At 45.9% G+C, this 62836-nt stretch overlaps 4 protein-coding genes across 4 annotated transcripts; 2 read left to right on the top strand and 2 right to left on the bottom strand.

The window, feature by feature from the left end:
* On the top strand, positions 2147 to 5270 carry LOC8056820 (protein indeterminate-domain 12). The gene is made up of 3 exons (XM_002453874.2): positions 2147 to 2299; positions 3546 to 3942; positions 4155 to 5270. Exons 1-3 carry the CDS (start codon positions 2161 to 2163, stop codon positions 5044 to 5046), a joined length of 1428 nt encoding a protein of 475 aa, XP_002453919.2. The 5' UTR covers positions 2147 to 2160; the 3' UTR covers positions 5047 to 5270.
* LOC8059614 (protein ROOT PRIMORDIUM DEFECTIVE 1) lies at positions 12091 to 16069 on the bottom strand. Its single transcript, XM_002452145.2, has 2 exons — positions 14639 to 16069; positions 12091 to 14521 (listed from the first exon to the last, which is right to left on the bottom strand). The coding sequence occupies exon 1, from the start codon at positions 15935 to 15937 to the stop codon at positions 14753 to 14755; it is 1185 nt and encodes a 394-aa protein (XP_002452190.1). The 5' UTR covers positions 15938 to 16069; the 3' UTR covers positions 12091 to 14521; positions 14639 to 14752.
* On the top strand, positions 16061 to 18726 carry LOC8056819. Its single transcript, XM_002453873.2, has 6 exons — positions 16061 to 16450; positions 16932 to 17047; positions 17346 to 17472; positions 18045 to 18193; positions 18285 to 18347; positions 18430 to 18726. The coding sequence occupies exons 1-6, from the start codon at positions 16121 to 16123 to the stop codon at positions 18455 to 18457; spliced, it is 813 nt and encodes a 270-aa protein (XP_002453918.1). The 5' UTR covers positions 16061 to 16120; the 3' UTR covers positions 18458 to 18726.
* On the bottom strand, positions 19433 to 24439 carry LOC8059613 (chaperone protein ClpD1, chloroplastic). The gene is made up of 12 exons (XM_002452144.2): positions 23558 to 24439; positions 22987 to 23156; positions 22656 to 22885; positions 22450 to 22558; positions 22233 to 22360; positions 22025 to 22126; positions 21662 to 21943; positions 21443 to 21567; positions 21067 to 21361; positions 20728 to 20961; positions 20127 to 20357; positions 19433 to 20006 (listed from the first exon to the last, which is right to left on the bottom strand). Exons 1-12 carry the CDS (start codon positions 24211 to 24213, stop codon positions 19695 to 19697), a joined length of 2874 nt encoding a protein of 957 aa, XP_002452189.1. The 5' UTR covers positions 24214 to 24439; the 3' UTR covers positions 19433 to 19694.

Below are 62836 nucleotides of genomic sequence, written 5' to 3'. Positions count from 1 at the left end.
TATGATCCTCTCATTTATATAGAGAGATGGTTTTATCCCAGTAATATATGGAATTGAATGAAATCCTTGGCTAGATCATCAACATTGATTTTCCATAATTATAATTAGACTTGATCAACACTCAAACAAGGATATCACGTACTTATACCTTGAATCCTTGATCTTTGTCTTCTTGTGCACGTTATATCATGTATATGGGCCTTGTTCAGTTGGTAAAATTTTTGGATTTTGGATACTGTAGCACTTTCATTTGTATTTGGTAATTATTGTTTAATCATAGACTAAGACTCAAAAGATTCGTCTCGCAAATTACATATAAACTGTATAATTAGTTTTTTTCGTCTATATTTAATACTTCATACATGTGTCGTAGGATTCGACGTGACAAAAAAATTTAAAATTTTTTTGAACTCCATGGTCAAATCACCGCCGGCCAAAAATAATTGTAAACGAACTCTGATCCAGCAGTTGTTCGGTCCAGTCCCTATTTTATTCCTACAAATAGAACACAACTACATAAAATGATCTACTAGCTCATCTCAGATGCAAATCCACTTTTAATATATCTCTATATACTGTATACACGGATACATAATTCTTTGTATCCTTTTGTGAAATAGAGGCTAAATCCCCTCCCCTCAACTCCATATCTAAATAAAAGTGGTAAGGTAAAAAGTTTTATAATAAAAAAAAGAATCAGTGAATTCATGATTAAACCCCTCCTACTTCTTGTATTTTTGATTAAGTGAATACGAGGACTTGATGTTGTTGTTTCTGTTATTTTCTTCCTGTAGCGCCTTTAAAGTCCGAAATAATTTTATTGCTTATCTTTTGTTGAATCTCAAACACAGTTGCACCTCAACATTGTCTTACTTTCCTATGTCCGAATTTAGGTGTCAGCAATATCACCAAACGTACAGCATATTGATCAAACAAAGGTCATGTCTAGGACTTGAAGGAAGGATGCTATTCACCGTGACATATGGCCACATTCCAAACCGGCGAACGGTCCATTTGACATACACTTCAGCCTCTTGTGGTAACACAGCTTGTGCATTGTAGAACGCTTCAAACCTCCATGAAACTCCAAATACTACAACAGCAAAAGGAAGATCTCACAGTTGCACCGAAGAGAGAAGAGGAGGTTGATCGTTGATGCCATTACCACGGGCCTACGTTTGTTTCTTCTCCCGGCCGGATCTCACCGTTTGCATGCGTTGCGTCCCCCTTATACCGACGAAACCGTCTCCTGCCTGCTCTTCACATTTTATTCCCCCCCGTCTGATTGCGACATCATGTCGAGAAAACAACGTTTACCACCCAGACGATCCGTCTTGACGCTAATAGGCTAGTTTAATCCCCAGGGTGAAACATGACATGCGTTACAGCTTCTCCTGTCGATGATTGCAAAGCGTACAGATTTCTACACTCCGTGAGAGCAACTTCAACAGTTTGACTAAAATTAGTAGCTAGATTCCATAGTTTAGCCATTTTATAAAATAGAAAACTCTTGAAAAAAAAAAGATGTTTGCAACAGCCTTGCTATTTCTCATCTTCAGATAGCTAGCTTTCGTGATTGACTTTATATGACCACCTAAAATTAAGAGATAGTTAGCTTCCTATTTTATAAAAATAGATAACATATATCTGTTGAACCTACTTTTAGCCTCCAAAACAAGAATAACCGAGATGTTGGAGTTGCTCTTAAAGATCGATCAGCAGCAGCAGAAAGTGTACCGTATGCAGTTCACAGTATCATAAATCTTGCTATCAAAATAGTAAGAGTGGCACACCAGGCAGGCAGGCATAACATAACAGTAACGGGAGTGCAACGAAATGAGTATACAGTAGCTCAATTCATTCAGACTAGTTCTCTTCTTTTCCCGTGGAGCTTTGCATAGCAAACGTCAGGTTGAGGATATTGACAAATCCTTTAGAAATAATAAATGGAATATTCGTGCTGATGAGGCAATCAGAGTCGCATTCCATGGGTTAAACAATATATGGCGCCAGCATCATTGCAGTCGTGATGCTGACTGAAAGTTCATCAACCATTTTCCTATTGTCTAGTTGCAGCCCCTTCGTTCCGTTGTGCATAAATCACCACCCCTCCTTCACCTTGCTGGCACCCTCTGCAACCAGTATCTGAACCTCCAAGTAATGTCACACACGTCGGAAGAAGAATCCCTCAACAATTTCCAGCAGCAGGCAAAGCTAGAAGCTTGCCCTGCTGGGCCAACCAAAGCTGATACAGCCATGCCTGTAGTGAAAAAGAGACGAGGCCATCCAGGAATTCTAGGTATGATGCTTCAACTTAATTTTCAACTAGCACACACTTGGTTTCCGTAAACAATAAGTCCATATGCCGGATTTTTTTCCCAATCAAGATGGCAGAACACGTGCAAGTGCAATCTAATTAACTCAATCAATGTTTAAAACAATCAATGGTCTTTGTTCTTAGTCACAAACTTGAAACTAAATAAAGAAAGATGAAGCGACGGTAATACAAATTTCTGAATCTCATTGGAGACTCTATATATTTACCTACCCTTCTGCGCATGAGAACCTCTTACAAGTGTTCTTGTGCAGTGTTGTTTTGGCTTTTTACCCAGGAGCTCATGATATCTTGTTTTACCTAATTATCTTATATTATAGTTTTCATCATGGCATTCTTTTTGTTTGACCATTAGTATCAGATATATGCCTACCTCCACAATGCATATTTTTACTTTGTTCATACTCATTTCCACCAAGATTTGAGATACATAGATGGAACTTAAAGATTCTAAATAGATAGATAAGCATTATAATAAATCAAGCGTTGCACTTTACAACACTAACCCATGGACATCCTGAGTAGCAAAGATAACCAGATTGTTCTAGATGACTAGGGATGAAAATGGACAGAAACGAGCGGAAAAACCCTATTCTCATTCTGTTTCTATATTTTGTCACTGGAAACGGGACCAGGGTTGGAATAGTCGGGAGCGTGTACGGAATCGGAATAGTATACAGTTATATGGAAACGAACAAATACAGACAGAACGCAACGGAAACAGAAGTAAATGGGACACTTAAACCGGAATCACGATTATTTATTGAGTATATCACATTCTATAATCAGCCTGCAGCAACACCCACGCAAATATAAAATCATCATTCTCATTCATCAATCGTGCTCTTGTGCAAGTGCAAGAGTGTGCTGTGTTCAAGTGCATGCACTGCTGCACTTAAGTGTGCGAGTATGAGTTGTTAACGCTAACAAGGAAGCAAAAGGCAAGTAGCACTTCAGGATTATGCCTCTACAGCTTGAACATAGCAACGGCAGGGTAGCCTTCAGACGTGGGCCTTCCAGTTATTGGGCTTTTGGGGGAGTTGTCGCTTGGGATCCATCCGTTTTCGACCTTACACAGGACATACATATGTATCAACAATTAAACATACGACCTGATTACAGATGGAGGTGTTAAAAAGATAACTAGAATGTGTGCACTTCACCATGCATGTGAAAACCTTAACATTGGTTCATGATATCCCTTGGGCAGATGCTGATGTGGAAGTAGTGGCTTTGTCACCCAAGACACTCCTGGCAACAAACAGATACATATGTGAGGTCTGTCACAAGGGCTTCCAGAGAGACCAGAACCTCCAGCTCCATAGGAGGGGCCATAACCTACCATGGAAGCTGAAGCAGAGAAGCAGCACTGAAGCTAAGAAGAAGGTGTATGTCTGCCCCGAGGTCACCTGCCCTCATCATGATGGAAGCCGAGCATTGGGCGACCTCACGGGCATAAAGAAGCACTACTCTAGGAAACATGGAGAGAAGAAGTGGAAATGTGACAGGTGTTCAAAGAAGTATGCTGTCCAGTCAGACTGGAAGGCGCACACAAAGATATGTGGCACAAAGGAGTATCGATGTGACTGTGGAACGATATTTTCAAGGTATGTCTGTTCATTGTTCAGACTAATCCAGTATGTTGGAACAAATAAGTTTACCAATTCTCGTAGACGTCAAACTGTATCAGCAACTGAAGCAATGCAATGTTGAATTCCTTGACATCCTTGAGCATTGTGGGAATATTATATAAGAGTATTTATATCTCCAACATCAACTTTGAAAATTTACCTTCAAATTTAATTGTATATATTTGCAGAAAGGACAGCTTCATCACACATCGAGCCTTCTGTGATGCACTTGCTGAAGACAACTCCAAGGTTAACCATAGCCTTGCAACAATGGTGGGAAATTTGCATGGACACCATCATGATATCTTTTCACATGGAGTACCTACCTTCCCCACTTCACCAACTGATGTGATGGCAAACTTGTCTAATACTCTGATTACAAGAAACACAACATTGTTCTCCAACCAGATGTCGCCCAAGGATTCAGGCTTTCCACTTGATGGAAGCGCGTCGAGTTACCCTTATATGTCCATGAATTCTCCATACATGTCTGCTACCGCACTGCTTCAGAAAGCTGCAGTGATAGGTGCGAAGACCAGCCAGGATCCTATATCACCATTGCTCCTAAAAAGTTTCCCAAGTAACGTGACAACTCCTAGTCCTAGAGATCACATGGACATATCTTCTGGAAGCCAGGGAGACTCCCTCGGGAATTCAGCAGCTAACAGTATTGGCATCAAGGCAGCTGAAGATGAGGGCTCTTACATGAGTGGTCGCGGTAACATTCTGATGAACACACCATGGGTGAATAGTTACAGGCCTACAACAGTGCCTTTAATTGGACTAATGAATCATCCATTTGGCATGAGAGCAGAAAAGGAGAGCTCTGGATTATTTTCTGGAAGCCAAACGCAACACAACAGGCAGGAAAATATTTCAGGGGTAGGAGATGTTGGACTAACCCAGGACTTTCTAGGACTAGGAGGCAGTGGGAATTTGGAAATGAGTTCTGAGACTTACAATGCAGATGTGACACAATTGAGCTATTCTGATGAGCAGCAAAAGTCGCATGAACATATGTACTCTTACCATCAGTCATCTCTTGACTCCATTGCACTGGAGAAACCCATTTGGGAATGATGATATAGACATTTTACTTACTCCCGTAGTTCAGCTTCAACTAAGCTATCCTTGGACTTGGAGCAACAGTAGTCATTAAACTGGTATTAACATGTGCCATACAGTAAAAAGCCTTGTGCTGTTAGGCTAAATGGGGTTTACAAGAGCATTTCTAGAGGGCAATTAGAAGGGGCAGCTCAGTATCTTGTTTGAGTCGGAGTGACCACAAGGACAGATTTAAGGAATTTCTGTAGTTTCATTCAAGTATATCAATAAATACTTTGCGTTCTGTTGGAAAAGGAAAGTAGTAGGACATATGGATGCTTATTTTACTTCTCATTTGATGTTTTTCGGTTGATAATGGAGTAACCCCGGCTCATAAAATGGATGCAGATTGTAGAACCATCCATTGGGGTGAACAATTTATTTTACTATATTTATAATAGAATAAGAAGAACCGCAGACCGCGGTGCTCTTGCATTTTCAAATAACAAGCGACAGATTTGTTGTACTCCTAATTTTATGCGGCTTTAGTTATATGAATGTGGTGTTTCCATTTTTTTCCCCACAACTAGTGCCCTAATTCGGTAGACATGCTCCAAATTATTTGGGCCATGAAGTAATTTGGCACCGTTGCTGCCTACTAATACTTTTGATGTCTCCCACATGACTCCATTTTTTGCAATTGTACCAGTAATAGCAATCTATAAATCTGTATATACCGAAAAGACTGCAAAAGATGTCAAATGTATTCCTAGAATTGAGAATATCCATACCGGATATACTGCAAAAGAGGCCGAGGCTCCCGGTGCACATGCGGCAGGGCAGATACTACTGCGACCATCTCCTTCTTCGTGCCATGTTTTACATTTTCCACTCCGAGCTCGTCTCCTAGGCCGCAGTTGCATCATATAGGTAATCAGATAAAAAAAACTATTTTAAAGAAAGCATTCATTGAGAGTATAATTTCTTTGCGCAATGTCTATATGACTTGACAAATATACTCAAAATTTCATAAAAAAACTTCAACAAAAACATTTTAGACCTCTTCTGACCGTTCTCTCTCTCTCTCTTTGCGATCACGCCAAGGCGTTTTTTTCGTTAAGCAGAAGAGACCGTTCTCTTCTTCACCCAAAAATTCATTTTTTTTGTTAAGATTCTCCATCACATCAAATCTTACGGCACATGCATGAAGCATTAAATATAGACGAAAACAAAAACTAATTACACAGTTTGCGAGCTCGTCCATTGAGGCAGGCGTTCCAAGCCTTTGTGCTTTGCTCGCTCCGCCTCCACTCACACTCCACAGGTGACAAGGACCGACCGAGATTGGATTAGGCTTGTCACGTAGCACTAGCAGCAGCAGCAGCACACAGCACGGCCGGAGCCACGGACCCCAGACTGGACGTGGACAACCCCGGAGCTCTGACTCACCAACAGTGCTGCATGTACCATACCATTATCATTCTCAGCTTTTCCGCCGGGAGGAGGATCAATCATTTGCCCGGCCTCCTCACACGTTCCGTTCTTTTGCCCTCGGCATCCGTTCCCATGCGCTTGTCCACGGCCACACGACGGTCGCGTGCACGCAGCATGTCTCGTCTCCTCGCTGCCGCGCGTGGGCGTGGGGACAGGGGGCGGCAAATGGTCGCGGAACCAACAATTGGCACGCCCACGTAGGTACCCCTGTCCTTGTCCACTTGCCCCCGCACGCACGGTACATATGATAGGGCCATGAAAATGAAATGAAATGAAACTGTGTGGTAGTACACCGAGCTTTGTCTCGTCTCGTTGGTGCTGAGAACGTACTACTAGAGGAACGTGCGATACGACAGAGATTAGGTACAAGGACAAAAGGACATTGTTGTTTCGTTTCATCCCATGCCCCCTCTCGAGACCTCGACCTTGCAGAGGTTCAACCCAAAAAGCAAAAAATTATCAAGATTTCCCGTCACATCGAATCTTACGGCACATGCATGAAGCATTAAAATAGACGAAAGCAAAAACTAATTACTCAGTTTAGCTGAAAAAATCGCGAGACAAATCTTTCGATCCTAGTTAGTCCATAATTGGACAAGGCCCGAAGCAGAAAACGGTAGATAGTAGTAGTACAGAGAAAAGAGAAGGCCGGGACAGTGTGCTGTACGTACGCATCTGGTTCCGTTCCGTTTGTCCTACATGCGACCATCACCCGACGTAGGAAGGAGTACGTCGACACCACACCACAGGCCGGAGCCACGTTACAATAGCAAACGCCCTCGAGTGGACCTAATTTTTACAATTTGACCCTTTTTTTGAATAAATTTCTCTTTTGGACCCCTAGAAAACTTAAACGCAGTTTTGGACCCAGAGGGTCGACGCCGTGAAGCAAGACGTCGAGGTAACACGTCTCGATGCCGTGTGCCACGGCGTCGAGCTTCCAGGCACATCTCCACGTCGTCATTGCGTGGCTGGTTACGTGGCAAAAAAAGCTTGACGCCATGGACCTTGGCGTCGAGCTCGGCGCCACAGATCATGGCGTCGACCCCTTGAATACTTACCAGCCCGCGGCTCGCGTTCCTCTCTGTTCGCGAGCCAGTCTGCCTCGCCGCCTCCGCGCTCCCCCTGCTCGCGGACGCCGCCTGCTCGCCGCGCTCCCCTTCCTTCCCCTGCTCGCCGCGTGCCCCGCCCCTCCCCGTACTCGGCGCGCGTGCCCCGGCCCGGCCCCTGGAGCTGCTCCCTACCTCGGGCCGCGCCGCGCAGGGCGCCCTCGGGTCTGCGGCTTCGCCTCGCCTCGGGACGCGCCGCGGTCGGTGGGCGGGCACGCGCTGCCGCGGTCGGTGGGCGGCCAGCCAGCCCACACCCGAGGCAGCGCCCTCCGACGAGCAGCACCTTCGATTTTAGGTAATTTTTAAAACTTTAGTTTGTAGTTGTCATTCTTTTTATAATTTAGGTTGTTTCTAAATTTATTTGTAGTTAGTTATTATTAAATAATACTTTAGTTAGTTATTAGTTTTATTAGTGTTATAGTTTAGTTTGGTAATTCATCTAGCAATTTTGTACTTAAGTATAGTTTTGGTGTTAATTTAGTTAATTTAGCTAGGTAGTATTTGTAATAAATGTAGTTACCAAACATAGCTATATAGTTCGGTAATATAGTTATATAGTTGGGTTGGTAGATTCTTATTAAATTACAGACTCATATACATAATAATTCGTATGTGTACTATAGTTCTAGTTGTATTAGTTATATGCCTAGTAACATGGTTGTTTTGTATATCAATTAGATGGACAATGTAGTAACTCCATATCATGGAGGAAGTGTGGAGGAAGATCAGTTTGGCAATGTTGGTTTTGTTGGAATGCAAAGGGTGCCTTTGATGTTTGATGAGCGGCCATTGTTTTCTGAATTGATGGGTAGTGCTCGTGATGAGCTTAAATTATGAAGATGAAATCTTAGTTGAGGGGGTACTTCACCATGGCCGGTCAGGGACAATTTTTAGGCGGTTGGTCCCAATTGTATCCGAGGTTCAATGGGACAAATATGTCAAAACTGTCATGAAGAGTGAGTTTCAATGTTTGGATTTGGTTGTGCGCAACTTGTCCAAGGAGCCAGCCCCTCTAGTGGATTCTCCTCTTAATTGCCAACCACCCCTTGGTGGGTTCTCGCCGGAACCGGACAATCCGGCACCCTCAGCTCCCCTAGTACCCAGTCACGAGGTGGGTGTGGAAGATGTGGTTGTTGTTCCTGATGCTCAATCCGGTCCCAATGAGGCTGGAACATTTGTCGGTGGTGTTGGTGTTGGATGCCTAGAGACCCCTATGACCCAGACAATTCAATGCAAGTGGCGTAGTTACATTATTCATTTTGTTAGCCATCCTTCGTTCGATTTAGTTGTCTCAATTGTATCCATATTTGTGGTTTTGTTGTAGGTGACAATCCAAGTAATGATTGTTGTCATCCTGTGCCTCCATCATTTAATGTTGACGCAGCTTTTATAGCATCTAATAGTTTGGATGTTAATATTGAGGATGATGAGGAGCCCTATGGCACAGCTAGAGCAGTTGATTTCGATGATGATCGCCTAGTTGCACCTTTAAGTGAACAAGAAATGGAGCTTATCAGACGTTTTTGTCCTGATCGTGATCCACTAGTTCACGAGTTTAGTGACCTCAGTCATTCTCAAAATGCTTATGCAGAGGGAAGAGATGACGAGCTGCTGGAGGCTCCTGAGGCTAGTGACAGTGTGCAAATTCAGAAGGGTATGATCTTTAATGACTTGCCCAGCTTAAGAAGGTGGTTACAACAATATTCTGTAATACGTAAATGACCCTTCAAGGTGGTGCACTCCTATGTTGAGCGCCGCTACACGGTTGTGTGTGAGATGTCAGATTGCAACTGGAGGGTCTGTGCTCGTAAACAGAAGGCCACCGGAAAGTTCAAGATCACAAAAATTGTAGGTCCACACACTTGTACCCAGACTGACCTTCAACAGAAGCATCGACAGTTGACCTCTACCCTTATTGCTAGTACGTTATGCACAACTTTAAAGGGTCAGCCCAACTTGAAGGTCAGAACAATTATGGACATGGCTCAGAAGATATTTAAGTATGATATAAAGTATGGTAAAGCATGGAGGGCAAAGCAAAGGGCCTGGAAGATGATATATGGGGACTGGGAGGAGGGGTACGAGCAGCTGCCAGCAATGTTCAATGCAATGAAAGCAGCAAATCCAGGCATGCATTACGAGTACATTCCGAAGCCTAATGAATGGAGGAATGGGAGGCAGATATTCTTTCGTGCATTCTGGTGAAAGTGTGTCCGGGCCTTTAGGCACTGCCGTCCAGTGTTATCAATTGATGGTACTTTTCTGCTTGGCAAGTACATGGGCACTCTTTTGGTAGCCATTTCCTGTGACGCAGACAACACATTGGTTCCTTTGGCTTTTGCTTTGGTGGAGAGAGAGAACAAAGACAGCTGGAGTTGGTTCATGCACCTTGTTCGGATACATGTCATTGGCCCACATAGGAAGGTTGGTGTCATATCTGATAGGCACCAGGGCATACTCAGTGTCGTACAGGAGCATATTCCTGGTTATGCACCTTTGCACCATCGTTGGTGTACTAGACACCTTGCAGAGAATTTACTTCGGAAGGATGGTACGAAGGACAACTTTCCTCTATTCGAGGAGGTTGCTCGAATGCTTGAGGTGCCGTTTTTTGAGGAGAAGTTGGAGCAGTTAAAAACCACAACAAATGCAGAAGGTAGGCAGTGGCTGCTAGGTTTGATGAGAGAACCTGAGAAATGGACAAGAGCCCATGATGATGGTGGATGGAGGTACGAGTTTCAGTCTAGCAACATGGCAGAGTCATTTAATAGTGTGCTCAAGGGTATACGTGCCATGCCAGTCAATGCCATTGTATCTTTTACCTTTTATAGGCTAGTGGCCTGGTTCAACGATAGACATGCTCAAGCATTGCAATTATAGAGTAATAATCTGAAATGGGCACCTAGACCTAAGAAGCACCTTGACAAGGCAAAGAAAAGGGCTAGGACACATGACATAGAGTGTTTTGACCATGCCACTGGCAAGTACCAGGTCACTGAAAGGGGTGGTACAACAGGTCACTGAAAGGGGTGGTACAACGTCAGATGTTGAGATCCGACCATCAAGGAGTTATATTGTTGTCCTTACTGATTTTTCATGTGGATGTGGGAGACCAAGACAGTACCACTCTCCTTGTTCTCACTATATTGCAGCAGCTAGGCATCGAATTTATCTAAGAACAAGTATTACGACCCTCATTTTTTATATATCTAACAATATTAATTTTAATCTTTGCATAATAGAGACTAGCACATAGGCTTAGGCGTGCTGCAGCTCGTTGCGGTACTAGTGCTGCGATGAATGTGCATGTGCCACAGGAACAACAATGCAACACACCTGTTGTGCATGGTACATCTTCTTTGGGAGATATAATTTCATTAAATTTGTTGTTTACTTGAACTGAGCAATTTTCATGGTATCATATAATGAATTATGTGCACACATCATTTGAACAATGTTGATAGGATCTGGAGGACAGAGCTCGTCCCGGCCAACCATGGACACTTTTCAAAGCGATGATGATGAGGACGAAGAGGGGGTGGCCGAGGAGCGTGACTATGACGAGCTTGGGTTATCTTAGCTTTCTGATGCTCCTTCTACTCAGCCTACGCAGGTTGCAAGAAGGCGACGTCGTCCGCCTTCTAGGTACACTCCAGGCACCGATGCTCTTGGCCACAAGGGTAAGGGTAAGACTAGGAGGCAGTGATGATGACTTCTGTGCTAACACCATGGTAGCAGCTTAGAATTGATGGCATAACTTTTGTTATTTTGCATGTATCGACACTGTGAACTTTGTGGACTATTTGTACTATATGAGACTGTATGGTCTTTGTGGACTATTTGAACTATCATTTCTGATGGCGTATGTGCTTGTGTTGTGATATTTGGATGAATCAATGTTTGTATTGTACTGTGATGACTATTTATAACTGTGGATGTACCTAAAACAGGGGAAACTCTTGCAAATTTTTTCCATGAATTATTCAATGTAGTGCACATATTCTGTGGTCCATTCCTATTGGTTGTCGCAGTGTAGGCTTTTCAGAAACAGTGAACCAATATGGGCTTTTCATTGAATCATCACATCCGAAACAGTGAACGAATCTAGCCTTTTCAGATGACAATCCAAATAGACTTTTCAGTTTTCAACTAGGCTTTTCAGTAATCGAATCTAGGCTTTTCAGATGACAATCCAAATAGACTTTTCAGTTTTCAACTAGGCTTTTCAGTATTCGAATCTAGGCTTTTCAGGTGCATTTATTTTATATTACAACGGCTACCAAGTATTGTAACCACTATAGTGTTCAATTAAACTTGATAATCAAAGACCCTGATTGATGCGCATGAATTAACTGTGTCCTCACTACTCAGATATGAACAATCTGTTTTCCATTCTTACCTGGTGGGTGTCACTTACAGAACTAAAGATTTACAATTTTATTCTATAGAATTGGAGTGCTGTTTTTTCCCTCGAACATGCAGAAGAACTTCGTACCATTGTATTAAAAAAGGGGGAACCTTACAAAACACCACACACACCCAAAAGAAAACTACAAATCACCTTTGCACCAAGAAAAGAAAAGGATACAACCACAACCTAAGAACACACACACTTCTGAGACAACTAGGTGAAAAGGTAAAAAAAATACCTTTAGCCCCAGCCAAACCCCACAACTGAATTTCCTCGCTAGCAAGAAATAAGGCTCTAGCCAAACAAGCGATACACCATCAAAAACACATCTATTGCAGTGGTTCCAGATGGTCCAACCCCCCAAGAACCACAAAGGAGTTGAGGCCTTTCTGCAGTTGTCCTCCAGCAGCAAGAATAATCTTCTCCCACCCCTGTTCTATAATATATATAAATATTAAAGACCAGAACATATTATATATACAAAGGAAGGGCAAAATAATCCTCAAAGCAAAAAAGGAAGGGTGAAAACTAAGAGTGAAAGCTGAGAGTCCGTCGACAATGATAGGGGAGCGAAACTAGACAAGCTAGCAAGAGGCCTTGCTTCTTATTTGATTCTGTGGAGCTGGATATAGAATGCGTCAGTGAAATCCTTTTTCCAAGCCTCAAATCTGATTTCTAGTTCTGGAAGAGGATACCATTTCTCTGCATCCAGATGCCAGGTTACCATTACGAAAACTTCCATAAACAAAGGTTGCCACAAAACTCCATGCCTAGTGAAACTTCTGTACAAGTTTTCAGTGCATAGACACTCAGCAAGTGCAAACAGTGAGGTCACTTATCAAAAGGAACCACTCAAGGGGAAAAAACTTATCCTTCAGAGATAGTTCATAGACATGGCACAGAGTCATTTACAGAACATCTTTGAGGAGATAGTGAGATTGGGAGTAGCCGATAAGAGGCACCTAGTAAATAGTGGTTCTAGCTACCAAAGCCTTATAGCTCTCAACTGGCTTTTGAAAGTGGCTGATTGATGATAATGCATTCGTGAGGATGGACCGAATAATACAACCATCAATCATTTCCAAACAGTCATTAACTGGTCTTTGAAAGTAATGATAAGAGATGATCATTGTGTAATAGCTGAGAATAGTAAAACCTCCTCGCTGCATGAGACTTTTACTAGGAATGCCACATGGCCCTGGGGTTGTTTTTTTAACTCTGCAGTCTGCAGGGAAGGAACACTTAATTAGGGTGAACTTGATGTCCCCATCTAATATCTGGGATATAACTATATAAGGTTTAATAGGTTCTTTCAGTTTAACAATAACTGTAGGTTTAAAGCGTTTTGGGCCAATTGCTACCATATCCCTATCTGAAGCATCTGACTGAAGGTCAGATTAGATCAATAGAAAGCTGAAAACATGCATATTTGCTGGAAGAATGCTCCAGCGGAGAATGTTCCTTTTTCCTTTTAATTGAAAAAAATGATAATTTCCTCATCTTTATGTTTCTAGAATCTCCATCATCAGTGATGAAACTACAGGCAATTAGGATTGCTCAGTTACTCGCAATCAATCCATAATCTCAAAGATGAATTCAACAGATGAATAGATGAGTGAGTTCATAGCAAATGGCAACTCTATCACACAAATAGTTTCAGAATTTGAGAAAAAAAGCAATGGGAGTCCATATACAGATAGCTTGAAACCCTAAAAATTTCAATATAACTCATGGGGTGAATTCATGGTGTTCCTAGAAAAAAAGCCTTTCCAAGATTAGTACACAAAAAAAAAGAAAAAAATTATTTGCAAATTCATAGTGTGATGATTGTTCTTGTCCTATCAAAGTTTGGCAGAACCATTTTATCACCCATAAAAAGGCTAGGATTTGACAGTCTTTCTAGTAGTCATTACCAAAATTTTGCAGGCAAAAGATTTGACAACAATCTGGTGGCCAAATGTTTTTTTCGTTACTAATTTTGGCCTGACTTTGGGCAAAACTAATTACTCAAATAGGAAAAAGGAACCCACTGGAGTAGCATTTCATATTAAAGCACTACCTCTAGCCATTATGCTGGCATTCAACTAAATTAGCCTTGACTACAGAGAATCATAAAATGAGTATAACCCCCCCTAAACAACAAAATGGGTATAACACAAGCCAAACAATTAGAAGCACAATGTGAGATAAGTCCTCTTAAGAATGAGCAATAAAATATTGAAAGGAAAATGAAGAAATTATCAAGGAAGTTCAGCTAGTTGAAATGTTGTTATTTAGGCACATTACTTATGCCTACATATAAGTTACAAAGTTAGACACGATAGATAACTCATAACACTGGAACAGGAAGAATAAAATGAGTAGTCTAACTTGTGGTGCGTGAAGAATAGATGCCATCAATTGAATGAGTTAATGCTAAATCCAATTAACTCCAGGTCTATTTTCTTGGTCCATAACAACATAGATTACAATTTTACAACATAAGCTCGGTCAAAAACTGCACAAGCCAGAAATGATAAATTTGTTAGCATTCTTAGGATAAACACTGCATAATGGTGGGCAATTGCAAACAGAATGATAATGTAAGTCCAGATGAAGCAATCACTGCATATACCTGCCGAATCATTCGAGAGCACCTGTTCGACGAGTTTTAGTGCTTGCCCTCTTGGATCCAACATCCATGATCTATCCTTTAGTGCACTCGAGATAGACATAAATTACAGTGCATTCACTTGGAGAGTTCGAATTCATCTCCTCCCACCTCACATCCCTCATCCTGCCTGCTGAAAGAACCATGTCTTGCTTTACCCCTCGTCCTTGGTGGCAATGCTGCCCTCAACAAGGTGGAGTACTCTTCTCTGATAGCAACAAGCGGATGTGCATGCTTCTCAAGCAGCTGGCTTCCACCGCCGTAAGCTTCCCGAAGAACAACCGTCTGAGTGCCACAAACCCTGGACAGGTAAAAAATGCCAGGGTGGCGTTCGAACACCTTGGTGAACTTCTGAGGCATGCCAAGCAGCTTCCTCATATTGCTCACATTCTGGCGCTCTGTTCTCTTCGCCACAGTGAGGTGCAGAAGCTCATGGAACACTCCCACATTCCGCTTCTCCGACACGTCTGTGCGGCGGTCGAGGCCTGAAGCATCGGCGTATGGGCTGGTGTATGGCAGCGCCTGCCACTCCCGCAGCCAGGTCATGCACTTGCTTCTCAGACCATAACCCCTAGTGAAGCTCACCGGGAAGGGGAGGCAGGTGGTATCGCCCCCGTCAGCGCTTTTCTCAAGCTCGGAGACGGCGAGAAGATCGTCCCAGGAGAGGAGGCGGAGCCAGACGCGCTCGTCGCCCTCGGGCTGCTCAAGCACGAAGTGGTCGGGGTACCGGGGGAGGATGGAGGCCCGGTAATCGCTGGGCAGGCCAAGGTCCCAGCGGAGGAGGTCGACGGTGTGGAGCGGGAGCGAGCGGGGGAGGGTGAGCATGAGGAGACGGCGGAGGCGGGCGACGAGGTCGTCCTCGGTGGCGAAGAGGCAATCTACCTCACGCTGCCGCAGGACGAACGCCACGTCCGTCAACGACACGCCGCCGCGGGACAACGCGAACATGGTATGGTATCTGCTGAGGAACTCGAGCAAAGAGTACGCTGACCCACACAGCCTTTGAGTGGACTTCTCGGCGAGGAGGTCCGACCGCGAGATGCGGTGGCCGGGCCGGGAGAACACGAGGTCGAGCAGGTGGTGGGCGGTGCGGAGGTGCCGCTCCCGCGACACCGCAGCGTCGAGGGCCCGGTCCTTGACCCACTTCAGCTTCACGTTCACCAGCGTGGCGCGCTGCTCCGCCGCAAACAACGGCGTCCCCGACGGCGCCGCGTCCCACCAGCCCCTCCTCGCCGTCGACGCGCGCAGCCATCGCCACGCCATGGGAAAACGCCGGCGAGACGCGCCGCCCAGGTGCTCGTCTAGTTGGGCCTAATGAAATGAAAATGTTGGGCCGGCCGTACGAGGAGGCCCGCAGGTGATTTGCTAGGGGGGTTAAGCGAAGATTGCAAGGGGATAACTGATAAGAAAGCGTGGCCGCCGAGAGAGAGTGAGAGCCGCGAGGAGATGGCGGACGGCAAGCGAGGGGAGGATTCGGCCGTGGCGTTGAAGACCTCGCCGTCGGTGCCGATGGCTCGGGGATTGCGCGGCGGTAGCAACCCTCTGGAGGAGTGGACCGGGCGCGTGAAGGCGATTGAGGCCGGGTTCCGCGCGTGGATGGCGAAGCAGCCCATCCAAATCGAGGCCGCGGTGGCCACGGCCGTGGGGGCGGTGCAGGGCGGGGCTCTGGGTGGGCTCATGGGCTCGCTCACACCCGACGGAGGGTCGCCGTTCCCCATGCCGCAGCCGCCGCCCAACGCCAACCCGGAGGCTATGGCGTCGTTCAAGCAGGCTCAGGTTGTCAATCAATCTTGTCTTGGGTGATTTATATGTAGAAGAAGAATTCGACCATTTACCCCGAAATTGCAATCGCGGATGTATTAATCTCATCCATATACAGTGTTTGTCCACGGAAGAAGCAATTTACCATTAGTTTCTCCTGCCTGTTCCACGGTTTGACGGTAATAGGAGCATGAATGTGATTATTCATTACAGTGGCTCGTATACGGTGAAGTCTGTCTTCAATTTACAATGCTTCAGATATTGGGTAGTGGGTAGCTGGTGTGAGTCTGGTACAACATTAGATGTAGTTGAACGTAGCAATATAGTTGAGAGAAAACCGACAATTGATTATGAATTGCATAGATGTATTGTACTGTATGAATCATCCATTGTGTTCAATAACTATTCCCAAATCAAATTTGAGGAAATGCTCACTTATAGTGATAATTTTTGTTGAATTATTTTGCATATTGAGGTTAATAGGGGTGATTTGTAGGCTTTAGCTGGTGGACCCTTGGTACAAGCCCGGAACTTTGCAGTCATGACCGGCGCAAACGCAGGCATATCTTGTGTCATGAGAAGGATACGAGGGCAAGAGGACATCCAGGGCAGGTGAGGGGGATTCATAATTTTATTTTATCTGTGTGTACATTTCAAGGAGTGTTTGCAGTTCACTAAAATACTCAATGTGTTTGATTTAATCTCACTAATGTTAAGATGTGCGCATCGTAACACCTGCATATATCCGAATCAAAGCTGATAATTCTTATATTTCTTTTGCCTATTAGGTGCAAAAACTGATACTTGATGCAATACATCAATCCTAGCTAATTCTTGGCTTAAAAATCTAAATCCTAGTTAATTAATTAGATAATGTTACTTTATGTTTGACAATGTCATGTTTGTATAGCATGGCAGCTGCTTTCGGTTCTGGTGCTCTTTTCTCCATAGTGAGCGGAGTGGGAACTCCTAATCCAGCGGTAAATGCAATTACAACTGGTGTTGCTTTTGCAGTATTTCAAGGTGGCTTTTTCATGGTAAGTACCTTGCTATCTTTGTCAATTAATGAAATATGGAGTCACTTTACTGTCATTGGGGGTACATCAGCCAATTCAAGTTTCCCCCTTGCTTTTAGTGCTTTATAGTTTGGCCTAGCAACATACCATGCTTGCATGAAATTGTGGAACCTAAGAACTTATCTGCACAAGGGGCTTGCACATTACTGTTTTTATTTTTTCTTTTACAAGCTACCTGTAGGCCTTCAGTTCGGAGAAAACAAATCGAAAAGGAGCTATTTTTGAAGAAACTGGTTGGATTCTTGATAGTGGTGGATGGAATTCGCGAAATAGATATAGGGATTGTTATTTGTAATATTATGATGAAGTAATTATGGTTTACTTGAATAAGTGCTCCTTTCTGCTGAGTTTTGTGTTCTTGCAGAAATATTTGAACAAGTTTCTAAAACCTAACATATATTTTGGTAGTTCTGTATTTTGATTTTAGTTGAAATCACTACCTGAATGATCTTATCACAAAGAACATTGGACTGTTTGCTAATCAGTATTGTTATGTGGTATACTAATTCTCCATTTGGATCTGCTGGATGTAGATTGGGCAGAAATTCTCAAAGCCATCAAGCGAAGATACATACTACTCTCGGACAAGAAGCATGCTGCACAAACTGGGTCTTGAAAAGTATGAAAAGAATTTCAAGAGGGGTCTCCTCAATGATCAAACATTACCACTCCTTACGGACAGGTAAACAATTCTTCTTCTTAGTCTTATAGACCGACAAGGATGAGAAACATTTGTTGGGTATATATTGATATTCTGTTTTCTGTTGCACTAGTGCTCTGAGAGATGTGAAGATCCCTCCTGGACCCCGACTTCTCATACTCGACCAAATTAAAAGGTTTGGGATCATTGCACTAGCCTTTCATGTTTCCATCTCTTAGTTTTCCTTGACCTGATCTCGTTATGTTTGGATTTGTTAGGGACCCTGAGCTGGTTGGAGGAAAGTGAAGTCACAATTGTCAACAACTGGTTTTTCTGAGTTGCGTAGGGTTTGAAAGCGATGCCATCTCTATTTTCTTAATAAGCTTTCTAGGCAAGTAAGCAAGAATTTAGCTGTGTTGTAGTTAATTGTTTTTGGCCGATCAGTTTTTGCACCAATCCTATTAAATTTTGAACAACATGTATTTATACGCATCTTATTCAAATTTAAACTGGCATTCTGTACATTATGCAAATCTGTGGAAAACAAGGTCCTCCATGTGCATCGCGTCGGTTAATTTGGTGTGGTCGCTGTCGTGTATATTTGTGTGAAGCAGCGAGGAAATAAATATTGCTTTCTACTAGATAATTTGGGACGGAGGGAGTAGAGGTTAACAGGTTCCGACGAGGCAATTGGATGAGCTGGAGACTTTACGTTAGTGCTCTGGAGTCCATGCCTAAAGCATCTGCGAATCAGCCATGGCCCATGGGGGTCTGCTAGCACCGACTGGAGATGGGGCTAGAACCGGTTACCGGTGGTGTGGTGTGGCCGGTGGTTCTGAAGAGGAGGCGGAGGCCTGGGTTAGGTTAAGATGAAGCAGCAATGCAGGTTGATTGAACTTCTGAGATTCATGTACTGCAGAGTAGTGAGATCTGGCAGACTGCCACACAAATGATGCTAGTTTGTTAGCCGAGAAAGCTTTTAAATAGTTCAGGGCTCTAAATGGTAGAGCCACGACAGTTCGGAGAAGGAATTACCGAGCAATTTTCTCTTTGCTCAAATGGAAATTTGGCGTGGAACGACCACCTGAATATTCAAAATTTACGGAAATTTGGCGAGGAACTACCACCCGAATATTCAAAATTTACTCGGCAAAACTTACAGCTAGGAGAGGAAGCAACCGACTGGAGTAGACGGTATTAGAATGATATACATATAGTCAGTTGAATGGTAACAGAACAATAGTCATGAACTGTACCTTCTGGCAAGCGGAGGCATAGACGGTATAAGAATGATACATGTGGCCAATTGAATCGGAAACAATTCAACAAATATACATACAGTTGGATGAAAATTTCAAACAACGTCAATAACTGACCAGATTCCCCTATCTGGACCATCTGGTTGATATATGTACAAGATGGAATACTACTCTATATATCTATGTATGAAAGAATTAATAATCACGATGCTTGAAAGAATAAAAGATTAGATCCCTAGTCTACTACACTGGAAGTACAACTTCAGAAAGTCCGGCACAGAACTTCAGAACGTCCGTGTTGGGTCAGAGACCTGGACGATCTGTCGGTCCAGATGGTTCATGCATGGCTTCCCCTCTGCATCAATGTCCATCAGTATCGTGTCACCAGGCTTGAACTCGCCAAAAAGAATAGCTTCACTAATGACATCCTCGATAATGTGGGCAACAGCTCTCCTCAGAGGCCGAGCACCATAGCTCTTGTCGTAGCCTTCTTGGCAAATCAGGTGCTTCATTGCCTCAGACACCTCCAAACCTATCCCAAGGGCCAAAAGTCGGCCCTTGACTTCCTTTAGGATGATATCAAGAATGGCCAGCATCTGCAAATATGATGAGGCTATTACCATTAGCATCTCATATGCTCTGAGGTTAGCACAATAGTTTTATGACTCAGAACTTCATACAGTCATAAGTGGCTAATACCATGGAAAGAAACAAACCTGAGTCTTCTCCAGAGGACGGAACACAACCATCTCGTCAATCCTATTGAGCAACTCTGGACGGAAAAATGCCTTGAGCTCTTCCATTACTAAGGATTTCATTGCAAAATACGAGCTTGACTCGGTATCTTCCTTCAAGAAACCTATGCTCTGTCGTCCCTTTGAAATTGTTGTCGAACCAACATTCGAAGTCATGACAATCAACGTATTTTTGAAGGAAACCTTACGGCCCTGCAGTCCACACAAAGTCCCATTGTAAATAAAACATGTTCAGAACTTAAAAGGGATCAGAAACTACCTATGTTACATCCTAAAACTATGCAAGATTACATGGAGAGGCTAGGACTATTTAAGTTTCTAAAGATATATAGTATAGAGTGGCATAATGATTTATAAATTGCAATGCTATTTAATATGAACAATCATGTGTTGAATGACACTTCAAATAGCCTGTATATTAAATAAATTGTAATGAAAATAATGAATTCTAACTGTTTATTATAAGTTCCAGGGATAGCATTTGTCTCTTATGGTTCATTAACTCCACTATCCACCGTTTAAAATCTATTGTTGCATGTAACAGGATTCACTGATCCATTACCTGTGAGTCTGTCAAATGTCCATCCTCAAAGATTTGGAGAAGGATGTTGAAAATATCAGGGTGAGCTTTCTCTATCTCATCCATCAATACCACGGTAAATGGTTTTCTCCTGACTGCTTCTGTCAAAGTACCAGTTTCACCATACCCAATGTACCCTGGAGGAGAACCTATGAGCTTGCTCACAGTGTGCCTCTCCATATACTCGCTCATGTCTAACCTAAGCATAGCAGATTCCTATTTTGAAAACAAAAGCAAACATCTTATCAGGCTATATTCCATTTAATCAATCATAAGCATTGTGCGAATAATAACACAATGGTCAGAATATGATTGGCTTACCGATCCAAAATAACTAGCTGCTAGAGCTTTGGTGAGCTCTGTTTTACCAACTCCTGTTGGACCACAGAAAAGCAGCGTGGCAATAGGTCTGTCAGGGTCATTAAGGCCAACACGTGATCTCTTCACTGCACGAGATATGGCCACAACAGCATCATCTTGACCAATGACACGTTTTCTGAGCTCGTCGTCTAGTCCTACTAGAAGTTTTTTATCGTCGGCAGTCAACTGCTGCACTGGTATTCCAGACCATAATGAGGCAACTCTTGCAATTTCCTCTGTCCCAACTACAATTGGTCTGCATTCAAAATGCTCTTTGGTGAGAAGATATGTAGGGCATGAGATTATCTTGTACGACATGTTGACAGATAAAACTTACTCATCAGCTGAGAGTGAGGAACCAGATGTTGACTCGATATTGTCTCGACTTGGTGCTTCAACGGTAGCGCTACCACTTTCTTGAGCATTCTCATTTGGAGAATATTTTGCCTTGTTAGATAACACCTGAGCAATCAAAGACGATAATATTAGATATTTTTTTCTCACTAGATGGACCAAAAAGATAAAATCATATAAGCAGTGCATAATTTTTCATTACCACTTCATGCATGGCCTGAGCAGCTCTTATCTCTTGCCAGTACTCATCTGGTGATTTCAAGAGAATTGAAGACTGCCCTTCCTTCTTCTTATTAAATGATTCCATCCGAGCCCTACTTCCAGCCTCATCAATCAGATCAATAGCCTTATCAGGAAGTTGTCTGTCAGGAATGTATCTTGCTGACAAATAAACTGCTGCATTGATGGCTTCCAATGTGAATTTGCATTTATGGTAAGTTTCATATTTCTCACGAAGACCCAGTAATATCTTCACAGCATCTTCCTGCAGTAAGTTTCAAAAATGGTTAAGAGAAAAATTTACATGTTAAACTACCCCACTTTCATAAGAAGACAACCACAGTACCTGACTAGGCTCATCTACTAATACTGGCTGGAAGCGGCGGGCCAAAGCCTTATCCTTCTCAAAATGCATCCGGTGTTCATCTAGAGTTGTAGCCGCAATGCACTAAAAATGCAAACAAATATTGTCCATAAGATAGGAAATATGATAAGGTATGATTTTCTATACACAGAACGAGTGCACTAAGCAAGAAATCAGATGAATCTAATACCTGCAGTTCACCTCTAGCAAGTGCGGGCTTCAGCAAGTTGCCAATGTCAAGACCAGAACCCTTACCCTTTCCAACAGTTCCAGATCCAATAAGATTGTGAACCTCATCGATAAAAAGAATAACATCGCCTGCATAAAGTTCTTATGATTTTTAATATTCATGACCACGTGCAGAAGCTCCGTATCTGGTAATATTTCAGAATGCACTACTGACTGACCTGCTTCCCGGACTTCACGGATTATATTAGTGACCCTAGACTCCAGTTCACCCCTCTCCTTTGCACCAGCAATAAGTAGACCAACGTCCAGTGACAATATACGCTTTGCCTGCAAATAATGTAAATATGAATACCGCTTATCTGAAAGCTGACCAAAATGCATAACTTTAGATCCATCGTCCCTGGCAAGTCAAGCTGAAGCATACCACAAGGTAAATGGGGACATCTCCATTTGCAATTCGAAGAGCCAGCCCCTCAGCAATTGCAGTTTTGCCAACACCCGCCTCACCCAGAAGAATAGGGTTGTTCTTCGTCCGTCGGCATATTATCTGAACTACTCTTTCAATCTCGTCTTCACGGCCAATAATAGGATCAATGAAACCTCCACTAGCTTGTGTGGTCAAATCCAAACAAAATTGATCCAGTGCACCCTTATCTGAAAAAAAGATACATAATGCAAGTGTCCATTGAGGTTTCACTTGTCCTATAGTAGAACAAACATGAGTGTAAGCTTTGACTGAACTTCAAGCTCCTGACCTTTCTTTTTAGTCAAGGAGTGGGAGAAGGCAGATCTTCCGGCTCCAGCAGGGGCTTTCTTTGGGACTTTGAAAGACGACGGTTCGGCAGGTTCTCTGCCATCTTTCGCAAGCTCCGCTTGGAGACGGTCGACCGCAACTGATGCTAGGTGACTGGGATCCGCTCCCAAACTACAACAATCGACAATATGCATCAATGAGACCCAAACAACAAAAGGATGAGAAGATAACTAGTATCATTTTTCGTTTCGATGAACCTATCGATCACGGTACTGCAATGAATTGCTTTTTGAAAGAAAAAAAAAAACTCTAGCTAGCATTGAACACGTGTAGTGAGAAATTAGACAAGGACCACCACAATGGGTAATGGCAATATCGTATTTGTACAACTAGATGCCAAACTTCCTTTGTGCTATAATTAGACTCAGACAGACATTGGTCTAAGCATATAACCATACTAGTATATTTACTATAGGCGGTGGTAATGTGAATCATCAACAAGTCAATGTCATCGATTGCAAATGATCTGGAATCAGTTGTATAATTAATGGAAACCAAACAACAGAACCTACCTCCTTAGGAGGTTGTTGGTGGTTGGATCGTCGAGGGTGAAGAGCGCGATGGCGAGGTGCTCAGGCGAGATGAAGCTGGCGCCCATGTTCTTGGACAGCACGACGGCGACATCGAAGACCTGCTTGGCGGTGGCGGAGAAGGGCACGTCCGTGTCGAGCCCCCCCGATCCGGGCCTGGACGACGGCGCGGCCGTCGAGTCGGCGTCGTCCCTGGCGGCAGCGATGCCGCGGCACTCCTCCCTTGCGCGCTCGATGTTGATCCCGGACGAGAGGAACCCGCCCGAGGAGCGGTCCTCGGCGACGAGGCCGAGGAAGAGGTGGCGCGGCGCCACGGCGGGCTCCCCGAGCCCCCGGGCCTCCCGCTGCGACAGCACCACCGCCTTGACGGCCCGCTCCGTGAACCGCTCGAACACCGCCCTGACGACTCCTCCTCCCCTGCGGCGCCGCGGGGCCGGCCTGGCCCTGGCCCTGGCTGCCGGGCGCGGGAGCGGGAGCGGGAGCGGGAGCGGGAGCTGGTGCGCCAGCACCATCGCCCTCCCGAACCCCGCCGCCGCGCCCCACCGACCCGCCGGCGCCGCCAGCATCCGCGCGGCGCCGCCGTGGCCCACGGTGAGGACGGACGACGACGAGGAGGTCGAGCAGCAGCACACCTCCATCGCTACCGGCCGCGCCAACAACAACAACAACAATAAAAAAAAAACTGTCCTAGGAACGAATCAAATGCTTTATGCTTTGCTTAGAAGAAAGCGGTTAATCACGCTGGCTACGCTACGCGTCGAGCAAGCGAGCGACCACGTGAGCTATCTAGTCTAGTTGGAGTGCTTGGAGGGGAGGGGAGGGGAGGCGTGGCGTGGCGTGTCGAGCGGATGAGTAGGCGAGGAGCGGGGGAGGGCGGTATAAAAATACCGCGCGAAGCAGGCGGGGAGGACGGAAGGGGAAGGAAGCACGCAAGGAAGGAGGAACACGAGTCCGGAATGGCAGTTGCAGTTGGGCAAGTGCGCGCGCGCGCGTGCGTGGGGGCGGCGAAACGATAGGGATCGGTGGTGGTTTTGGACGGTTCATGCCCCGCCCGGGCCTCGGGTCGGGGTCGGTCCCCCCGTTTCGACCGCGCGCCGGCCGAGCCGGGCCCGGGGGGTAGTCTCCGGTGTCCGCTCCGCTCAGCACGCCACCCGCTCACCCACCCCGCCGGCCCCGCGGTCAACCCGGCCGAGGCGTGGCGGTCCGTCCGACTGCGATCGCCGGGGGCCGCGCGGTCGGGGGTGACTTGGCTACTGTTTCGGCCGTTTCTGGGCCTTTTTGGGTGCCGTGGCCCGAAGGTCAGCTGCGTCGTTGGGGCTAGCCGGTGCATGGTGCAGCGTACCGAGCCGGCGTGAGACTCTTCACGTACGTCGGCACATGTGTCATCCTCCTGTGCCACAGCGACGTGGCCGGCTGCCCGGCTCGACCCCATGCTGCTCACACTCGCCGAGTTGCACAGACCGGAAGCTTCTGCCTTTTTTATTTGTGAGATGAGGAAAGAAGCTTCTGCTTTTCCGATACACTAGTACACGTCTAGTGTCTACACGTGTGTGAAACACAGCCTCGCCCCTCGGTACCGCCACGAGGATTGACCGTGCTGTGCAAAACGGACGGAAGGAACCACCGCGCCGTAACAGCGAGAGGGGCGGGCGGGGGTAGGTACGTGTCGTGCGTGCCGAAACGAGCACCGTCTCCCGTTGGGACTCGTGAGCAGCCTGTTGTTAAACCATGCATCCTGCGTGGTGCCTACACAAGTCACAGCAATCACCTCACTTCTTGCTGTTCACTACATCCGTGTCCAGATTCCAGAACACCACGATCGTCCCCATTCCTTGCAGGACAGCAACGATTGCGGTGCAGATCAAAACAAGGCTGCGACGACGTACGGGTGGTCGACGGGTACGTGCTGTGCTCTTACTCTCATCTGAACCACAAATAAGGCCACACACAACAAGTGACGAATTGCTACTGCATCTTCTAGCTCCCTGTAGTTTCGGGCTGCCCCTTTTTACCGAAAGGGAGAGACTTTCAGCGACGAACCAGCCAAGGTGTACAAGTAAACGAGCACCAGCTGTGTGTACACCAAAACCGTAGAAGCGTCCACGTGTGTGCCTTCCGTGAACGGGGCTCAGGGTCAGGGCGCTTTCAGGCTCACGGAAGCATGTACGAAATCTGATCCGTACTTGGCCCACACGCACGTGAAAGTGCAGTAATAAATAACTACGAGTATTAACAACTAAACACTACCTCCTCATGATCAAATCGTCCAATATAATGATTAGAGAACGACTTCACTGCCGAGCAGGGGTAACTATCGGCACGCATGCTTATTTATGCTCACTGATACTCCGAGACTGGTGAGGTTAATTAAGGCGATGCACTCAAAAAACTCAAAAGTTTACAAGATTTCCTATCACATCGAATCTTACGGCACATGTATGAAGCATTAAATATAGATGAAAAAAATAACTTATTACACAATATATCTGTAAATCACGAGACGGATTTTTTAAACCTACTTACTCCATAATTAAACAATATTTGTCACAGAAACAAATATGCTATAGTACCAAAATCTAAATACTTTTTGGATGTAAACAAAGCCTAATTAGTTTCGCGGGACAGTCGACTTGATCGTCGACCGGATGGCGACGGCAGGCGCATTTGCACACGGAACGCAACACCAGGCATGCAGCACTTGCGTGCGGAGGACGGCGAAAGAGAAGGGAAGCCTTTCCCTACACGACTTGATGGATGCTTTGCGCTCACACCGCCAGGAGCACAGTTTCCCGCTTTTCCTGGCGGATGACAATGCATTCGCTCTAGTTCCGTTTCCAGTCTTCAGTTCATTGCTTGCTTCCTACTCGCGCCATGTAACACTCTGGTGTTAAGCGAACTAAAATATGACATGTCATCATGAGCATTGCATAATAGGTTGTTAAGTAAACCTTGATGCATTAACTTAAAATAAGTTTAAAATTTGGATGAATGTGTTTAGGAAGTAAAGTGTGTTTATTTTATGTATGGATGTTTGTTTTGGAGTTTAAAAACCTTGGGTGAAAGTTTTTCCGAAAGGCTTAGGGGGGAAACCCTAGTTTTCAAAACCCTAGATTTGTCCCCTTTTGTGTAAATCAAAAACCAAGCAAAATTTGAGGTTGAGTTCAAAAGAAAAGTTGTAGATCTTGTCAAGATGTACAACTTTGGTGTTTTGAGTTTTTGAAGTTTCAGTACAAAATTCAAAGTAATTTTGAAAATACAGATTTCCAGAAATTGTCCCCTTTTCCAATTTGAATCCCCAATTCAAAATCTATTTGGAATCTTGAAAAGTGGCCAACATAAAAGTTGTAGATCTCAAAAAGTTAAACAACTTTCATGTTGGAAGTTTTTCAAGTTGTTATGCAAAATCAAAAGTAATTTTAGAAATTCTGTTTTGCCCCAATTCAAAAATTTGGAATTAAGCTTGAATTTCAAACTGTTTGGCCAATTTAGCTATTTTCCACTCAGAATTAGCTCTGGCCACCAAAAGATGTTTTGTAGTTCACAAAATTTTGCACAACTCTTATTTTGGTATATTTTCATCTTCTATTCAAAATCTCAGAGTAATTTTAAGTTTTCTGAAAGGGTATTTTGGGGAAAAGGGGGATAAGCTCGGCCCCTGTTCATGGCGGTGTGCCGCCGAGCGTCGATCGGCGTTTGCCGACTCGTGAACCGCCGTTTCACCCTGTCATAGCGCGTGTCAGCGTCCGTGGCAAAGTGGAGCAGCTGCTGGCGAAGTGGAACGCGACGTGCCCTTCTCTCCTGTGAGCACCGACCTCTTTTTCGCCACGGGAGCATCGACGGGCAGCGGCTCGTCCAACTCCAAATTCGCCTCGATCGTTCCCTTCCCAATCCACCCGAGCACTCCCCGAGTTTCGCCAAGTCCTTAGCCATCGATTGCGCCCCTGAGCGCAAGCTCTACCCTTCCACAACTTCGCACCGAGCCGTTTTCCTCTCCAACTCCGGCCGGAGCTCCGCCGCGAGTGCCTCACCGTGGGCAGCATCAACCCGAGCTTCTCCGACGCTACTTCTTGTTCCTTTGGGATCGCGGTGAGCCACTGATGCTCTTGCGCTGCTCCATTCGCACTCTACTCAAGCGTGGTGGCCGGCATTGGCTCGGCCGGGGTGGACGTCCGCCGTGTCCATGGCCGTGGCAGCTAGGGTAGGGGAGAGCGGGTGTAAAGGAGGTCTACGGGTGCGCAAGGATCTGGGGAAGCTAGCGCGCCTCGCTGCGGAAGCCGGGAGCTCACCGGTGTTGCGGTGGATGTCGCCGGAGCGGTGGCAGGAGCTTGAAGGCGAAGCTGACAGCGGGGGCCCGCTGTCAGCGACGCCTGAGTGGAGGGGGTTGGCGCGCGCAGTGCCCACTTGGGCCGAGCGGGAGCAGGCCGGTCAGCAGGCCGAGTTCCCGGGCCGCTCGTGACACAGTGGCATTTTCTTTTTCTTTTTCTGCAGTTTTTGAATTATGTTTGAATTTATGTATTAAATCATGTGCTAATCCAAAAATTATGAGAATTTTTGTATGGCTTCCTTAAAATGAGTAGAACACATGAAAAATATTTGGTTATATTTTCTGGTAGTTTGCATGTGTGTAAAAATTGCCTCTGTTTAATAATAAATAAATCTTCCATGATTTTTAATCAATTATGGGTATATCCAAAAATCATGAAATTTAATATGTGATTTTGTGTAACTGTTATTTAGCTTCATGATTAATTCCAGCTCTGTTTGATCAAGTATGCTCTGTTTCTTGATAAAGCTATTTAAAATGCTTATAAAAGAAATAGAAATAATTAATCCCTTTAGGATTTGGGTGATATTTTGGATTGTTTGACAACCATGGTTACTTAGCATGATATGCTCCCTGGTTATGGTTTATTTTCATATAAATAATCTTTATGGTATGATAGATTCACAATTATTGCTTAATAAAAATAATAAAGTTTGTTTAGTAGTGATTTATGCTTTGATAGCTAGCTTTGTTTGTTTCTTTACCATGAAGGTAATTTGTACTTGAGATAGTCATGCTTATGGTTGTCATCCAAGAACATGTAACCTGTCTTTATCATGCAATAAGTATATCATAATCATGCATATGCACTTTTACGTATAGAATACGCTCCGGAAGAATCTGATCCTCAGTGGGTTTCTTCCGAGTTTGTGGATCCTTCGGGTGTTGTTGAATTGCCGAACGTCTCCTCCGACCAAGGCAAGCCCCGGACATTGAACCCTATCCTTGTATTTTCATAAAGTTATTTATATCACTTGAGTTAATATGATGCATTAGGTGAATAGGAGTTGAGTGAATCCTATTTGCTGCATTATCTACCTTGATGATTTCCATATTAACCTTGGTATCTGCTTTATGAAAATGCTTAGTATGCTTAGCCCTGCTTATTAGATAAGTTTTCAAATGAGAACGTTTGAAGGGTCGTTGTGGAATACTTTTATGGTTAATAAAGTTTAAACTTGAGACCGGTCGGTGGACTTGCTTTAAGAATGGAGTCTTAAAGTAGTGTCTCCAACTGTGTCGATTAAGGACCGTTCCGTTGTTGGCCTGTTGTGATTGAGACCTTTGAGTACAGCCCACATGCGCTGGTAAGCCTTACCTATAGCTATTCCGATACTTGAGAACGGCTAACCGCGTACTGGGAGTGGAAAGATGGCGAGAGTAACGTGTACCCACCTTACGGATCTGAGATGACCGGGAAACATCTAGATTGGCTGTAGGATGGTGGTGTACTGTACTCTCGGGTGACGCTGGACCCGTTCTTGTATGGGAGGATCTATAGAAAAGGTTGACATATGCAAGATTAAGTTCTACATATGTCGTGTGGTACTGAATCCCCAGCTGGGTTTAATCGATTCGAATCGCCGTGTTTCCTCGGATATGGAGCCTCAATCCTCACCCCCTCATCGTAGTAATAAGTGAATCTTTGGTATAAGAAAAAGGTGTTTTGCTTATGAAAGTTGGATAATGATCTTGGCTAGCTATAAGTGATAATCTTAAGTTAAAACTTGAAAGTAAGCTTTACTCTTAGTAAGCTTTTATGCAAAAGAAATACTTGATCTTGATAAAGCTTTACCTTGAATCCCTATAGCCTGCATACCTGAGTCTTCATCTCTTTTATAGTCGGTTAAGTCTTGTGGAGTACTTTTGTACTCAGGGTTTCTTAACCCATGTTGCAGGTGAGTCTGTTGATAATCCTTTTGATGGTCATGGTTATTTTACCCTTGTGGAGGAGAGTGATGATGATGAACCTGATGTGTGACCTTGGGCAAGTAAAAACTTGTTGTGTGATCTATGGTTTATGTAATATAAAGTTCCGAAGCTTTTATGTATCAAATACTTATGGTTTGTAAACTATGAACTTAAGTTTCGATCTATGTTATGTAACCTTTCCGCTTTTACTCTGATTTTTTCTTACCTATGAAATGTTCTAATACTGTGATACTTGATGAGGGAATTCCTGAAAAGATTGTTACGTGGATAATTCGGGTTTCCCGAGGACACCCGACAGTCTTCTTGAGTCATTTGGAACTCGTGCACGTCGATCAGAAGTCTTTGGGACAATGATGTGTGCATGTGGGCCACTTAATTCAGGAGGTTCTGCCACAGCTGGTATCAGAGCAGGTTTCCCTTAGAAAGTATAGCAGTATTCGATTTTAAAAACTTCAAAAGCTTTTGAGTCAAACCAAATTTCAAATTAGTTTGAGTCCAAATTGCTTCTAAGCTTGTCTTATGCTTCTAACTTGTCTCAATTCATTCTGTAGACTTATCCTTCTATCCAAATGGATATGTTCTTAGTATAATTATGGTAATATTTATATATAAGGAACAATGCTTATGATATTATAATATTGCCCTAATTATGAAAAGAAAGTTTATGCACTTTTATGTTAAGTGACTAATTTAAAGCTAATTAATTGTTTGATCTATGCTTTGTTCGTAAGTACGTTTCATGCATCATTATTGATAACATGTAATTAACTTTCCTCCTTAGAGTTGTTAATAATTAGAGGTAATATGTCCATCTAATTGTAAAACTCTATTCTTTAACCTTGGAACATATATAGTTCTAATATTCAAAATAAAAATATTTTGGCAGATGGCACGTACCCGCCTAACCGCTCGCAAGTCCACCGGAGGTCGTGTCCCCAGGCACCAGTTGGCATCAAGGGATCCGCCACCATCCGACAACAGCGACAGCAGCACTGACAACTCCAGCGACGGAAACGGGAGTGACACCAGCGGAGGTCCTCCTTCGCCAAGGACCTACAGGCTTATGAAGAATGATCTGCGCCTGATGCTCACTGACAACATCAACATGGAAGTTCAGCTGTACCATATGGCGGGATATGTGGTCAATCTTGAGGCCTATACCAACATCCTCCATGAGGAAGTGCACCAGCTGCAGGATGCTCTCAACCCACCCGAGGCTCCTGAAGCAGCAGAGGAAGGACCAGTTGTCATCCAAGTGGATAGTGATACTTCTGAGGATGAAGCAGAGGAGCCAGGAACTCCCACTCCAGATGAGGGTGTTACCACCAGTGAGTCGGATATGGATGACGACTAGGTGTTGAGTAGGCACGAAGCATGACCTAGTGTACTCTTCTGACTTTGTAACTTAGTTAGTCAGAAAACCTCTAGTATGGGAAGTTGTGTAAGATAGTGGTTTCAAGTAGTCCTGCCCAGGAGCGGACTTGTATGATAAATAAGATGAACGTGTTTGTGTTATGTAAGTCATGATGTATGATGGTTAAGTAAGCATGTTAATTAAAGTGTGATGTGTTTTTAAACAGATGTCTGCTAACAACCTTGGAGCTAGTTCTTCCCAGGGTGGGGATGATTTTCCTAATGCACCACCCGTTCCACCCTCTTTGGCTGATGCAATTGCAGCATTGGTCAATGCAACAACTCTGTTAGCACAAAACCAGAATGTTGGTCAGCGTGGCCGTGGTCGCCATAACCGAGAAGAAACCACATATGTTGACTTCACAGACACTCGTCCCCCAGTTTTCACAAAAGCTGATGAACCTCTTGAAGCTGAGGATTGGCTTCGCACTATGGAGCAAAAGTTCAGTCTCATCAACTGTACTGAAACCCAGAAGCCAGCTTTCGCCGCTCAGCAGCTGAGAGGAGCAGCAGGAGTTTGGTGGGAAAACTTACTGGCTGTTCAACCAGCCCGCCACCGAATCACTTGGGGAGAATTCAAGGAAGCCTTCAGGGCTCATTACATTCCCAAGGGAGTTATGAAAATGAAGCTCGAAGAGTTCTTAGCTCTCCGTCAGGGGGATGACTCAGTTATACAGTATATTGGAAAGTTTAATCATCTGTCCCAATATGCAATTGAGCAAGTCAACACTGATGAAAAGAAGAAGGATTGTTTTATGAGAGGCTTGAATACAAAGCTTCAACTGATGATGGCATCATGTGGCAATATATCTTATCATGAGGCAGTGAACATTGCTATCTCCAGTGAAGAAAAGAACCGCAAACATAAGGAGGCTAAGAAGAAGAAGGGGTTTGTCTCAGGGTCTGGATCATCTGGCGGCAACAAGAAGCGTCAGAGGCTTGTATATCATCCAGCTCAACAGTTCCGACCATCTTATCGTCCTCCTTATCAGCCACCTCAGCAGCAGAATATGCAGAGGAATTTTGCAAGGCCGCCAATGCCATTCAATGTTCAACGTCAGCCAAATGTTCCTGCCATTCGTCCGCCAATGCCACAAGCTGCAAACAACCCTTGTTACAATTGTGGGAAGAGTGGACATTTTTCTCGTGAATGTCCATATCCAAGGCAAAATGTTCCAAATGTCAATGCACCAAGGCCAGTTGGAAATCAGCAAGCAAATCAGAACAAAGGTCATGCCCAGAATCAGCAGAAGGGTAAGGGTACTCAGAAAACAGGAAGGGTTTTCCATACTCAAGTTGAAGCTATACCTGAGGGAGAGCCAGTGATGCTTGGTATGTTCCCTGTTGCCCAACAACCAGCACTTACACTTTTTGATTCCGGTGCATCACATACTTTCATGAATAGAACATTTGCGGAAAAGTATAATATACCTATTGGTGCAACCAAAGATGAGTTCTTTATACAGTCACCTGGGGGTCGACTTTGCACTAAGGAAATGGTACATCAGGTACCAATAGACTTGGGTGGATATATATTTCCAACATCCATGATAGTGTTAAAAGATCCGAGTATAGATGTGATCTTGGGTATGAACTGGATGAGTCAGAGAGGTGCAGTTATAGACACCTTAAATAGAACCATCAAGGTCAACTTACCTAATAGCAAGTCTCAACTTCTTATCCATCTTCCTACCCTTAAGAGAGCAGTTGAACAAGTGTGTGCTATCTCTGTTAAGGAAATCAAGGATATTCCAGTGGTCTGTGAGTTTTCTGATGTGTTTCCAGAAGATTTACCTGGTCTGCCACCTGATCGTGATGTGGAGTTTGAAATAGAACTCAAGCCAGGGACAGCACCAATATCTAGAAGAGCTTATAGAATGCCACCAAAAGAATTAGCAGAATTAAAAACTCAGTTGCAAGAATTGATGGATAAAGGTTTCATTCGACCTAGTTCATCACCATGGGGTTGTCCGGCAATCTTTGTGAAGAAAAAGGATAATACCTTGAGGCTATGTGTGGACTATCGTCCTTTGAATGAAGTAACAATCAAGAATAAGTATCCTTTGCCCCGTATTGATCTTCTCTTTGATCAACTAACTGGTGCTAAGGTATTTTCAAAAATAGACTTGAGATCTGGGTATCATCAAATTAAGATCAAGCCAAAAGATGTTCCGAAAACAGCATTCACTACCCGATATGGTCTGTATGAATATCTGGTCATGTCTTTTGGTCTGACAAATGCCCCAGCACATTTTATGTATTTGATGAATTCAGTGTTCATGCCAGAGTTAGATAAGTTCGTGGTGGTATTCATTGATGACATTCTCATCTATTCTAAAACTAAAGAAGAGCATGAAGAGCATCTCAGAATAGTGTTAACTCGCCTGAGAGAACATCAGTTATATGCTAAGTTTAGCAAATGTGAATTTTGGATAGATGAAGTTCAATTTTTGGGTCATGTCCTGTCAGCTGAAGGTGTTGCAGTAGATCCAAGCAAAGTTCAGGAAGTTCTTGACTGGAAGTCACCAACTTCAGTACATCAAGTTCGGAGTTTCTTAGGATTAGCGGGGTATTATCGCAGGTTTATCCCTGACTTCTCCAAGATCTCTAAACCAATGACAACACTGCTGAAGAATGATACCAAGTTTGTGTGGTCATCCGAGTGTGAAGAAGCTTTTCGGACATTAAAAAAATTATTGACCACTGCACCAGTGTTAGCTCAACCTGATATTGAAAAATCTTTTGATGTGTTTTGTGATGCTTCAGGCAAAGGCATTGGGTGTGTACTAATGCAAGAAGGCAGAGTCATTGCATATGCTTCACGACAACTTAAGCGTCATGAAGAGCATTATCCAACCCATGATCTAGAGTTGGCAGCTGTAGTCCATGCTCTGAAGATTTGGCGACACTATCTGTTGGGCAATACTTGTCACATATATACTGATCATAAGAGTTTGAAATACATCTTTACTCAGTCAGAGTTGAACATGCGCCAGAGAAGATGGTTAGAACTGATAAAAGATTATGATGTTGAGGTACATTATCACCCAGGCAAAGCCAATGTGGTGGCAGATGCACTCAGTCGAAAGAGTCATTGCAATTGTCTGGAAGTCAAGCCTATAGACCTTACCTTATGTTATGAATTTGAAAAGTTAGGTCTTGAGATGATTCCGCAAGGGAGTTTGACAAATATGACAGTTCAGTCATCCATCAAAGATCAGATTATTACAACCCAACAAGAAAATAAGGGTATAATCTTTTTGAAAAGAAAGGTTCAGTCTGAACCAAATTCTAAGTTCAGAATAGATGAAACTGGAGTGATTTGGTTCAAGGATCGTTTAGTAGTTCCAAAGGTCCCTGAACTCAGAAAACAAATTCTTGATGAAGCTCATGCAACAAAACTTTCAATCCATCCAGGTAGTAATAAAATGTATCATGATCTAAAACAAAGATTCTGGTGGACTAAGATGAAGCTTGAAATTGCTAGTTATGTGGCTAGATGTGATACTTGTCAAAAAGTGAAAGCAATTCATCTTAGGTCTGCGGGAGAATTGCAACCATTGCCAATTCCATCTTGGAAGTGGGATGACATTAGTATGGACTTCATAGTGGGTCTACCCAGAACAATGAAAGGGTTTGATTCCATATGGGTTATTGTTGATCGTCTGACAAAATCAGCTCATTTCATTCCTGTAAGAAAGAAGTATCGAGCTTCCATCTATGCTAAGATATACTTTAACAGAATTGTAAGTTTACATGGTATTCCAAAGACTATCGTATCTGATAGAGGGACACAGTTTGTAAATGCTTTCTGGAAGCACTTACATAAGTCCTTGGGTACTAAACTTTTGCATAGTACAGCTTATCATCCACAGACTGGAGGTCAGACTGAAAGAGTCAATCAGATCTTAGAAGATATGCTAAGATCTTGTGTGCTCAGTTATTCAGAGAAATGGGATGAATGTTTGCCTTTAGCAGAATTCTCTTACAATAATAGTTATCAAGAAAGCATTAAGATGGCACCATTCGAAGCTCTATATGGCAGAAGGTGCAGGACACCTTTGAATTGGTCAGAACCTGGAGAACATAGTTTCTTCGGGGTTGACTTGGTCAAAGAAGCCGAAGAGAAAGTCAGGCTCATTCGAGATAACATGAAGGTAGCACAGTCCAGACAAAAGAATTATGCCGATAAGAGACGTCAATCTCTTAGCTTTGAGGTTGGTGATTATGTATACCTCAAAGTGTCACCTATGAAAGGAGTCACTCGTTTTGGAGTAAAAGGAAAATTGGCACCTCGATATATAGGTCCATATCAAATCCTTGAAAGATGTGGAAAGGTGGCATATCGTCTAGATTTACCACCACAGTTGTTATCAGTACACAATGTGTTCCATGTCTCTCAGTTGAAGAAATGTCTTCGAGTACCTGATCATATCATTCCTGTTGAAGGAATTGAGTTAAAGCCTGATCTGACATATTCAGAGTATCCTATCAAGATTCTGGATCAAAAAGATCGAGTCACTCGTAGAAGAACTATCAAATTTTACAAGGTGCAATGGAATCAACATACCGAAGATGAAGCCACGTGGGAATCCGAAGAGTTTCTCTTAGAACGTTTTCCTGAGTTCTTTTCTTCTGTCTTATCCTTGTAATCTATAGTATAATGATCTACCCCTGTTTTTGTAAAGGTTGGTTTTGGAAGTGCTTGACAAACTTCCTTTTCCATTAGTTAGACTTTAAGGTAAATCTCGGGACGAGATTTCTTTAAGGGGGAAAGAGCTGTAACACTCTGGTGTTAAGCGAACTAAAATATGACATGTCATCATGAGCATTGCATAATAGGTTGTTAAGTAAACCTTGATGCATTAACTTAAAATAAGTTTAAAATTTGGATGAATGTGTTTAGGAAGTAAAGTGTGTTTATTTTATGTATGGATGTTTGTTTTGGAGTTTAAAAACCTTGGGTGAAAGTTTTTCCGAAAGGCTTAGGGGCGAAACCCTAGTTTTCAAAACCCTAGATTTGTCCCCTTTTGTGTAAATCAAAAACCAAGCAAAATTTGAGGTTGAGTTCAAAAGAAAAGTTGTAGATCTTGTCAAGATGTACAACTTTGGTGTTTTGAGTTTTTGAAGTTTCAGTACAAAATTCAAAGTAATTTTGAAAATACAGATTTCCAGAAATTGTCCCCTTTTCCAATTTGAATCCCCAATTCAAAATCTATTTGGAATCTTGAAAAGTGGCCAACATAAAAGTTGTAGATCTCAAAAAGTTAAACAACTTTCATGTTGGAAGTTTTTCAAGTTGTTATGCAAAATCAAAAGTAATTTTAGAAATTCTGTTTTGCCCCAATTCAAAAATTTGGAATTAAGCTTGAATTTCAAACTGTTTGGCCAATTTAGCTATTTTCCACTCAGAATTAGCTCTGGCCACCAAAAGATGTTTTGTAGTTCACAAAATTTTGCACAACTCTTATTTTGGTATATTTTCATCTTCTATTCAAAATCTCAGAGTAATTTTAAGTTTTCTGAAAGGGTATTTTGGGGAAAAGGGGGATAAGCTCGGCCCCTGTTCATGGCGGTGTGCCGCCGAGCGTCGATCGGCGTTTGCCGACTCGTGAACCGCCGTTTCACCCTGTCATAGCGCGTGTCAGCGTCCGTGGCAAAGTGGAGCAGCTGCTGGCGAAGTGGAACGCGACGTGCCCTTCTCTCCTGTGAGCACCGACCTCTTTTTCGCCACGGGAGCATCGACGGGCAGCGGCTCGTCCAACTCCAAATTCGCCTCGATCGTTCCCTTCCCAATCCACCCGAGCACTCCCCGAGTTTCGCCAAGTCCTTAGCCATCGATTGCGCCCCTGAGCGCAAGCTCTACCCTTCCACAACTTCGCACCGAGCCGTTTTCCTCTCCAACTCCGGCCGGAGCTCCGCCGCGAGTGCCTCACCGTGGGCAGCATCAACCCGAGCTTCTCCGACGCTACTTCTTGTTCCTTTGGGATCGCGGTGAGCCACTGATGCTCTTGCGCTGCTCCATTCGCACTCTACTCAAGCGTGGTGGCCGGCATTGGCTCGGCCGGGGTGGACGTCCGCCGTGTCCATGGCCGTGGCAGCTAGGGTAGGGGAGAGCGGGTGTAAAGGAGGTCTACGGGTGCGCAAGGATCTGGGGAAGCTAGCGCGCCTCGCTGCGGAAGCCGGGAGCTCACCGGTGTTGCGGTGGATGTCGCCGGAGCGGTGGCAGGAGCTTGAAGGCGAAGCTGACAGCGGGGGCCCGCTGTCAGCGACGCCTGAGTGGAGGGGGTTGGCGCGCGCAGTGCCCACTTGGGCCGAGCGGGAGCAGGCCGGTCAGCAGGCCGAGTTCCCGGGCCGCTCGTGACACAGTGGCATTTTCTTTTTCTTTTTCTGCAGTTTTTGAATTATGTTTGAATTTATGTATTAAATCATGTGCTAATCCAAAAATTATGAGAATTTTTGTATGGCTTCCTTAAAATGAGTAGAACACATGAAAAATATTTGGTTATATTTTCTGGTAGTTTGCATGTGTGTAAAAATTGCCTCTGTTTAATAATAAATAAATCTTCCATGATTTTTAATCAATTATGGGTATATCCAAAAATCATGAAATTTAATATGTGATTTTGTGTAACTGTTATTTAGCTTCATGATTAATTCCAGCTCTGTTTGATCAAGTATGCTCTGTTTCTTGATAAAGCTATTTAAAATGCTTATAAAAGAAATAGAAATAATTAATCCCTTTAGGATTTGGGTGATATTTTGGATTGTTTGACAACCATGGTTACTTAGCATGATATGCTCCCTGGTTATGGTTTATTTTCATATAAATAATCTTTATGGTATGATAGATTCACAATTATTGCTTAATAAAAATAATAAAGTTTGTTTAGTAGTGATTTATGCTTTGATAGCTAGCTTTGTTTGTTTCTTTACCATGAAGGTAATTTGTACTTGAGATAGTCATGCTTATGGTTGTCATCCAAGAACATGTAACCTGTCTTTATCATGCAATAAGTATATCATAATCATGCATATGCACTTTTACGTATAGAATACGCTCCGGAAGAATCTGATCCTCAGTGGGTTTCTTCCGAGTTTGTGGATCCTTCGGGTGTTGTTGAATTGCCGAACGTCTCCTCCGACCAAGGCAAGCCCCGGACATTGAACCCTATCCTTGTATTTTCATAAAGTTATTTATATCACTTGAGTTAATATGATGCATTAGGTGAATAGGAGTTGAGTGAATCCTATTTGCTGCATTATCTACCTTGATGATTTCCATATTAACCTTGGTATCTGCTTTATGAAAATGCTTAGTATGCTTAGCCCTGCTTATTAGATAAGTTTTCAAATGAGAACGTTTGAAGGGTCGTTGTGGAATACTTTTATGGTTAATAAAGTTTAAACTTGAGACCGGTCGGTGGACTTGCTTTAAGAATGGAGTCTTAAAGTAGTGTCTCCAACTGTGTCGATTAAGGACCGTTCCGTTGTTGGCCTGTTGTGATTGAGACCTTTGAGTACAGCCCACATGCGCTGGTAAGCCTTACCTATAGCTATTCCGATACTTGAGAACGGCTAACCGCGTACTGGGAGTGGAAAGATGGCGAGAGTAACGTGTACCCACCTTACGGATCTGAGATGACCGGGAAACATCTAGATTGGCTGTAGGATGGTGGTGTACTGTACTCTCGGGTGACGCTGGACCCGTTCTTGTATGGGAGGATCTATAGAAAAGGTTGACATATGCAAGATTAAGTTCTACATATGTCGTGTGGTACTGAATCCCCAGCTGGGTTTAATCGATTCGAATCGCCGTGTTTCCTCGGATATGGAGCCTCAATCCTCACCCCCTCATCGTAGTAATAAGTGAATCTTTGGTATAAGAAAAAGGTGTTTTGCTTATGAAAGTTGGATAATGATCTTGGCTAGCTATAAGTGATAATCTTAAGTTAAAACTTGAAAGTAAGCTTTACTCTTAGTAAGCTTTTATGCAAAAGAAATACTTGATCTTGATAAAGCTTTACCTTGAATCCCTATAGCCTGCATACCTGAGTCTTCATCTCTTTTATAGTCGGTTAAGTCTTGTGGAGTACTTTTGTACTCAGGGTTTCTTAACCCATGTTGCAGGTGAGTCTGTTGATAATCCTTTTGATGGTCATGGTTATTTTACCCTTGTGGAGGAGAGTGATGATGATGAACCTGATGTGTGACCTTGGGCAAGTAAAAACTTATTGTGTGATCTATGGTTTATGTAATATAAAGTTCCGAAGCTTTTATGTATCAAATACTTATGGTTTGTAAACTATGAACTTAAGTTTCGATCTATGTTATGTAACCTTTCCGCTTTTACTCTGATTTTTTCTTACCTATGAAATGTTCTAATACTGTGATACTTGATGAGGGAATTCCTGAAAAGATTGTTACGTGGATAATTCGGGTTTCCCGAGGACACCCGACAGTCTTCTTGAGTCATTTGGAACTCGTGCACGTCGATCAGAAGTCTTTGGGACAATGATGTGTGCATGTGGGCCACTTAATTCAGGAGGTTCTGCCACACGCCATTGACTATACTTTTTCTTCGAGATATTTTTAGTAAAGGGTCTGGCAATTTTTCTGATACTCCTCGAACACTCAAGGCGGTAGCAAAACCAGGATTCAGATACAGAGAGACCAACTCAGCTAGTGTCGACAAAAATTATACGATACTACTGTTTATAGCTTAAAAAGTTATCACTTTTGATGCTAACTTACAAATTATAATAAATCATCTTTATTCTCTTCGTCTTAGAAAGATGCTAAATAACTAAACTAAAGATAAAAGGAAAAAGAATATTATTACTAGATCAGTGGTTCACATCATATTTATTTTATTTAAACACTTAGGCCTTGTTTAGTTTCGAAAATTTTTTGGATTTCAGTACTGTAGTATTTTTATTTTTTTAACAAATATTATCTAATTATGGACTAACTAGGTTTAAAAGATTCATCTCGTGATCTACAGACAAACTGTGCAATTAGTTTTTGTTTTTATCTATATTTAATATACCATGCATGTGCCGCAAAATTCGATGTGATACGTAATCTTGAAAAGTTTTTGGTTTTTGGGGTGAACTAAACAAGGCCTTCGGCCGGTTTTTGGGGTGTTCTTTAGTTCACCCCTTCTTTAGTTAACCCCAAAAACCAAAAACTTTTCAAGATTTACCATCACATCAAATCTTACAGCACATGCATGGAGCATTAAATATAGATGAAAACAAAAACTAATTGCATAGTTTGCTTGTAAATCGCGAGACAAATCTTTTAAGCCTAGTTACTCTATAATTGGACAATGTTTGTCAAATAAAAACGAAACTGCTACAGTGTCAAAATTTTAAAAAAAATTGGATCTAAACAACGCATTAGGTTCCTTTTGAAACGGATTGAAAAAAAATACAGAAATAGAAAACACAAGAATATGATAGGGACGTATATGCAAAACAAAGGAATGAAAAAACATAGAAATTTGTTGGAAGTAGTGTTTTGGATGTGTGTAAGAAAAACGTAGGAAACAAATGTGTGTAAATCCATATGGGAGGTACCAGCTTCTTTAAGGCCTTGTTTAGCCCTTGTTTAGTTGGCAAAAATTTTAGATTTTAGGTACTGTAGCACTTTCGTTTGTTTGTGGCAAATATTGTCTAATCATAGACTAATTAGGGTCAAAAGATTCATCTCGCGATTTACAGGCAAACTATGTAATTAGTTTTTTCGTCTAAATTTAATACTCCATGCGTGTGCCGCAAGATTCGATGTGACGGAGAATCTTGAATTTGTTTTGGAAAACGACATTATAGCACTTTTATTTTTATTTGACATACATTGTCCAATCATGAAATTAACTCTTAAAAGATTCGCCTTGCGATTTATAGGCAAACAGTGTAATTAGTTTTTATTTTTATCTATATTTAATGCTCCATGCATGTGCCGCAAGATTCGATGTGACGGAGAATCTTGAAAAGTTTTTGGTTTTTGGGGTAAACTAAGAGCATCCCCAACCGTTTTGCAAATAGCCTTTGCATTTATGTATTTGTAAAAAAGTCTTAAAAACACTTATCCAACGGTTTGGCATTTGGACTTTGCAATTTTGTTAACTTGGCAAAAAGAGGAGAATGATTGGCATATATGCCAAGCCTGTTCATACTTGGCATTGGAAAACTGGCGCGAAGTCCGCGCGTGGCTACGGGTTGAGGTCGCGCAAGTTTGGCGACATCTCGCCGCCAGACTTTCCTGCGAACTGCTCATCGGTCTTCCATCAACGCCAGGTACTCCATCGATGCCCTCCCAATTGTTTGTGTTTTTGCCTATCGGTCTTCCATCAACGCTAGGTATTCCATCGATGCCCTTCGGATTGTTTTTACCAGCAAAGACCCCAGCCGCCAAACTCCGAGCTGCTATGCACAAACGCCGCGACCTCAGCGCCTCGGCGGAAATAAATTTGCCGCAAACATTCACCCGACACGCGGGGAGGAGAAAAGCTCGGCAAAAAAATTATGTGGATCCATAATTTTCTTTTTTGCCAAGTGATTAAGGCCAAACCATTAGAGATTGTTTTTTTTCACCTTTGCTATATTTTTTAGACTTGGCAAACTCCCTCATTTGCCAAACCAATTATGCAAAACGGTTAGGGACTGTAAACAAGGCCTAATTACCGTGGTAAGCTCCTTAGGGACCCAAAAACGAAAAGCTTTTCAAGATTCCCCCTCACATCGAATCTTTCGGCACATGCATGAAACATTAAATATAGATAAAAATAAAAACTAATTGCACAATTTACCTGTAATCGCGAGATGAATCTTTTTAAGCCTAGTTACTCCATGATTGGACAATGTTTGTCAAATAAAAACGAGAGTGCTACAATGTCAAAATTCAAAAAAAATTGGATCTAAACAAGGCCTTAATTACATGTGGGCTAGTGCAGTCTCTATTTGATGCACAGAGCTAACTTCCACCAAGTTCCACACTCATCTACCTAGCACCCCCATGCTGCTCTGGTAAAAAGTAAAAAAAAGGGTCAATCCATCCGCATGCACAACCCGACGCCGCGCTAGGCTTCCGCCGCCACCGCTCTATCCCTCTTGCCTCCCTCTGTCTCCGTCGTCCTCTCCACTTCTTCGTTGCACCGCACTCGCCTCTTCTATAGTTGCCTCTCACACTACCTTTGATGATTAGTCTTTTCTTTACTATCTACCATCCTTTTATTTTTTAGTTGTTCACTGGAGCAATCGGAAGTTATTAAAACCCACTCGATTCTGGGAGCACCAAAGCATTTGGGGATTCGTGGCTCATCCCTGTGTTGACCACTAGCGTTGTTCATTTTTTAGAAAAAACCCTCGTACTTTCCAGAAACTAACCCGCAATCCAGCCAGTGTCCACATTTGGAAATATTCTACATAGCCCCTCGATGTTCATTTTCCAGACAGCCCCCTCCACCTAGCACGAAGCCCCGAACCCCAGCCCCGTCTGCTCCTCATTCAATCATTCTCCTCTCCTTTCTCTCTCTTCTCCCCCGCCGTTTGAGCTCGACGGACTCCCCACGTCAACATGTGCACGAATTCGACCATATGGCTCGTAATCCGGTGAAGTGAGCTCCTCCGCCTCCAGTTCTGTTGTTGTAGTAGCTTCGATTGTGCCCCTACACCCTGATCTATGAAGTGAGGAGTGTGGTGCGGCAGAGCCAGAGCCCTCGATGGCTCCACCTTGTGCCATGGGCTGGGACAAAGTCCAGCACATGAAGACCAGCGCTTTGTTGCTCCCACCGGATCTGCGAGCTCCTTGGCCATCATGTGGGAGCGTTCCTGCTTCCACCAGATCAGCGAGCTCTCCATCATATGTGAGTGTACCCCGTCAAGCGCCACTAGATCTAGAAGAAGGGAGATAAGGCACCTGTCAGAGAACCTACCGCACGATTGTGGCACACTGGCCACAGCTCGCCCACAGCCACATGCGTGCGCAGGGAGCATGGCGGGTGCAGGGTCGAATCTGGCTATTCGTGCTTCTTCCTCCGGCTCCAATGCACCTACCTCATCTAAGGCACATGTGAAGCCAGTAGGTCTATTTAGCTACGCACCGCATCCTTCCCAGTGAGTTCTGGACGCCCTCTGCTCCAATCGCCTATTCATCTACATACGTGTGTCGGCGACCTGCTTATTTGCTGAGCACAAGAGGTTCAATATAACACCTAGAAGCAGCAAGTAGCCAACTATGCAAGTGTTTATGTGTAGGATCTCTGGACGTACAGGAAGTGGCCTAGAGGGGGGTGAATAGGCCTGTTCAAACTTTTTCAGCAGAGTTTATCAGTCACACAGGCAAGGGCGGCAGTGAGGCCCTCCCAGGGCGGCACTGCCGGCCTCAACAGAAAAACAGACAGAAGCTTAACTGAATTGATTCAAACTTTACCCAGGGAAATTTAGATCGACTAAATTTCCAAGCTTCCTGCAAGATATTAGAGCACAAGTATGTAGCTAGAATGTGCTGGAGCCTCCCCACCAAGTAGATCGGCCTCAAATCCTAACACAAACTCATACACAAGTGAAAGCACACAAGACACACGATTTTTACCGTGGTTCAGCTGTTGCCACAACAAGGCTTGGCCTACTCCACGTTGTTGAGGCGCCCACACTAGGACCGGCTTAGCCACACAGGCTTACCTTCTCCTCGTTCTCAAAGCAAGGATTTTACCCCTTGCAAAGAGTGAAGAATGTATTAGCTGCAAGGGTAACCTTACAAACCTTCCCTTGGCTGCCACACACGTTGGCAAGCTCTAGGGCGACGCCTAGCCGGCTAGGAGCAAGCTCCAAGAGTAACAAACTCAAGGCTGCCGGCCAAACGTGAACCAAAAGCTCTTTTTGACGGTGGGAATCAATGGATCTGCTCTCCAATCGAAGTTTGTTGCCTTTTCCCTCAAGTTTTGATGGTTGGAATCAAGGATTGGCTTGGGGGGCTTGAGGAGCAACAATGGAGGGAGAGAGAGATGAGCTCTGGTCAGTTTTCAACGGTTGGGAGCGAGGAAGACGAGGAAGTTACCGTTTGAGACGGTCTGAATGGGTATTTATACCCAGCTCTCCAACTGTCACAGGGTAGGGCGGCAGTGCCGCCCTCGCCTGAACCAGCCTGAAAACACAAAAGTGTACAGAGAAAGATATGCTGGCTAGGCTTGGGTCTGAGGATGTTGAGAAGCTTTTGAGCTTTTGGTTCACAATTTGATCAACAAACTTAGAGTCTCTCTTTATAGTACGGCTTTTCCTATACTCAAATTCAAACCAAAAATGAATTAAACCTCCTTTGGAGCTAGGAAAACCATCCTTTAGAATTGGGGGAACCTCCATGGTATTCAACAACCTCTTTGCTATATTCCCTGCTTGTCATCTCAGCAAATCTCATTAGTTCCCTAATTCGGTGGTCATCAACACCAAAACCCACAATAGGCTTGATTGCACTTACAATCTCCCCCTTTTTGGTGATTGATGACAACCAAATTAGAGCTTACAAAAGATAATAATCATAACTGAGATTTAAATTGTCATGGGCATAGGAGCTCCCCCTAAATATATGATTGAAGTTTTGAATACTCAAACTTGACATGAAATTCAAGCTTCATACATTTAGCAAGTGATGGAGGACCTCCCCCTATGTCCATGACCTCTGTGGGGTGCAACAAACTGTGTCACAAGATAACTGTGTATACATATGACAGTTTATACAAGCAGGACAGCATGCTGCTGTAGTGAAGGGCCTCACTGCCGCCCTGGTAGGGCGGCACTGCCGCCCTTGCTACACCAGCAAGCTGACAGAAATTTCAAAAAGCATTACACCACACAAACAGGTTAACCAACAGAATTTAAACTAATAATTAAGTCTGACAAGCAGTTCACAGGTACATGTTCACATCCGAAGCAAATAGAGACAAATAAGTAGCAATAATACAACTTAAAAATAGTTCTTGAAGAAGCACTCATGCTCACAAACTAACAACTAACACTCTCAACGGATCTGAACATGAAGATCTGCAGCTGCAGTAACGAAGTCCAGTCGAAAAGAATTGACCCCTCTAATTTCTCTAATTTTCGCCCCCTTTGGCATCAAGTACCAAAAAGAGAAAAGAAGAGAGAAAGAAGAGAGAACAACTCAGTCATCATCGTCACTGGAAACCACGGCACGACCAGCCCTATGAGTAGTAGCTGTGAAGCGAGAGGCACGCGTGGAACGTCGAGGAGCAGCCGCTGAAGTGCTAGCCCGCCGCTGTCTAGTCTCATCCCTGACCTGTCGATAGACACTGCCTAGTGTCTCCTGAAGATCTGGATCATCATCATATCCCTGGTGCACATCATAGCTGCCATGTTCTTCATCAGACTCTGTGTCAGATAGGTGAGGAAGGTCTGGAAACTGAGGAGGTGGAGCCACGGGTGGAAGAGGAGGTAGACCCTGAACCTCTTTAGCTGCATTTATTGCATGCCTGCTCTCCATCATGTCATCGTACTGATTTTGTGCCATGTAAGAACAGGTGCCAAAGATAGCCTTCACCCATTCTGCCAACTTCTGAAAGCGCTTCTTCTTCCTTCCCTCTCTCCTCTGTGGCACACTGTGGCCTCCCTCACTATGGTATGAGCTCTCTACTGCAGGAGGTGGGGCTGTTTTACCACCTTTAGTTTTCTTGATGTTATACATAGTGTGGCTACAATCCTTAGGATATCTGACTCCAGTCACTCTCTCAATCATAAACATCAGATAAGGAGCATAAGGAAGTGACCTCCTCCCATCATCCATAGCATATGCCAGCTCTACCCATATGAACCTTGGGATATTAAATTTATCCCCTTCTAGAAATCTGGACAGCACATTAGTAATATGACCATTTAGATCAGTGGCATTGTCTTTTGGGTTGAGTGTCATTTTGATAAGGTTGTTCATCACATAATAGAAACTCTTCAACCCAGTCCTCCTATTGTTCACTTGGGTTGGATCCTCCCACATAAAACTCACCTCATGTGGCTCAAACCTTCTCTCATTGTGAATTCGAGAGTAGGCTCTATGGTCATTTCCAAAACCCAATATCCTGCAGAAAGTGATGAAATCAATCCTATAATGTGTGCCATCTGTCATCCAATGCACTTCATCATTATCTCTGTTCTAGAAGTAGGTAGCATGAAACTGGGCAAGTATCTCTCTATTCCAGTCATATTTAAAGGACATGAGAGTGGACAGCTCAAACTTATCACATACTTTAATTGCAGCATCAAAATCAGGCTCCTCTTTTGCTTACATAGCATCAAAATCAATGAAATGCATCTCACAAACCTTACCCCTTCTAGCTGGTAGAATAGCAGTGGCATAGAAATTTGAATGAAAAACATTCCAGAAACGATAATCAACACCACTTATCTTGCTGTGAGCATAGGGATCCATCTCTCTAGCTTCCTCCACAGCTTTCCAGCTTGCTGCATAATTGACTAAGGGATGATCCACTATGTCATTTGGTGCCTTGAGTTCAAACTCATCAGTGCTGTCCCTCATGTAGCTGTCATCAAACTCTACAATGTGCAGGGGAGTGCTAGGACAATATCTTGGAGAGATGGTGAAACCAGCCTGCTGCAACATTTCTTCCTGCTGAATATACTGCTGCCTTGCTGCTCTATCATCTCCAAAGAAAACTCCAGAGCTGCTGCCTCTCCCCCTGCCTCTGCGAACTTGTTGCTTGGTAGATATTTTCCTCTTTCCTCGGTCCATCTATGCCAAAATTGAGCCAAATCAGAAACTGTACATCTGGCATGTAGTAGAGCATATGGAGAGTCAATTGATCAAGTGAGATGTGTAGAATATGGACTGTGGGAACTCCCCTAACCAAACTAGTCAGGTGAGGGCGGCACTGCCGCCCTATAGAGTTTCTGCAGTCCCTACTCCACACTTCATCACTTATTCAACTTATACACATGTGCACCACTGTCCATCATACAATCTCTAAGACAGTTCATAAGCAGACTAAGTCTAGATGAGCATGAGCTTAAAGAGGATAAACAAAAAAACTAGGATAGATTTAATCTATGAACTTTAATCGATTCACCTTCCCTTCAACGCATTGAAACTGTAGAAAAGCAGTTGCCAAGGCCGGCACTGCCGACCTTAAGCTCCGGCACTGCCGGAGGACATCTTTCAATATGTCGAGAGAAACCAAATCCATTTAAATCCATCCACTAAACCTCTTCCTAATTCATCATCCATCCCCTAGAAACTAAAACTTTTGCCCAAAATGTAGACATTGCATAGATCGGGATCGGTTAGGGTTTCACCTTGCTTTGCTTCCTTGGATTGAGGGGATGAGAGAAGAATGCCCCTCCTTGGAGAGGGAGCAGCACACCCCTATGCACCACTGGAGATGACCAAGGAGGCCTTCCCCTTTCTCCTTCTTCCTCGCGGCAGAGAAGTGGCCGATGGGGAGAAGTTCCCTGGAGCCGTGCGTGAGGGAGAGAGAGAGACAGAGAGGGAGAGGTGCGGCGCAATGAGGAGGAGAGGGGAGAGAGATCACGGGCACGACTATAGAAGGAAAGAAAAAGTGGGCCCGTGAGATCCAGTCCAAGGCGTTTTTTAGCCTGAACCGCTTAGGGCGGCACTGCCGCCCTCCTTGACAGCAGAGGGATTAAAAGAAATTAACTTTTCTCCATTGCATTGGACATGAACACATACAACCCAAACACCATGACTAGAGACAAGGAAACAATCAAACTATAGTCATGATATTTGAGGCAAATTTTTGAGAGGTTTTGAAAGACATAATTAAATCTTTTCAAGCATTTTCTCCTATGCATGCTAGTTAATCAAACAAGGTGTGTGCTGGAGTTCAGACCACGTTACGAGAATCGAAGATATTTAATTCACTACGCAAAGCACAAAACCTTGTCTCGTCTAGAGGCTTAGTGAAGATATCGGCTAGTTGCTTTTCGGTGCTCACATGGCGAATTTCGATATCTCCTTTGGCTTCGTGGTCTCTCAAGAAGTGATGTCGGACGTCTATGTGCTTGGTTCTTGAGTGACTTACAGGGTTGTTTGCAAGTTTTATGACACTTTCATTGTCACACAAAAGTGGGATTTTGGTGAATTGACATCCGAAATCACGAAGTGTTTGCCTCATCCAAAGTAATTGAGCACAGCATGCACCGGCTGCAATATACTCGGCCTCAGCTGTGGAAAGGGCTACACAATTTTGCTTTTTAGAACTCCAAGACACTAAGGACCGTCCAAGAAATTGACATGTCCCCGAAGTGCTTTTTCTATCTACTTTGCAACCGGCATAATCAGAATCTGAATAGCCAAGTAGATTGAACTTGGAGCCCTTAGGATACCACAAGCCAAGGTTAGGAGTGTGTACTAAATATCTCAAGATTCTCTTAACAGCCACTAAGTGGCATTCTTTCGGATTAGCCTGAAATCTAGCACACATGCACACACTAAGCATAATATCAGGCCTAGATGCGCACAGATAAAGTAAAGAGCCGATCATGGAGCGGTATACCTTGATGTCCACGGCCTTCCCTTTATCATCAAGATCAAGATGTCCATTAGTTGGCATGAGAGTATTGATAGGCTTTGCTTTCTCCATGTCAAACTTCTTCAGCATATCAAGGGTGTACTTGGTTTGACTTATGAAAGTCCCTTCCTTCAATTGCTTGATTTGAAACCCGAGGAAGTACTTCAGCTCACCCATCATGGACATCTCAAATCTCTTTGTCATGATCCTACTAAATTCCTCGCAAAACACTTGATTAGTACTACCAAATATTATGTCATCGACATATATTTGGCACACAAATATATCATTGCCAATTTTACGAGTGAAGAGAGTAGAATCAGCTTTGCCTATTTCAAAGCCTTTCTTGAGCAAGAAATCCTTAAGGCATTCATACCATGCTCTTGGTGCTTGCTTAAGCCCATAGAGCGCCTTTTGGAGTTTATAGACATGGTTTGGAAACTTGGGATCTTCAAAACCTGGTGGCTGCTCAACATACACCAACTCTTGTATAGGGCCGTTGAGGAATGCACTCTTGACATCCATTTGGAACAGCTTGAAGTCGTGATGGGCAGCAAAGGCTAAAAGCATTCGAATTGCTTCAAGCCTTGCCACTGGAGCAAAGGTCTCTTCAAAGTCCAAGCCCTCTACTTGAGTGTAACCTTGACCCATTTGTGGGGGTATAAACCCCTATACCCTTACGGCCAGACTTGGGCTAGGAGGCTTGGCCCATTACGAGACAAGCTCAAAGTTTGATCCGACAACTCGGAGTTTTGCGCAAGGAAACAAGACGTGGAGATCAAGCAGGATTCTAGTCGGTTAGAATAGGAATTGATATCGAACTATTTATGGCAATTGTAACCGACTAGGATTAGCTTCCAGATCTGTAACCTTGCCCTCCAGACAATATAAGGAGAGGCAAGGGACCCCCCTAGGACAACATTATTCTCTCAACACAAATCAATACAACCAGACGCAGGACGTAGGTATTACGCCAACTCGGCGGCCGAACCTGGATAAAAAGCTTGTCCGTGTCTTGCGTCACCATCGAGTTCATAGTTTGCGCACCGTCTATCGATAAACTACTACCGTGGGTATACCCCAAGGTAGACTGCCGACCAGCTTTCGTCGACAGTGGCGCGCCAGGTAGGGGGTGTGCGCACAACTTCTCCGGCAAACAAGATGGTCATCGCTCCAGCTTCCGCGGCCGTGCCAGAAGGCCTCACGCTCACAGTCAGCCAGATCACGTGGACGACGCACGGCGGCGGTCTCGCGACCACGGTTTTGGAAGGAACCCAGATCCAATCTGGGATGATGGCGGCATCGGTTCCGACCACACGGATGCCGGCACCGAGCACCCGACCACCGCTCCCGCGCTACAAGGGAAGGAAGATCGACGGCTCGGATCTTCTTCGAGCACTTGATCGCGCTGATTCCAAGCTCCTCGAAGCTTCCCAACTAGTAGATGGGATCTTGCGTCAACCTGATCAAGCCGCACGATCGGATTTTTCCAACTCCTATCGGCCAACTTGTGTCGTCACACACGAACAGCTGGGGGCGTCTCGGACGATAACCTCCACCCCCTCGGGACGGTCCGTCAAAATCAAGGCTGATCCGGAGGAGGGTTATCCTTGCAGTCTGAACAACTCGGCCTCCCTCTACTCACGGCATATCCAATCCCTTTTTAACGAGGCGGGTTGGCTGCCAAAGTGGAACGGCCGACCAGCTCGTCACTACGTCAACATGGTGACGATCCGAGAACTACGGGACGGCCAGGCTTCCAGTACAAATTCGGGCACTGGCTCCGTTCCCACTGAAGTCATAAACTCCGAGGATGAGGACTACGACCTGGATCTGCCTCTATATCCTTCGGGTTTATCTCGATTCCCGATCTTCCCACCCCGACGAGGAGACATCGTCTTCAACGTCAGCGCCGACGAGCCGGATGTTGATGGAGAAACAGACGAGCAGAGGTAGCTCCGCGAGCAGCGCAACGCCGACCGCGCCCGACGACACGCGGATGAAGAACGCCAAGTCCCGCCGCATAATCTCAGCGACGCTTTCGACATGGTCGGGGATCAGTCAGTCTACAAAACACCAAGCGCCAATGTGGCTGTCGCCATGGCCAATTTAGATCGACTCCCCGATACTCCCGAGTGCCGGGGCGTCCGATCTAGCGTTCGGGCACATCTGATCGCCGCGATGGGACAAACAGCCACCTTGCTCAAAAGAGTACAAGTCGTCTCCTATACGGAGGCCTCCTCCGACCAGACCCACCGCAGCCGGACCTCACCACAGCCTAGCGGGCACCACTGCAACCGTTCCCCCAACAATCATCGAAAAGACTCACGGCGTGGCGAGGACGGTCGGGATGCTGGCGGCCATCGCGAGCAGAATCACGGGCGCGGTCAGGAAGTAAACCAGCACAGGGATCTTCGATACAACATCCCTCCCAAAGACGCCCGAGACCGCATCAACAGGCGCGCCACGGAGAGAGCGGTCCATGAAAACCTGCGTCGTATTGAATACGATGCAACACATGGCCCCCCGGACCTGAGGCAGTTCTCTTCACACCTCCGCCAGGTCGTATGACCCCGCAATTTCAAGCTCGAGAAACTCAAAAAATACGACGGCAAGGAAAATCCAGAAAACTGGATCACCCTCAACGAGATCGCCGTCCGATCAGCAGGAGGAGACGAGCACGTCATGGCCAACTACTTCCCAGTAGTCCTCGACCAGGCTGGTCACCAGTGGCTCCTTGGCCTGCCCGAGGACTCTTTCGACTCTTGGGAAGAGCTGCGCCAGGCTTTCATCGACAACTTTATCGCCACATGCGAGCAGCCTGGGAACAAGTACGACCTCGAAAGGATAAGGGACAGGAAAAACGAGTCTCTGCGCGATTACATTCGACGATTCTCGGATATGCGCCTTAAGATCCCAAAGATTTCCCATGACGAGGCCATATCCGCTTTCATCAAGGGGCTGTGCTTCCACGAGGCACTGAGGAACAAGCTGTTGCGCAAAAGGCCAACAACGATGGCCGAGCTCCTCGCCACGGCTAAAAATTACGTCGACGCCGATGACGCAGAAAAACTCATTCGGGACGACGTGAGAGGCCCCGACCAGCCTCCTCGGCGAGATGATAGTCGCGGACGCTTCGACAACAGAAACCACCGCCGCCCCGACAACCGCGATCACAGGGAAGGTTGGGATAGACGGCGCGACAATTGCGACGATTTCAAAGGAAAGCGCCCCCGCGACCACGACCACGAGGTGAATACAGTCAAGCGCCCCAACGGGCGGTGGAACTACCAAGAAGACTACAACAAGACGTTGAAGGGACCGTGCCAACTGCATCCAAAGTCCAACCATACCATGGAAGAGTGCCGCGTCCTCAAAAACATCTATACGCGGCGGGCCGCTCAAGACGACTCCGCCAAGAAAAACAGGAAACAAGACGGGCGAGACCACGAAGACGAGGATGAAGACCAAGATAGGGACCCACGACACCAATACGTCAGTCCCACCGACGTGGTCCACTAAATCTTCGGGGGCAAGGTCTCCATCGAATCTAAGCGAGAAAGAAAGCTCTTAAAAAGAGCCTGCCTCAACATAGACAGTTCTGACGGCCTGATCGCAGATCCGAAATTCCCCCCGTGGTCACACAGGGAAATCTCCTTCAGCAGGAAGGATCAGTGGGCCGCTATCCCAGAGCCAGGTCGCTTCCCTCTAATCCTGGACCCTTGCATCAACAGCATCAGATTCAAGCGAGTGCTCGTGGACGGAGGAAGCTCCATCGACATCCTCTTCCACAACAGTCTGCCCGCTCTCAAGATATCTCCGGCACAGCTAAAACCCTACGATGCTCAATTCTGGGGAGTCCTGCCTGGTCAGAGTTCGGTGCCCCTCGGACAGATAACACTGCCTGTCCAATTCGGCACGTCCGACCACTTTCGAACAGAGTTCGTCAACTTTGTGGTCGCCAATTTTGATGGGACCTACCACGCTATACTGGGCCGACCATCGCTGACAAAGTTCATGGCAGTCCCGCATTACTCATACCTGGTCCTCAAAATGCCTACGGAGAAAGGCGTCTTAACCGTTAGAGGAAATGTCTACACTGCATATACTTGCGAGGAGGAGAGCTTCAAGATCACTGAAGCAATCGATCTCTCAATCCGCATGGCATAAACAGCAACCCAAGCTGCACAGCTACCTCCTGACCAGCTCCGACTACCCGAGCAGGAGACCGCCAGGAAGAACTCAAAATCCAAGGAGCACAAGGAAGTGCAGCTGGTCAAAGGCAGCCCCGAGAAGACGGCCCTCATCGGGGCCAACCTGGACCCTAAATAGGAAGACGCGCTCGTCAGGTTTCTAAGGGACAACTTAAGCGTTTTCGCATGGAAACCCGCAGACATGCCCGGCGTCCCACGAAACCTGATCGAGCGCCCCTTAAATGTCTCGAAGACCACAAGACCCATCAAGCAAAAGCTGCGACGGTTCGCTCGTGACAAAAAGGAGACTATTAGGACAGAAATAACACGGCTTCTAGCAGCCGGATTCATAAAAGAAGTGTATCATCCCGATTGGCTCGCCAATCCGGTTCTTGTACGCAAAAAGAATAATGAATGGAGAATGTGCGTTGATTACACTGATCTCAATAAACACTGTCCTAAAGATCCTTTTGGTCTCCCTCGCATCGATGAGGTGGTCGACTCAACTGCCGGATGCGAACTCCTTTCTTTTCTAGATTGCTACTCTGGTTATCACCAGATCTCGCTAAAGGAAGACGATCAAATCAAAACGTCTTTCATTACTCCTTTCGGCGCATATTGCTACACGACCATGTCCTTCGGACTCAAAAATGCCGGGGCCACCTATCAAAGGGCCATCCAGCAATGCCTCCATGACGAGATTCGTGACGACCTCGTCAAGGCTTATGTAGACGACGTCGTCGTCAAAACAAGGGACGCAAGCACCCTAATTGACAACTTTGACCAAACCTTCAAAGCACTAAACAAATATAAGTGGAAGCTCAATCCCAAAAAGTGCATCTTTGGGGTCCCCTCCGGTCTACTACTCGGCAACGTCGTCAGCCGCGACGGCATACAGCCGAATCCTTCAAAAGTAAAAGCAGTACTTGACATGCGACCACCTAAGAATGTAAAGGATATTCAGAAGCTCACTGGATGTATGGCCACTCTCAGCCGCTTCATCTCAAGACTAGGAGAAAAACGCCTCCCCTTCTTCAAACTCCTGAAAGCGTTGGAAAAATTCTCCTGGACAAATGAAGCTGACGCCGCGTTCACCCAGCTTAAGACTTTCCTCACCTCACCGCCTGTTCTCACGACGCCTCAGCCCAATGAAGACCTACTTCTTTACATTACAACAACCGACAAGGTTGTCTCCACAGCAATAGTGGTTGAACGAGACGAGCCAGGCCACGTCTACAAGGTCCAGAGACCCGTGTATTTCATAAGCGAAGTCTTAAACGAGTCCAAGGCCAAGTACCCGCAAATACAAAAGCTCATATATGCCATTCTAATAACGTCAAGGAAGCTAAAGCACTACTTCGACGGCCATCGAGTCCTGGTAATCACCAGTTTCCCTCTAGGGGACATTCTGCGCAATAAAGACGCCAACGACAGAATTGTCAAATGGGCAATGGAATTATGCCCATTCTCCCTGGATTTCCAGAGCCGCACCACAGTCAAGTCCCAGGCCCTGGTCGATTTCATTGCAGACGGATCTCAACGAGCCCCTCGTTTCCGACGTCTCCGACCACTGGTTAATGTTCTTCGACGGGTCCCTGAACATCAACGGCGCCGGCGCTGGGATACTTTTCGTGTCGCCTAACAAGGACAAACTGCGCTACGTCCTTAGGATCCTGTTTTCGGCATCAAACAATGTCGCTGAGTACGAGGCATGCCTGCACGGCATACGACTAGCCGTTGAACTGGGGGTTAAACGCCTCTACGTCTATGGTGACTCCGCTTTAGTCATCAATCAGCTCAATAAGGAATGAGACGCAACCCACGAGAAGATGGATCTCTACTGCAAAGAAATTCGCAAATGGGAAGCCAACTTCTACGGCATAGAATACATCCACGTGGTCCGGGATAAGAACCAAGCAGCGGATGCGTTGTCAAAGTTAGGGTCATCTCGGGCCCAGATCCCGCGAGGTGTTTTCGTCCAAGACATCAATGAGCCAAGCGTGGACTCAGGCCTGGTCGAAAAGCAACCCACTGAGGCAATGATCATAGACGTCGCTACTCCGACAACCAGTAGCCGTGATTGGCGCACCCCGTTCATCAAGTATATATCGGACGGGTCAGGTTTTCAGGATAAAACAAAGAACGAGCGCCTGATTCGGCGATCAAAGAATTACATACTGGTGGACGGCAAACTTATGCAAAAAAATGCAAGTTCTGAACTGCTGCTCAAATGCATATCACAAGACGATGGCATCAAGCTCCTCAACGACATACATGCCGGATCCTGCGGCAACCACGCTGCCTCCAGAACGCTGGTCGAGAAGGCTTTCCGAGCAGGTTTTTACTGGCCAACCACGGTCACCGACGCAGAGAAACTGGTCCGACATTGTGAAGGATGTCAGTTCTTCGCCAAAAGGACCCACGTACCTGCTCATGAGATCCAAACTATCCCGTCGTCCTGGCCTTTCGCCTGCTGGGGGCTCGACATGATCGGGCCATTCATACCGGCCCCAGGCAACTTCAAGTTCGTTCTCGTGTTAATCGACAAGTTCTCAAAGTGGATTGAATACATGCCACTGGTCAAGGCAACCTCCGAGAAGGCTGTAGAGTTCCTCAATCAAATCATACACAGATTCGGGATCCCAAATAGTATAATTACCGACCTGGGTACTCAGTTCACGGGCACCATGTTTTGGGACTTCTGCGATGACAGAGGCATTGTCATAAAATACGTGTCAGTAGCTCACCCACGAGCAAATGGCCAAGTCGAGCGTGCGAACGGGATGATCATTGATGCCCTAAAGAAAAGGTTGTACACCGAGAACGACAGAGCACCTGGTCGATGGATGAAAGAGTTGCCGGCCGTGGTCTGGGGTCTTCGAACACAGGCTAGTCGGAACACCGGGGTGTCACCTTACTTCATGGTTTACGGCACCGAGGCAGTGCTGCTATCTGATATAACCTTTGGGTCTCCAAGAGTTGAAAACTTCGACCAGTCAATGGCCGACAACACTAGGGAGCTCGAAATCAACTGCATGGAAGAAAAGCGTCTAAATTCATGCCTTCGAACAGCAAGGTATCTTGCAGCCATCAGACGGTACCACAACAGGAACGTCAAGGACCGTTCCTTCGTGGTCGGCGATCTGGTACTCCGGTGGAAAACAAACCAGGAAGGAATGCACAAACTGTCCACTCCCTGGGAAGGACCCTTTGTGGTCGCCGAGGTCACACATGCCACATCCTACAGATTGGCGCATCCAGATGGGACACGCGTGCCTAACTCTTGGCACATAGACAAACTGCACCATTTTTATCAATAAGTTCCAATAACTTTCGCTTGTAAGTTTCTGGTAATTGGCAATAATAAAAGTTTTTCTCTTTGGCTATACTTTGTTTACATGCAGAGCTTTCGACGAGAACAACAATGTCCTCTACGACGGAAATTCTTAACGACTACCAATCACACACAGTGATGCATCACTCAGATAACTTTACAGCGCTCAAAATCATGGTCATGACAAAATCAAACTTTATTACAAACTTTACACACAAAGTTTACAATAAAACACCCTGACGGGCGGTCACTAGTCTACCCGTACAGACTATTCTACTAGGCCTACTGCTCGGGCTGATCACCCGCCTGGCCTTGCTACCGGACGAAGGGGTCGGGGCCACCGGCGCCTGGCTGGTCGAGACCGCAGGTGTCGACCGCCCATCTCCGGCAAAGGACGCACCCGACAACTCCCTAGCTGACCTGTCCGAACCTGGCTGGTCGGGGGGAGTGGCCGTCCCGCATAGATTGATGTCGCCGATCACCGTCGATGACAAGTCTAGCAGACCAGCCCGAAGCTCGTCCGCCTCCTGCGGGCCGACTTCCTTGGGGTACCCCTTCTCCAGCCTGGACAAGTCGACCATGGGGTAGTGGGCGTGCACCATGCTGAGGACATGCGCGCCAGCGAACTCCCTGGCGTCCTTCACGAACTGCTGGAGCCAGGCCCACGCCCGTTGCGCCTTTTCGATTGGCGTCAGTCTCGGCGCGCGGGGCTAGCTTTCTGGGAGCTCGGGGCTGATCAAGTCCAGGACCGGGGCTAGTCCTTTCCAAATCCTAATACAATTAGCCTTCCAGGAGTCCCGATCCTTGACTAGCTCGTCCAAGTGCTTCTTGGTATTCACCTTGAGCACTGCAAATCAAGCAAAGCGATTAGCCTAAGCATACCGAAAAGAACATTGGGCGGCAAAATACGGGGGCGGCACAGTTATTACGAGACAACTCCCGGTCACTCTGGCTGAGCTCCTCCCCTGCTCGGCGCCTGGCCTCCAGCGCCCCGGCAAGCTCTTGCCCGAGCTGCTCCTTCTCCGACCGAAGGCGCGCGAAATCCTCCTCCAAGTCTACATGAATAATCCCTCGGTCAGCAAAGTCAACCACGCGGCTACATACAGCTGCCTCAGAGTATGAGACTGACCTGTTCGCTGCCGATACTGGTCGGCTAAGCGTCGGGTAAGCTCGAGACGGTGCTCTTCCTGAGCACTCATCTCGGCCACCTTCTCTCCAACTTCGGACCGCAGCCGGTCTACCTCCGTGGACAAGGCCTTGTTCTCGGCCACAATGCCCTCGATTTGGTCAAAGCGCCATTTCAGGTACTTCGCCGTTTTCATCGCGCCCTGCAAGAAAGAATATATGTCGAACACAGGAACACTGCACATAGTTGTCGAGCAGCACACAGGACAACCTACCTTAACCTCGTCCACGAGACGCTTAGCTGCGCGTTCCACCCTCGCGGCCTCCTCCGTCTCCGCGAGCTCCTCGTGTCCAATAAAGTGGTCCCCGCGTTGGCGCCACACGTAGACGTGCTGGCGGCCATGACGGGGACGACCTTGGACCTCCTCCACGTCGTCGTCAGAGGCCTCCTGAGGCTCCTCGTTTGCCGCACTGCCTCCGGCCGCGGTGGGCATCACTGGCCCCTGGTCTAGGCTAGGGGAGCCCACGGGTGAAGAGGCCCCTGCTCGGGGCGGTGTCGGGACCCTCCCTTCTTCGGCTGGAGGAGTCAGGACTCTGCCTTCCTCCTCTGCAACAGTACTCGGGGGAGGGGTCCTTGTTGCCCCCTCATCTCTTGGCGGAGTGCTCGCCGCGGCACTCGCTGGGGCAGATTGTCCCTCGGCGCCTGTAGCAGCGGCCGCCGTCGCAGGCTGATCTGTGGCCTGTGGCGCGGCGTCTTCAACGACGGCAGCAGGCTCGGCCGTCCTCTGCTCCGCGACTTGGTCGGGGTTGACGTCCGACGCCGCGCTAAACAACAAAGCGGCATTTTCAACAACAGCAAAAAAAAGAAGGGCACCAAAATACGTAAGTTGAACACTTACAGGTCTGATCGACGGTGGGTTGCGGTGAACCTCCTCCTGGCCCTGCCGGTCGGCGCCTGTGCCCCCGTCTCTGTGACGCGTGGTGCAGGAGGGTCGTTGGCCACCCGATCAGTGGTGGCCGGCGCATTGTCCGGACGGCTACGAGGCCTTCGGACCAGCGACGGTACGGCCTCCTCCTCATCGTCGTCGTCGGTGATCCGGACGAGCCGACGGCGCTTTGGCGCCTGGCTGCTCTCTGCCGGCAGCGTCGGCGCAGGTTAAGGATCTACTGCCAATGGCCTCTTCCCAGCCACCCTGTCCTCGGTGGTCGGGGCGAGACGGGCTTGCTCCTCCTCACTGCTGGTGTACCGAGCACACCGAGCAGCGTCCTCCTCCGGCAGATCCTCCCCTGCGGGATTCTCCATCCCAGGTGCCAGTGACACATACACTGTGCACCGGTCAACATCTCTGATCTACAAAAGTAACAAAGACAAGTCAGCATCTGACAATAACAAACGCTAAGGAAGCACAATCAGTAAGTAGCGATACCTTAGGAGCTGGTCGCCCCAGCTTGAAGGCTTGCACCCGATCACTGCCTCGGATGAAGCTCCCATCCGCAAAGTTGAACAGTTCGTTCAACAGCTGCTGCACCTCTGCCTTCTCCAGGATCTCAGGCGTCATTCTGGTCGGGTCCTGGCTTCCACAATACTCATACGCCGAGTGAACCCTCTTTTGGCAGGGCATCACTCGGCGACAAACAAAGTTGCCGATCACACCTAGCTCGTCCAAACGCGACCAGTCGATCAGTTTCATCAGATCTGCTACCTGGCTGGTGAACTCTAGGCGGTCGGTCCAACTGACCCTCTTCTCGAGGATGTACCCCATGTCACAGAACGTGGAGCTGCCCGGTTCTTCCCTGATGTAGAACCACTTCCTGTACCATTCGGTTAGGGAGGTGTTCCACGGATAGTTCAGATAACGGTTCTTCATCCCGTCGTGAAGATTGAGGTATACTCCACCTGCAATCTTGGAGCCTCCAAACCGCTCCCTTCTTCCTTAAACAGAAAAGATGGCGAAAAAGATCGAAGTGTGGCTCTATGCCAACATAGGCTTCGCACAGATGAATGAAGGTGGAGATGAGAAGGATTAAGTTCGGGTGTAGATTGCAAATCCCGATCTCATAATACAAGAGAAGACCCTGAAGAAAAGGATGGACAGGAACCCCAAAACCCCTCTTAAGAAAGCCTTCGAACACTACGATCTCACCGGCGCGAGGGTCGGGGTAGCTCTCCCCCTCTGGCGCCCTCCAACCGCCGAGCTCTGGGCTGTGCAGTAGCCCCATGTCGACGAGGTCACCGAGGGACTTCGCAGTGCTACAGGACTTCTTCCATTCCTTGGCCATCAGCTCGGCCCTCTTCTTGGAGTCGCTTTTCGCCATTGGAGGTGTGGGAATGGTTTCGAGCTAGGAGAGTGCAGGTGATTGTAGAAGGCAAGAGCGGAAAGCTTGAAGGCAATGGCAGGGTAAGCAATACGGGGGTAACTGTGACGACTTTATAAACCACAACTCCACCCCTCCCACTTCCCGCATTCTCGGGAAGTGGGCGGGCCCAACGGTGGACGCGGCGCTTCGGTTTTCAATAATTATCGGCAATTAATGCGGCGGCGTTTTCGTATAAATTGATGGTCTCCTTTTTTCAAATCGCGCAAAGGGCGGCTGCACAGTTACCAGGCGCAACTTTTCACGCAACCATCTGACATTACGACAGGAGGTCTCGTCACGTCAATCATTTGTGTGGTAAGATTTTTTTCAAAATAGACGGACAAAAATTGGTAGAGGGTCAACAATCCGGGGACTGCACCGACCACCGAGCACTGTATGCTCGGGGACTGGTCGCCCAGTTTGTCAACTCAACAATCCAGGGACTGCCCGACCACCGAGCACTGTATGCTCGGGGACTGGTCGCCCAGCCTAACAACTTGGAAATTCAGGGACTGTACCGACCATCGAGCACTAGATGCTCGGGGACTGGTCGCCCAGTCTGTTAGTTCGGGAATTCAGGGACTGCACCGACCACCGAGCACTTGATGCTCGGGGACTGGTCGCCCAGTCTCCTAGTTCAGGAATCTACGGGCTGTACCGATCTCAGAGCATTGTACACCCGGGGACTGGTTGACTAGCTTGCCAAATTGATGTCTATCCGGTAATAAACGAGCATGAGATGCTCGGGGACTGGATAATTTTAATTTTTTAGACCTTGCTACAAGGTTCATACTTCGCCTTCCAGCAAGGTCGGGGACTACATCGGTACGATGCATCTGGCGGTGCATCTCACATTCAAAATTACTTTGAGGATTTTTCTTTTGACCCTGGCACCACGTGCCTACGTCACCTACTACCAGGCTCGGGGACTAAGTGGGCACACTTCACCTTGCGGTGAACTTGCTTGCTTTTTTGGAGGTCTATTCTTCCGAAAAAGAAATATTTTTTCTCAAGAGCACCATGCATTCTTCGAACAATTGGCTTCTTCGATGATGATTTTGATCAAATATCTTTAGATTTGGTCAAAATACCGTTGCAATTGCTTGGGCAACTTTCATGTTGATTGAAGACGTCAAGCTTCACTGGTCGAAGAAGCTCAAGACGGCGTGTTACTTCACAATACATGGTGCTCGGGGACTAGCTGTGGGGGTATAAACCCCTATACCCTTACGGCCAGACTTGGGCCAGGAGGCTTGGCCCATTACGAGACAAGCTCAAAGTTTGATCCAACAGCTCGGAGTTTTGCGCAAGGAAACAAGACGTGGAGATCAAGCAAGATTCTAGTCGGTTAGAATAGGAATTGATATCGAACTATTTATGGCAATTGTAACCGACTAGGATTAGCTTCTAGATCTATAACCCTGCCCTCCGGACTATATAAGGAGAGGCAAGGGACCCCCCTAGGACAACATTATTCTCTCAACACAAATCAATACAACCAGACGCGGGACGTAGGTATTACGCCAACTCGGCGGCCGAACCTGGATAAAAAGCTTGTCCGTGTCTTGCGTCACCATCGAGTTCGTAGTTTGCGTACCGTCTACCGATAAACTACTACCGTGGGTATACCCCAAGGTAGACTGCCGACCAGCTTTCGTCGACAGTGACGCGCCAGGTAGGGGGTGTGCGCACAACTTCTCCGGCGAACAAGATGGTCATCGTTCCAGCTTCCGCGGCCGTGCCAGAAGGCCTCACGCTCACCGTCGGCCAGATCACGTGGACGACGCACGGCGGCGGTCTCGCGACCACGGTTTCGGAAAGAACCCAGATCCAATCTAGGATGACGGCGGCATCGGTTCCGACCACACGGATGCCTGCACCGAGCACCCGACCACCGCTCCCACGCTACAAGGGAAGGAAGATCGACGGCTCCGATTTTCTCCGAGCACTTGATCGCGCTGATTTCAAGCTCCTCGAAGCTTCCCAACTAGTAGATGGGATCTTGCGTCAACCTGATCAAGCCGCACCATCGGATTTTTCCAACTCCTACCGGCCAACTCGTGTCATCACACATGAACAGCTGGGGGCGTCTCTGACGATAACCTCCACCCCCTCGGGACGGTCCGTCAAAATCAAGGCTGATCCGGAGGAGGGTTATCCTTGCGGTCTGAACAAGTCAGCCTCCCTCTACTCACGGCATATCCAATCCCTTTTTAACGAGGCGGGTTGGCTGCAAAAGTGGAACGGGCGACCAGCTCGTCACTACGTCAACATGGTGACGATCCGAGAACTACGGGACGGCCAGGCTTCCAGTACAAATTCGAGCACTGGCTCCGTTCCCACTGAAGTCATAAACTTCGAGGATAAGGACTACGACCTGGATCTGCCTCCATATCCTCCGGAGACATCATCTTCAACGTCAGCGCCGACGAGCCGGCTGTTGATCGAGAAACAGACGAGCAGAGGCAGCTCCGCGAGCAGCGCAACGCCGACCGCGCCTGACGACGCGCGGACGAAGAACGCCAAGTCCCGCCGCATAATCTCAGCGACGCTTTCGACATGGTCGGAGATCAGCCAGTCTACAAAACACCAAGCGCCAATGTGGCTGTCGCCATGGCCAATTTAGATCGACTCCCCGATACTCCCGAGTGCCGGGGCGTCCGATCTAGCGTTCGGGCACATCTGATCGCCGCGATGGGACAAACAGCCACCTTGCTCAAAAGAGTACAAGCCGTCTCCTATACGGAGGCCTCCTCCGACCAGACCCACCGCAGCCGGACCTCACCACAGCCTAGCGGGCACCACCGCAACCGTTCCCCCAACAATCATCGAAAAGACTCACGGTGTGGCAAGGACGGTCGGGATGCTGGCGGCCATCGTGAGCAGAATCACGGGCGCGGTCAGGAAGTAAACCAGCACAGAGATCTTCGATACAACATCCCTCTCAAAGACTCCTGAGACCGCATCAACAGGCGCGTCATGGAGAGAGCGGTCCACGAAAACCTGCGTCGTATTGAATACGATG

Source organism: Sorghum bicolor, chromosome 4 (genome assembly GCF_000003195.3).
Source record: "Sorghum bicolor cultivar BTx623 chromosome 4, Sorghum_bicolor_NCBIv3, whole genome shotgun sequence".
NCBI classification, from domain to species: domain Eukaryota; kingdom Viridiplantae; phylum Streptophyta; class Magnoliopsida; order Poales; family Poaceae; genus Sorghum; species Sorghum bicolor.
This window is presented reverse-complemented; position numbering and strand designations above follow the sequence as displayed.

What these genes read in the sequence shown, in the direction of transcription:
- LOC8056820 (XM_002453874.2), top strand. Translation starts at nt 2,161, where the DNA reads ATGTCACACACGTCGGAAGAAGAATCCCTCAACAATTTCCAGCAGCAG. An exon ending in AGGCCATCCAGGAATTCTAG is followed by an intron (nt 2,300 to 3,545) that starts GTATGATGCTTC and finishes TCCCTTGGGCAG; the next exon opens with ATGCTGATGTGGAAGTAGTG. An exon ending in TGTGGAACGATATTTTCAAG is followed by an intron (nt 3,943 to 4,154) that starts GTATGTCTGTTC and finishes ATATATTTGCAG; the next exon opens with AAAGGACAGCTTCATCACAC.
- LOC8059614 (XM_002452145.2), bottom strand. Translation starts at nt 15,937, where the DNA reads ATGGCGTGGCGATGGCTGCGCGCGTCGACGGCGAGGAGGGGCTGGTGG.
- LOC8056819 (XM_002453873.2), top strand. Translation starts at nt 16,121, where the DNA reads ATGGCGGACGGCAAGCGAGGGGAGGATTCGGCCGTGGCGTTGAAGACC. An exon ending in TTCAAGGTGGCTTTTTCATG is followed by an intron (nt 17,473 to 18,044) that starts GTAAGTACCTTG and finishes TGCTGGATGTAG; the next exon opens with ATTGGGCAGAAATTCTCAAA. An exon ending in ATACTCGACCAAATTAAAAG is followed by an intron (nt 18,348 to 18,429) that starts GTTTGGGATCAT and finishes TGGATTTGTTAG; the next exon opens with GGACCCTGAGCTGGTTGGAG.
- LOC8059613 (XM_002452144.2), bottom strand. Translation starts at nt 24,213, where the DNA reads ATGGAGGTGTGCTGCTGCTCGACCTCCTCGTCGTCGTCCGTCCTCACC. An exon ending in CTCCTTGACTAAAAAGAAAG is followed by an intron (nt 22,886 to 22,986) that starts GTCAGGAGCTTG and finishes TCTTTTTTTCAG; the next exon opens with ATAAGGGTGCACTGGATCAA. An exon ending in CAGCTAGTTATTTTGGATCG is followed by an intron (nt 20,962 to 21,066) that starts GTAAGCCAATCA and finishes TTTTCAAAATAG; the next exon opens with GAATCTGCTATGCTTAGGTT.